Source organism: Juglans microcarpa x Juglans regia, chromosome 2S (genome assembly GCF_004785595.1).
Source record: "Juglans microcarpa x Juglans regia isolate MS1-56 chromosome 2S, Jm3101_v1.0, whole genome shotgun sequence".
NCBI classification, from domain to species: Eukaryota; Viridiplantae; Streptophyta; class Magnoliopsida; order Fagales; family Juglandaceae; genus Juglans; species Juglans microcarpa x Juglans regia.
In genome coordinates, this window is record NC_054597.1 from 13,880,395 (window position 1) to 13,952,483 (window position 72,089).

Sequence of the window (72,089 nt, forward strand, 5' to 3'; positions counted from 1 at the left end):
TCTTCTGGTAAGTCTTATTACCCACTGTGCGTTTCAACTTTTCGAGAAACCGTTCAATGGGATACATCCATCTATACTGGACTGGTCTTGCAAGTCCAGCCTCAAGTGGCAAATGAAAATATCATATATATAGTATCATATATATTATACTATACTAAAGTATAGTATAAAAATGTAAGATGATATCTACTATTAGTAATATATACTATCATATATATAGTAATCTATACTATATATCATATATATAGTATCATATATATTATACTATACTAAAATATAAAGGAAAATGTAAGATCATATGTATTAGAAATATATACTCACATATAGATAGCCTCAAATATACTAAGATCGTATATTAGTAATCTATACTCTATGTAGTATAGCATTATATATAACATATATAGTAAAGTATAATGAAATATATAGTATGATATATATATTAGTTAAGTATAAATTCATATATATAGTACTATATACTATCATATATATATTATCATATATTGCTCTATGTTGTATAGCATTATATATAACATATATTGTAAAGTATAATGAATATATAGTATGATATATATACATTAGTTAAGTGTAAACTCATATATATAGTACTATATACTATCATATATATATATATATATTATAAAGTATTATACTATCATAATATATATTATATAATGAAATATATAGTATGATATATATATTAGTTAAGTATAAATTCATATATATAGCACTATATACTATCATATATTGCTCTATGTTGTATAGCATTATATATAACATATATTGTAAACTCATATATATAGTACTATATACTATCATATATATATTATAAAGTATTATACTATCATAATATATATTATAATATAGTATAATATAATATTACATATATATATATATCATAGTACATATATTATACTAAATTATAGTATTATAAATATAATATACTACAATATACATTTTTACTAAATTTGAAACAAATACCATTCGAATGGTAAATACTAACGTTCGAACAATCATTTAAAATCATTTGAATGGTTAAATATAATGTTCGAACGGTTATGCACATATAAGTTATCGCGGGCAGATCTTTCTCGAACGTTGTCATTGTCACCGTTCGAAAACGAGAAAAAACGTTTGAACGCCCATCAATCGCCACCATCTGCTGCCGTAATCACCACCTACGTCGAACACTCTTCCACCTAGAGTAAATGTATGTTCTTTATAAGTTATTTTACCGTTTATTTTTAGAGTTTTATCTTTTTTATTTTTATTATTTTCTCTAGAAAAATTACATTTTTCCATCAATAGCATTGTAGAACACTACAAATCCACTATAGGATGTTTAGAAATGAATAGTAGTATGTGTTTTGTCGAAGAAACCCATGGAATCGATGTATTTTTAAGTGTTTTCATGGTCTTTGAGTTGACTTAGCCAAGAGTGAGCTCAATCTATTTTCCTTTCGAACGCGTTCGAACGAGTTTAACCTTTCCGATCGAACACTTTTTTTGACGTTTGAAAACGGTTTGAACCAAACAAGTTGTTTCCCGTTCGACCACTTTTTTTTCGTTCGAACGTTATAATTTCCGTTCGACCACTGTATATTTCATTTGAACCATTTACTTTATATTAGCTTATTAAATTATTTTCATCATTTTATTAATTTGTTCTATCAAATAATTTATTAAATTGCTATTAGTATATAATTTTGTAAATCCTTTCTCATAATAGATTTTATCATTAATGTTGAATTTATATTTTATTTTTTAAATTTTAGGTTTGTAATAATGTCTTATAGGGGCCGTAAACATAGTAGATCAGGGGAACATTTCATCCAAACAGTTCGAGAGCGGACTGTTTTACTTGAGTAGTAGGTAAAACCGTATGATTTTGTGACTCTTATATAAGAGGGTCATTCTCTCCCATCAGTATTCAATGATCATGGTTGGACACCAATCTTAGATCAGTGAGAAGAATGAATGAAGCTCATTTCCTACATTGACATCGTTGTTGAGTTCTATAAAGAGCTCGGTGGTGCCAGCCCAGACGATGGAGGGCATATAGGATTTGTGTCCGAGGAGCTCCTATTATATTTTCAGCGGACAGACTCGCTGCATATCTCAATATTCCTAGGCTGGTCGATGCATATTCGAATCTACCGTTTAGAGAGTCTAATCCTTCAGGTGATGCAAAGATGGCTCAAGACGAGGGACTAGTTTAAATGGATGAGGTCGATACACTGGCTGATCATGAGGTCAAAGACTTAATTGTTGGTCGAAATGCTCCAGTATACGATGGGATGAAGAGCATTAGGCAGACAAATTTATCTTCTTTCTTTAAGATCATGAATTTGATCATCGCCAACAATATTGACTCTCGGCAGCACAAGACCGGGGTTAGCATGGATCGAGCAAAATTTATGATACAGGTCGCTCGTGGCATTCCGATCGACCTTGTGGGGTATATATTTAAGAGAATCCAATCAGAGGCTCGGTACATTATGACATATATACTACCGTTTGGGATCCTAACCACTCGATTTTTGCTACATTCTGGGGTTGTGCCAAAAGTTTCCGAGCGTGCACGAGAGCCGATGGGACCAATCAACAGCACCACCTTGTCACGGAGCACAGAACACTTGAGACTTCGTTTTCATGGACTTTTTCTAGACAGGGCTGATATTCAGAGAGATGTATAGCCGGGAAATACTGGAGTATCAGCTGGTGAGGCATCTACACAGGCTGAGGCATCGCGCACATCTACTCGTGAGAAGATGGCCAACATACTGCGTATTGAGATCGGCATACACACATCAGTGGTGATCGATGCAGTGCATATTGCCATGTATGAGTTGCGTACAGATATTACTGCTAGCGTCTCTGAGTTACATACAAAGATTAATGAGTTACGTACAGAGATTAATGCCAATAATGCAACTCAGGTCACTCTCAGTATTCGACTAACACAAGTAGAGACACGATTAGCTATAGTTGAGGATATGTGTAGAGACCTCGCATCATAGTAGTTTCTATTTTTTATTTATATTTTTTTGTTATAGTTATGGATAATATATATGGTGTTTTGATAATTTACTTTAATTATAAATTAAATATTTTGTCTTTTCTGGAGTAATTATTGATTTATATTATGTGGTGTATGGCTGATAATATTTATTTAACTAAAAATCTTATTTAATATAAAAGAAATTATTAAATATTTTTAAATTAATTACATAAAATTAATTTTTAAATTCGTATATATGATATATATTTTGAATTACGTACTGAAATTAATATTATACGTTTGAACGTATAAATGTGATGTTTGAATATGTTCGAACTAAATATGTTATGGTCGAACGGTTTAGAAACCTTTCCGTTAGGTTTTGCCACCAAATCTTTTCCATTCGAACAAACAAATTTATCATTCGAACGAGTTTAAATTTTTCCCGATATAATAAATTATTTCACCGCCAAAATTTTATTGTTTGAATAGATTTTTTTTCATTCAAATGAAAAAGAAAATTTTTAGACGATTTAATTCAATACAAAAAATACTGTTCGAACATATATTTATCCGGTCAAACAGTTTTATAAAATCATCAATTGAGATAAAATTTAAATTTTATCTAAAAAAAATTACTTTTAAGAATAAAATTTAGTTCATACCTAAAAGTCAAATTTGTTGTACTGCAAGCACGCATAGAATAATTAAGAGAACCACTCTTCCTCGGCTTATCAAACCAATTAAAGGGTAAGTGCATGCGACTTCATAAGTTTTGCTTTTGAAAAGTGCTAAGTAGTCCCCTCAAAGTAACAGTTAGTATATATTTATATATATATATATATTTTAATTCTTTTTTTACTGTATTTCATGTGTATTGTTTTTAATATTTAAAAAAAGGAAAACAAATACACAAAAAAACACAAACGAACTAGTGATAACTTTAAGGGGGCTGAGTAGCAGCACCCTTTTCCTTTTTTGAAAAACAAAACTATGGGTTTGAAATGTCAGCTCTTTAATGGTGTTATGATATAACTTAATTAAATAAATTTATTTCTTATTAATTAGTTAAATTTGATGAGTTGAGAGGAAAATTAAATAAAATATTATTAGAATATTAATTTTTAATATTATTACTATTTTAAGATTTAAAAAAATTAAATAATTTATTATATTTTGTGTGAGAATTTAAAATAAATTATAATGACAAGATGAGATGAGAAACACTTCTTGCATCTAAACAATAACGTCTTGGTCTCACTTATTTAAAATGAATCTAGCTCACACGTGAATAGAAGTATGTGTTAAGATCCTAAAACTTAATTAATTAATTTTACTTTTTTGGACAAATAGTGATCTGAAAAATTAACGTCTGTTTGTTTTTCAAAGTAATTTTTAAGCAACTTCTTATGATCAATAATCTCTTCTCCCACTGGTATGTCCGCGACATGGCCTTCCTATTTGCATGTGCAAGTCATCCTCAAGTCAAGATTGGCTATCGTGCATATTTTATCAGTGACGTTGTTTTCAGCTACTAGCTAGCTAGTCTCCTATAATTTGCTTGATCCCCTTTTGACACCTAACCGCATACGGCAATTATGACTAAAGTTTTTTGTGTGGCAACAGTCGGAGCTTGTCTTGCTATCTGTTCTTTTTATTGGCAGATACCAATATCTCAAGATCACAAATAAGATATATAAACCCAGAAATGACTATAACAAGTTAGGCTGATCCCCTGTTTCTTGGCCTGACATCAGAATTAACTGATCATTGCAAAGACGATTTTAAGATGGTCCAAAACTCAACAACTGTGAGATGTGCTCTGTAATAGCCCGAAATGAAATGATTGTTGTTGCACTCTTGTCACACATTGTAAATGGAGATCGAGTGTGTAATGCTCCTAACGTAAGGGAATACAAAAGATTAATGTGACTAATACTATCTATATATTCTTAAGGTATGGTCCGAGATACGAGTATAATTGTGCCTTTGCTCGCCAAGAAGCGACCATCATTATCAATTTCATTGCTCATTACGTAGTTTGTCGAGGTGACGAGCATTATTGTCTTTTGGCTTTGCTCGTCAAAGGGCTAACACCTGAACCCTGTAACGCTCGTTTGAAACGGGCATATTACCCATGGTAAAGACTCGCCTATGCATGGTACTATCCATATTACTTGTAGAGGTAGCAAGCACCTTTGTCCGTTTACGATACTCACCATGCGGCAAGCAACCAAGTATTTGTAATGCTCGCCTAAAATACGAACACATCCTCCATTATACTACACCATTGTATGTATTGCACTGTTCATAATCAGATCTGATACCAAACTTAAGATCAGAACATTTTTGGTTGAGTCTTTTAATTATATTAAATTGACCATTTTTATATCCATAATTCCATCAGCATAATACAGTGTTTTAGAGCAATGTCTTTTACGCATGCATATAGCTTGATATAGAAACATGTTGTAACCAGTGTCTTTTGTAGGCAAAATAATGAGTGCTGGAAAAAATAATACAAGCTTGTCAATATATTAACCATTTTTTAGTTATTCAAAGATTTAATCTGTAATGAAAAAATGACTAGTAGATAACATCACAGATCAATTAAAATTTCAGCATTCAATCTTGAATCCAAAAATAAAAAATAAAAAAGATAATAGCAAATGGTTAGTCAAAACCATAATAATATAACATATAAGGAATAAATAATCCACATGCTTGTTCGTAAGACTGGCACAGTTCCAATCAAGTTTTAAGCATTTCGAGCAACTCTGGCTCGGTCTTTTCAAACAAGTGTGTCGAGCAGTATGCTCGGTCATTCCGAACAAATGTGCTCGGATCCTCCTTGAATTTTACTGTTCGGTCTTTCTAAGCCATCATGATCGAGAGTTTTCGAGCTTGGGATCCGATTATTGATGTGGTGTGTTATGTATAAAGATACCAATTTCTAGAAATTAAAGTTAATAGAGTAATTATTATATATTTTAATTTAAAAAATAGATAGTAACTTATTAACTAATCTGTGTGTATTACATTTAAGATCTGTGTGTGGGAATCACCCGCCTCACAAAAGTGGAAAGATGGAGTTGGATACCAAGATGTTCGCAGGGCAGAGACTGGTGGATTTGCATAGAAATAAACTTTCAATTTTCTCAAAAAAAATAAAACATAAAAATAAAATAAAGATAAGAGAGACAACTGAAGTGAGTTTAGATATACAAAATATCTCATTTCATCATTATAATTTTTTTAAATTTTTATATAAAAATATAATAAATAATTTAATTTTTATAAATTTTAAAATAAAAATAATACTAAAAAAATTATATTCTAATAATATTTTATTTAACTTTTAATAAAATATTTCGTCTTATTCAAATTTTGTATCCAAACCCACCAATACCATGGAGAAAGATCGTGTGGAAATGTAGCAGACAAAAGATAGAAAAAGTAGGTAAGCATTCACGCCTTGTTTAGGTTTGAGGGTGGATTAACCAAAATAATTAGTTAGGACCCACAAAACAATGAACATATATATGTGTATATGAATTAATAGATGGAGTTGGCTGTCCAACCAGAAGTGGTTGCACATGATGGATACACTACATTATTTGACTTTCTAGTACCATAGGTGTATACACATTTATGATCACACGTGCGCATAAATTATAGTTTGATGTTTCTTTTGATTTGGAAATTCTTTAAATGCAAATGTACTAAAAAGTAAACTTCTACCTGTCAGGAATGCAGAAGATAGAAAGCTTCCACAAAAGATGGTAAAAACTTTAAAAAACATTGATAAAAATGAAGCAGTAACTAGCATGCACGTCAAAAGTGGAAGTATAGCTTGCAATATATTATCTGCCGACCGTCGACACAAAATGAATCCCATTTCTCAGAAGTGAAAAATCATGTAAAACAGCAGTAACTAGCGAAGTACCTGCTATATGTGTACACTATATTTAATATGGACCCATGTCTTAGAAGTGAAAATGATAGGAATTCCTGATGCTTAAAAATTCAGACAACGAAAGATAAGGAGTGATGGACAACAGTTCCGGATCAAAACATTACAACTGAAAAAAAAAACTGGATATCGGGTTGTAAATCCGGGTTTTGCAACTCAAGTTTCGGGTAGGAATCAGGAATCGAAATCCGGTTTCTTGGATTCCGAATTGGGTTGGGAAAAATCAGGCCTAGATGAATAGTCTTAATAGTTATTAGCTAAAAAAAAAATTATTTTTGTTGAAGCAACTTCCAATGATTCCTACAACGTATTCAGCCAATCTGCTGTCAAAATAACAACTTCGGAGAGTATGCTAGGGGATGCCTCTTATATTTAAGTTAGAGAGGGATTAACTTCTTTAAATAAGAAGGAATTCCACATAGAGTCCTCTTTAGAATGTACCTAGCTACTTATTTATGGGGACTAAGGAGCTCAGAAGGCATGATCCATCCAAGAGCGCTTTTTTTTTTTTTTTGGGGGGGGGGGGGGGGTTGTTGGTATGGTAAGATTTCATTAGGAACATGATTCTGCCGAGGATAATGCCCTTCTGGCGATGGGTATCTTGCCGCAATGTTCTGCCCAGAGCCTCCTAGCCTTTGGTCTCAAACGGCCGTTATGTAACCCCTACTCTGGATGAGATATCTAGTCTATGTGTGGGTTAAATATAACTCAAATTCTGTCAGCTAAAAGGTCGTCCTTATACCGGAGAATATTGGTTGTTTCTTAGTCATGCCACACTGGTCGCGTATCATAGGCTGCCCAATTTTTGGCCCTATTGGTCCTTGGCTAGCACAAGAAGGCTACCCTTGTTTCTTTGAACCCGAAAGGGAAAAGCCTTGCAAAGAAGGGGTTGAACGATGCCGTCTGTGGGATTTACAAATCGCTCTCTGTTGAGCTGAGTTATTACATATTTTATACATTTAGAATTAATATATTTTATTTATTTCATTACATTATTATTAGTTTTAGATAGGAAAATAGTTTAAGATAAATAAATCCGAATTGTGTTTCAAATTGGTTAATAGTATAATTTATGCTTAATTTTATAACTTGTGATTTAATTGGATAATGTTTATTCACATGCACAACATTCTTTTTTATATTCTGTTATTCTTTTTTATTTTATTTTATTTCTAATTTCTATTATTTTTATAAGTCAAGAAATGAAAAGTATAAAAAAGAAGAAGAGAAAAGTACATTTGCACATGAGACCCCTTACTTGTGAGTTTTGGATAGAAGTTGGTTTCTCAACTCACACACATGGCTCATGGCTCTTTAAGGAAAAGTCAAGGCACCGACATTTTTTTTTAGTTTTTGGATTTTGGATGGAAGCAAGAATAAAATGCAACTTTTGGGATTTCTTTAAAAAAACATGCCACACCAAAAGAAAAAAGAAAAATTGAGGATTCTTTGCTTTTAATTGATTCGGACGCAACACGGAATGAAGGTTTTTTTTCTTTTGGGTTTTTACGGAAGCAAAGAAGGGTTTTTTTTTTTTTTTTTTTTCTTTAAGGGGAAGAAGTGCCGCAATTATTCTAAAAGAAGAAAACAACACAGCGACGCGCTGGGTTTTTTTCTCAGAACGAAGCCGCTGCCTAGCCTTCCTCCATTGCCTATCATCTTCATCTCCATTCATTTGGCTTGCTCTTTTCACTCTCTACTATTTATTTAATTTTAGTTTAAAGTTTGTGATGTATTTTTGAGATATTTGGATTAGACTTTTGGGCATTTTATTTGCTGTTTATTTACTTCGTGTTATTTATTTTTCTCACTTCTTTAAGCTTTCATTTAACAGTGATTACAATTTCTATGAATTGATTTTAAGAATTTGTGATTTGAATACAATGATGAACTCTAGAATCTTGATTTTGGGACTTTTCAATTCTCAGTTCGTATTTTGTCAATTACTTTCTACTCTAGTTTAATTCTTAGCTTAGTTTTATTAATCTCTTAGTTCCATTGCATACTAGATTAATTAAAGCTTAATTAGGACTTAAATAATTTCATTTTTGTTATTTAATTTTCAGATTAATTAAGATTGTTTAGTTTAGTTGATTCTTTGATTGTTAATTTCAATTTATTAGTCTTTTACATTTCATTTCGACACTCAAATTCAAAAATATAAATCTAGTCTATGACTAGTGCCATTTTCATTCTCATTGCACTCTTCCATTCATTGCACATACCACTACTTTTATTTTCTCTTTGTGAATATTTTCACCATTTTAAACGAGTTTGATTTTAAGTAACTTTACCTGAGGAGATGATCTAGAAATTTATTCCTAATTATTACGCGACACCCTCCTGCACTTGGAATAGCCTTTGTGCTACTCATTTTTGAGTGAGTCACTCTGCAAATAAAAGATCGCATGAGCTAACAAAGGCTAATTCAGCACAAAGGAGGCCTTGCACTGAATCGAGGGTTACAATAGGAGAGAAGGAATAGAATTGCTGATTAAGAAGGAAACCACGCCAAGAACATGTAAGTCATTTGTTACTTTCTCAAAATGAGTCATTTTATGAACTCGTCCCGAGCTGCAAGTATGCATGCATTTAGACTACTAGCACTTGAAACATCTAGGGAGAGCAAGGAAACTCAGCTGGGAAGAAAGCCTGGCGGGATGTGGCCCTACCAACGCTCGAAACATCTAGGGTGAGCAATGCAGCTAAGCTAGAAAACAAGCCTGGTGGGCACTTAACTCGCCAGCGCTAGGAACAGCCCGGGCAAGCAATATAGCTCGCCTGATAGACAAGCCTGGTGGACGCTTAACCCACCATTACTCAAAACACCATTGGTAAGCAATGCAGCTCGCTTGGGAAACAAGCCTACAGACAACACTCAACTCATCTTAGGTGAGCAATGAAGCTTGTCACTAGTAGGATGAAGGATAGTAATCAAACCCGCACAGGCAATAAAAATAGCTCACATGAGCAAAGAGTTTTCACAAGCAGGGAACTCACCATTGCAAGCCGAGCAGTGGAGCTTGCCCAAGTTTGCTTTTCTGAAATAAGCAATTTTACTTATACCAACAAGTCTGAGTGCTTTCCCTACAAAGTTCTTCAGGTTTCTATGAGAATCTTAAAGGAATACATGGATGGAAAGTCAACAAGCCATTGGGGCACCCTAGTAAGCCCGTATCAAAAGTTGGGGTAATGATGCTTTCCTTGATCAACAATCCTGCCGAGTACAAAGGAACTTGCTGAGCAACAATGCTCTCCCAAGCAAAAAATGATCACCCCGAGCAACGATGCTCACCTCAATCAACAAATGACTGCACCAAGCAATAAATGAACTAGCCTAGCAACAATGCTCTCCTGAGTAACGATGCTCGCTTGAGCAACAAATGACTACGCTGAGTAATAATGCTCACCCTATGCAACAAAGGTTCTCATAAAACAGGTTCAGACAATCTAGATTCCAAACAAGAGTCCAAGGGCCAATGGATGGAACACAGGGGAAAAACAATGGTGATCAACCCTGGCCAAAAAAGAAGCTTGGAAACCTGGTGTCCTGAACTAGAACACCAGTTGCGGGTCGCCCTTGAGTGTTGCTCGGGCACCTCAGCTCCCTATCTTCACCAGAATAGGTCGCCCCTCAGGTGTTCCAGATCTTCATTATCGCAAAGGAAAGGTAGCTATCAAACATCACCTAGGCGTTTCAAGCCCTTGCCGCACTCCAGACACAAAAAAAAAAAAAAAAAAAGAAATCCCAACAATGGGGTTGAGCCATGCGTACTATGAAAACTGAACTCTTACCAAACATCAGGCCAGTTGGCTCAGGTTTGTAAGTCTCAAACTCATGGTTTGGATTGTTTACACTAACTAATTTGGGTTTTGGTGAAGATTTCTCGAAACATCTAGACTGACCTAAAGTCAAGCACGCAGGCCTTCCCACAAAATAGGCAACCAAGATTAACGCACTTGCGTGCGACAAAGGCTAACACTTATGCCTGAACAAAGCGGTCAAACAGGGCTCCCGCTATGATAGCGTCGAGTAGGCCTCCCACCAACATGTAGGTCAAGGACACTTTCCGCCACATTAGCAAACAAGACACATATATGCCTTAGACATGATAGCGCCATTGAGCAAGCCTCCCACCACAAAACCCAAGCCTAGGAGCACCATGGATGTTGAGCTCAGGCAAACAAGGGACATATATGCCTTCGCCCACGATAACATGGTTGAGCAAGCCTCCAGCTACCTCAACAAGAAATGTCGATGCACAGGTTACCTATCTCACCATAATCGCCGCCAGTAGGTCATTTCCGAGAACGAGCCCTTAAGCTCTGAAACCACCTCGTGCGAGTTGTCTTTGGAAATGAGTCGACAGGTTCTCTGACCACTTTGTGCGGGTTATAATAAACAAACACAAACTATTAACACCAAAACAACAACATCAACATTAAATTACCTCAAGAGGGCAAGAATTACAATAGTGCCAACGAAAACAAAAATGGTCGTCAAATATAGAAAACATGCTTTTTACGCTCTTCATTTAGAATGAGCAGTCATACGCTCACACAAATAAACTTCCTAGATGCCCATCCTGAGAGGTCCTCACAAGGAATTTTACAAGTCTCGTTGAGGTCTGCCCTCAGAGATCCTCATTGCATTGCATAGACAATGAAAAATGAAATGCAAGTCCCCATAATTTTCTACAGTTCTTGTAAAGTTTCTCTATCATGATTGACTTATATTTAGGAAAAAAGATCTATTTTCAAACTCATCTTTTGATACATGAATGATGTAGAAGTTTACTGCTAATATAAAAAATATATATTTTGGATTTGATCAACCATGATAAATTCCATATTAATTAAGTAGCAACTCTACAATAAATTGCATGAAGTGTAAGTTTCCCGTCAAAATCATTTACTTTCAAAATACCCAATATATTATTTTTCTAGGAGTTGACTCAATATTTATTTTGCAATGGAAAACAACGTTAAACATTAAGCTAATTTCAATTTTCTCCCAAGGCTAGAATTGTGTGGGCATGGTTCAGTTTGCTATAATTTTCTTGGCCCCCCATGCTGCAAGCAATCAATGTACGTACCATCTGCCATCGCAATGAAGTGTTGTATTCCTTGATAATGCCTCGAGGGCTACCCTTCTTGTCCTATACATGCACATACAGATACAAAGGACTCGAGCCTGATTCATAGTTTGTTTGATATCGATATATACAATATACATACACATTTTTTTCTTATTTTGATTAGAATATTAGTTATTTATTCATAACAATAAATATATGGGTATCTTTTGCTTTTTTTCTTTTTTCCTGTAAATACCTTTAATTTTCTTCTTATTGAATTTGGATAGGGATTAAATTGAGTCCACATTTTCTCTAATGGATATCACTTGTTATGCCTAAAACATTTCCTCTCAATCCAAACAGTAGAAGTGGAATATTGAAGACAAATAAAGAAGCTTGGGACCAAGGAGTAAAACCTAAGATGTTATGATCTAGATATACACTTGATCAAAGGTACGCAAAAGATTAGGTTTAGGTCTTATTTGGATGTTGATATAAGTTGAGATAAATTGAGTTCTTTATGAATAATAGTGAGTTGAGATGGTCGAGTGAGTTTTGTGGGGTACAACTAAGATGAGTTTATATATGTTTTAATGTTAAGATGAGTAGTAAATATGTGTTGAGTTTAAAGGTTGTGGATCCTACGTGTAAAGAGGTCTTAAGTTGAGTGATGTTTAATGATTTGTGAGTTGTGTATTTGGATGTTGAGTTAAACTTAAATTTGAACTCAACTCAGATGAATTGATCAGATGAGTCCTTGTTTCGTACGAGACCTTAATGATAGAAAATTAGACTAGGAAATTCAGATCATATGGTTTGTATAGCACTATTTTAAATAAAATTTTTTATTTGATTTTAATTTATCTCTAACTGCGCGCGAAGCCACACGGGTTTGAAGGTGTCCAAAATAACCTAGTCAAGTTAGAAATACTCCGGCAGTAAATCTATGTATCTCGACTAAGCATGATTTAACGGGACGGGACATCACTCAAACCATAATTTCATACATATATATTTGCATCTAAAACGACGTGTACTCGATTCTTGTCATTTGCGAGGCCTATGAGATAAACATGACTTATCAACTATAATGTATACCATGTGTGGGAGGCTAAAATCACCCTCCCAACATGATCCATTCTGCGAATAAGACGACGTGTTACAGTACCATTAATTCGACAACAACTAGTGATGCGACTTGATTACAAAGACCGGAGATGTTTGGATAATGAGTTGAGATAAGATGAGATGAGATGAAAATTAAATAAAATATTATTAGAATATTATATTTAATGAGAAATAATAGTTGCAGTCGTGATCAGTGCGTAAGTGCAGCGAAATCATTTTGAAAAAAATGAATAAATACATGATTCATATAAAAAAATTAATTTTTTAATAATAGATCCTATTTTTTTCAAAGTGATTGCATGACGTTTACGTATTCCGTGACTATATATAGCATTATTTTTTTTAATATTATTATTGTTTTGATATTTAAAAAAGTTGAATTGTTTATTATATTTTGTATGGGAGTTTGAAAACGTTATAATAATTAGATAAGATGAATTAAGAGGCTCTCTTAATCCAAATAACCCATCAAAAAATGGAATTTAATTACTACCATCCAAAAAAGAAAGTACCGCGCGAGTTTTTCGTTCTAAATAACAAAATTGGCTTCTAATATAATCACACTTTAAACATAAAAAAGAGCTCTTTCGTGACTTAAAACATCAAATATCAAGTCCTAGCTACCAAAAGTGGGGACTCTTTAATAGTAAATCCTCCTTCCATTTTGTTGGTACCCATCAACTTAATTAGCATCATCACTACCATAATCGAAAAATGCCAAAATATGGTTATCAATAATCATCATCATATTATTACTAGAAGTGTTATAATCATAAAGAAATTTTACAAAAATAAACTCACAAATTGATATGATTTTATATAATACGCTAGATCTACTTTATAATAAAAATAAATTTAAAATATAACGTATTACATCAACTAACGTCAGTTTGTAAATTAACTTTTATGAGATCATTTCTTTTCTCTATTATTATTAGCATGCTTCAATTCATTTCCGAAAAAATGGGGGCTTTAATTACAAATCAGAGGGCTGATCAACTTTTATTAATGTGTCAAATTCTCTCCTTCTTTATCTCTTGAATGTGCATTGGACAACAGGTGTGAAATCTAACCATAATTTTCAATGAATCCGGCAACACTTTCGTAAGGTGAACAGATCATGAATACATTAATGAGGTGGGGCAAAGTTCATTGCTATTTTCTTGGGAACTCCATTTTTTTTTTTTAAATTTTTTCTTTTACATTATCATGGTGGTTGATTTTCTCTCAAGTCATTGTTGTAGTACTAGGGGTGGTCGAGGAGTGGTTCCAATGAATATGGACATCATGAAAAGTATAGTGTACAGATGGGTTCTTTGGCAGTGGGATATGTAGTAGTATTAGGGGAGTTGAATTGCTGGTAGGGCCTGCCTCTGATCTTTATGGGCAACAATATCATGCGAACGGAAACCTTATTCGAGCTACCTGAAATGAAATGTGTCATTTATGTTGTTAGGAGAATAGGAAGAGGTAGTAGTGTGAAATGAAGAAAAAGAATTCGGGTGCCATTTTACATCATTTATCACCGGTTTGTGATTATTGGGTTTGAGGAACTGAGTTTGAAAGTTCTATTAGGTTTAGATATTAAGTTCAGATGTGATAAAGTTAAAAGTTAAATAAAATATTATTAAAATATTATTTTATTATTATTATTATTATTATTATTATTATTATTATTTTGATATTTAAAAAATTAAATTATTTATTATATTTTATGTGAAAAATTAGAAAAGTTATAATGATGAAATGAGTTGAATTGAGATGAGTTGAGAGATTTTTTTAATACAAACTTTGGAAGTTTGGATAGTGAGTTGAGTTGAGATTGGATGAGACAAGAGTTGAAAATTGAATAAAATATTGTTAATATTATTCTTATTTTGAAATTTAAAAAAGTGGAATTGTTTATTATATTTTGTTTGAAAGTTTGAGAAAATTGTAATGATTAGATGAGATGAGATGTGATGAAATAAAATGAATTAAGATCAACTCATTATCCAAACAAGGTGGACCAATGTTAAGCATATCTATTCTATTATAAAAAGTGACTATCTAACTGCTACAATGATTTTTTCTTGTTTTTCTATTAATTTTCATTCTCTTTTCGTTAACTTTAGTTTTTCTGTTAACGCGTAATAGTGAATAAGATGCGAAACAATTGACTTAGAGCACTCTTATTGGATTAGCTAAAAGCTAAATCCAATGAAAATTTATCTATTGAAGCATAAAATGTATCACATTGGAATAGCTATATTCCAAATATAGCTACAGTAACTTTTAAAGTTATTTCCAAATTTGAAAGACACTATTTATTCATCAAATCCATTTTATATCATTTGTTTCTCTCTTTTGAGGTCTCCATCAATGTCTTTCTACTTTATATTTTTAACCCATAATTTAATTAGAATATGATTACTAATTAATATATAATATTATAAATAGTAAAATATGATAAAATAAATAATTTCATAATTAAAAAAATATATAATCTAATGTGGAGATTTGATGTGAATAATTAAAATTAAATTCATCTTATATTATTTTATTATTATATAATAAAAAATAGTTATTCCAATGTGGAGATTTATGTGAATGGAATAGCTAAAAAGTCAAATTTCTCTTACATTCATAAAAAATGTCCTTTAACTTTAGCTAATCCAATGAGAGTGCTCTTACAACCCGAAAGAATACACCGTGCACGCCATGCCCGAGCTGCTACTGGCCAGATTCTTATGTTATCTGCCCTTTGGTTGAGCAAGAGGGCCATTTAAATTTTTCACGCACTTCTTTTGTAAGCACTTCTTAGGTGTTGATTATTGTAACATTTCTATATTTGCAGGGACAGTGGCTAGGGAAAAGGGATGAGGCTGGTGACGCCATCGGCGTGGGCAGGGGTGAACCTCAGAGAGAGAGACTTGTAGGGAGATGGAAGAGGACGAGGTGGGGTGGGGGTGCCAAGGCGAGGTGCAGCGGTAGCGGCACGAGGTGGTAGATGGCATGCAGGGTTTTCTGTAGCAAGAAGAAGACAGGGGAGAGAGAGGCTAGGGGGTGTGGCGCAGGAGGTGGGAGATGAAATAAGATAGGGTTTTCACCCTTTGGCTAAAACGACATTGTTTAAGAGGGGCTGGGCTCACTTGCCACGAGCTGGGCTTGTTCTTCACCGTCTTTGGCCCAAAACAGATCACAACACAAAAAAACTCTATCCTAACCCACTACACAAAAGGCCCAAACCTAAAAAGCAATTAATAAAAATAAAATAAAATAAACAATAAAAAAACTAATAAATAAATTAAAACACACTAATTTTTGAGGTCTCACATTTCGCATCGTTTGTCAAATTGTCTTTAAATTTAATTTACCACTTGAGTCCAATAAATATCACTTGTGTGTGATTCATGTCAACAAGCAAAAAGTCTTACTCTTTTACTTTATTCCTTTCTACTTGCTATATTTATTCAAGTGCTTTTCTTGAAACTAAATCTGTATGTACCACTTTCTTATTAATTTTTTCAGGAAAGTAGGTAAGCAGCATTTACAAGAAACCATCAATGAATTCTTTCAAATAATTACACTGGAGTTGTCCATCCACCAGAGGTACATGATAGAATTTTGGCTTTATGATCGAATAGAAGAAAGTTTAATGTTGACCTGGATGACATGTTTTTATTTTATCAATGGTTGAGTTTCCTTTCTTGAGCCAGTATTTGTGAATATATTGCAATCTGAGTGTCTTTAAAATGATGGCTACATTTGGTAGTACCAAACTTTTTTTTAGCCTTTTGAGAGATCTTTCCTGGGGCACAAACTTTTGATGAGTAAAAATGAGTTCAAAACTTTATTTTGTGAATATATGATAGTTTTCTATAAAACTTGACATAACATTTACTGTCCAACAAAGAAATATATAAATTATGGGAATACCCCTAACTCACACAATTAAATAAAAATCATTCAAACTAGAAATAAGGAGAATATACAGCTTTACGTTACATCTCCCCCCTCCTTTTTTCTGAAAACAAGAAAAAATATTTTGAAGTCCTATCTAATATATCATTGATCAATAAATAACATTTCGAAATTTAACTCATAATTTAATGCACTTTTTATTTGTTATAAGTGACGATTATTTAACAAAAGTTATTATGATCACATGATTACTGAGTTATCTCTTCTTTTGAAGTTAATGTGCTGCATTGCATAATGCACAAAAGTGGCTGGCAATAAACTTATATAAAATTAATAAATTTGGAGAACATTGCAACAAAGACTTCACAAAAAGGATAGGTGATTCAACTTGGTGCAAACCTTGATCAACTCAGGCAACAGCGTCACAAACAATTGAATATGCTCTCAATTAATCCCCTAGAAGATTGAATGATAAAATCTTTTGTTTTCTTTTGAACAAATCTTTTTTTTTTCTAATTTATCAAAAGATATAATTATTAAACTTCACTAACTTATCATTATCTAAAGATATTTCTTAAAATTTACTCTTTTTATGCCTTAATTAGGGTTTTTTTTTTTTTTGTAAAATGTCATATATATTTTTTTTATAAAAAATTTTGTCTTATCGAGCTAGACAAATTATGCTTTGTACGTTACTCTGTCCTAATATATATATATATATATATATATATATAATTATATAAATAATTTTTCCTCTTGTTAGCAAGTTTTTAAATATTCCCTTTAATTCATTTTTTGTATGGAGAATTATCATAAAACTGTAAAGTGATTGGATCAGCCAATCAAGTAAATTAATTTCATAGAGCTCAAAATGACGAAGAGTAATGTTATATACAGTTATAAAATATGTAAGTATCGTATAGTCGTTTTAAAAAAGAATGAAATTTATTATTAAAAAATTAATTAATTTTTTTACATAGATCTCTTATATTTTTAAAATAAATATACAATACTTACATATTCATAATTACAACTATTATTTCTCTATTTATAATAACTATTCCTCTTCTAATTTTATCAAGCGTACTTTTTTTGGAATAATAACGCTATGAAAAAAAAAAAATAATTTTATTTTTAGTTTTTTATGTTTAGAGGTGATGTAACTCCTGACGTCATTCTTGAGTATCTATCAGTCTCGTCACCCCACGAGCAACTGGAGCCAGTAATCGATTGGTCAAAGCAACGGGTCCACACAATTTATTCTCTCTCTCTTCTGGTTTTTATGTGAACACTTTATTCTATGAGCGGTGATACTCAAACCGACAGCTAATCAGTTTTTTAAGTTTTTATTTTTATTTTTATATTCACATTTTGTAATATATTTAAATATTTTTAAAAAATAAAAAAATATATCAATATAATTAAAATTATTTATTTAATTATTAAATAAATAATTTTTTTTATCCAAACGATACATTTAAACAGTACACTTAAAGAGACAAAATAACTTTCTCTTATTCTATTATGAAAAGAGATCTTTTAGGATTTTAGTCTAATATTCTAATTAATTAAAAAGAATGAAATATATTAATTGAGAACTTTAGATACATAAGATTTCCGGATAATATAAAAATTATAATTCTATATTTGTCTATTTTTAAGTTGAAATTAGAAATAAAATTGGGTAGGATTTCACACTTACGCTCACTATCTTGTGCCATGCCTTATTTGGTATCCACGTGTTCCCCTTTTTAATGAAAGAATATTTCTAAAGAACCTTGAAGCCTCATCCCTTTTAAAAAATATCTATTATTAAAACATAATTTATTTTATATAATTATTTTTTGTCAAAATATAGAGAATATTATATCCGAGTTATGACATAATTATATGTAACGTTATTCTAATTTTCTACTAGTTGAGATAGGATGTATCTATTAAAATTACAAAAAATATTTTAATTAATTGCCATCTGTCTTATTTGGTTATATAAATGAAATGAGATGAGATATGATAAAAAATAAAAATTAAATAAAATATTATTATAATATAATTTTTTAATATTAATTTATTTTAAAATTAAAAAAAATTAATTAATTATTTATTAAATTTTGTGTGTGATGGTTTGGTTTGTATAATAGACCTTATTTATCAAATATTTTTTTAAGATGAATGAGAGATTCAAAGACCACATGCAACTTTCTGTGCAAGCCGATGGAACCAGCCCAGTTATATCAAGGAAAAAAAAGAAAAGAAAAGAAAATACTGAAAAATAATTGAAAGAATATAGGAAAAAGATTAATAGCATTATACAGAGAGAGTATCTCTTTCAATGGTGAGACCCCGGATTGAGAGGGACAGATCACTCTTGTGAATAATAAATATGGTAATCAAATGCCTTAATTTATTGTTGGCATTTCATTATCTTCTCTCTCTGTTCTCTACAAAATCGTTCTTTCTAGAACCTAAAGCTTTGTTCCAAACTGGATATTTCTGTTATTTCTGTCTCTCAGTTCCTCTGTGTTCTTTTGGCTCTGCTTCTTTTTCCCGGCAAAGTTGATTCCTTTCTCCATTTTCCATCACGGAATCCTTTCGATTCCGTCGCTAGAAATCTGCCGTACGACGACCAATCTTTCTCCCAGAAAACGCCGGTTTCTGTCTACGGAAACTAGCTCTTCGTCTCCCCCATTCTTTTTTCTCAATTTCCAACGCTTCCTCTGGTTTTCTTATCCTTCAAAAAATTGTCAAGTTCTGACACTTCTGTGTAATTCCTCGAGTTTTCCTTTCTGGGTTGATTTAACTTGAGGTGTTGCGTTGAATAGCCGTGACCTTTTACCATCAGCCCGTTCCTTAAATTTTTAACAAAGCAGGGTTTGAGTTTTCTTTAAGGTTAGTGAAAAGAAAATTACAGGAACAGAGAGAGTGAGAAAACGATCAGTTTTTTCTGTCTGAAACAATTCGCTGGAATTTAATTTCTCCGGAGTATGGGCAGTTTGTGGATTTGGGCAACATTGACAACGAAGACTGTCTGTGTAAGATAGAGAGAGACAGAGATATAGTTCCCGTGAATTTTGCTGTCCAAACGTAAAAAATAGAAGTCTTTGTAGACAGTTTCCCATTGTCCGCTCTCTATAGCTCTCTCTCTCTCTCTTCAAAAGCGAACACAAATCCGGACCATTTCTCTCTCCCCCTCTTCTCTCTCTCTCTCTCTCTCTCTCTCTGCCTCTGCGCGGTTTCTCTCTCTATTTTTTGGGTTTCCTCCGTTTGCAGGGTTAGGGGAGAGAACACCTTCGCTCTCCTTTTGTGTACCGGTTCTCTCTAATCTGTGTACAAAACCATGATCTGTGAGAAAGTATCAATGCAATCAAACCTTGATTGTTTCCTCCATTGCACAACCCCCGTGGTCGCATCCCAATCTCTTCCCAAGGTTTGTTCAATTCTTTTTTTTAGTTAATGATTGTTTTCCTTCGGATTTTCAGTTTTCTCTGAGGATTTCAAGTGATCGCTTTTATTTTCATTTATAATGTTACGTATATTATCATTATTTTTCTTGGTCGCAGACTGAGATTAGAAACCTCAATCGCCTATGGCATCCATGGGAGAGAGAAACAGTTGAATATTTCACTTTAGGAGACCTTTGGAATTGTTATGATGAATGGAGTGCATACGGGGCCGGAGTTCCAATCGTCTTGAACAACGGGGAGACCTTAATTCAGTACTATGTGCCTTATCTCTCTGCAATACAAATTTTTACAAGCAGTCCATCTGTTAATAGTTTGAGGTATAACCACTAGTATCTTTATTTGCGATCTTTGCTTTTTTGCCCGTAGAGACTGAATTAGCCGAAGATTAACTTTGGCCAAAGTTGCCTTGTTTGATTGAGTATAAGGGAATTTGTAAATGCTGGTTTTGATTAGGTCCAATGCTCTTCAATGACCAGGAAAACTGAAAAACTTGGGAATCCATGTGAATTAGTTGACTAATAGTTTAATTGGTTGTAAAATTCTTCTGGTAGATATATAAAATTGAAATTTTCGAGGACCCATATGGTTTAGCTAAAGTGTATTGATTTGGTCTTTACTGTGCCTTTTCAAATCTTGCTGGGACAATCTTACATGTGAATTGCTGCAATATAGTGTTCACTACACAATTCATTGACCATAATATTTCAGTCTTAGCTACAAGTAGCTGTTTTGGACCAAGTAATGTTAATACTAAGGTTGAATGAGTTTTCCAGGGAAGAGACTGAGTCTGGGGACTTCGAGACAAGGGATTCCTGTAGTGATTCGTGCAGCGATGAGAGTGAGAATGAGAAGTTATGGAGATGGGATGGATGTTCCTCAGAGGATGGAGGGTTTGAGCAAGACAATCTTAAGCATTTGAATGACAGATTGGGCTACCCGTATTTTCAGTACTTTGAGAGATCAACTCCTTATGGTCGAGTTCCTCTAATGGATAAGGTACTTTGCTAGTTCATGCCACCCTTGCGCAAACCTTACATCGCCTTTTCATTGTTCTTTACTTTATTTGCATTTTAATTGTTCTCCTTATTGTTTTACTTTATCGGTAATAAGACTGTTTGAGCATACGAATTATGAAAACATATGAAGTCTTTTCATGATGGGCATCTAATAAAGACAATGAAATGGTTTACGGGAATATGAATCAGAATATTCTTTTATATGGATACTTTCTTAATTAAGACTTCACTACATTTACCCCTCAGCCCATAAATTCCTTCTATCCCTTTATCATATAAAAGGATGTAGATTCCACCGACCACTTATTGGTTCCTTCCTTGCTTTCAGATTAATGGATTAGCTGAAAGATACCCTGGCTTGATGTCTTTAAGGAGTGTGGATCTCTCTCCAGCTAGCTGGATGGCTGTTGCCTGGTATCTCTCTCTCTCTCTCTCTCTCTCTCTCTCTCATAATCTTATAATAATATAAGAACAGAATCTTGAAGATGCTGCTGAAGTTTTTGTATTTTACTTCAGACTCTCTCTTAAGTTTCAACACAGTGCAATTCAACTTTTATTTCATCATTACTACAATCTCTGAGTACCAATAATGATTATTTCCACACAGATTAGCATGCTTGATATTGACACAAGACATGGTGATAAAACTTCTAATATTTATAATTTTCAGGTACCCAATTTATCACATTCCCATGGGAAGAACCATAAAGGACTTGTCCACATGCTTCCTCACTTACCACACTCTTTCATCCTCATTCCAGGGTACTTCCTCTCTATGTCCATCTCAATTTGTGTGAAAACCTGGCATTTTGTTTATGAACTTCCTTTTTTGGAAGTGTTGTTTTAATAAACTTTCGTTTTGCCTTTATTATTTACTTTTTTGAAAGCTACAAACGAACGAATCTATGCTATGTAGATATGGACCTTGAAGATGACCTTGGGCATGCCGAAAGGAAGAGAAAGGAAGGGGAGCGCATCTCTCTTCCTCCATTTGGTTTGGCTACTTACAAGATGCAAGGAAACGTGTGGGCTGGCAATTGTGGACAGGACAAGGAGAGACTGGTGTCGCTTTTAAGTGTGGCGGATTCATGGCTAAAGCAATTAAGGGTCCAGCACCATGACTTCAACTACTTTGTGGGGATCAGGCGTGGCTGAAACCACTACTTTATATCATGTTGACCATGAAAACTCCTCTTTTTTGATCTCTGGTTTTGTGCTCTTGCATGGAGTAATACACTTTTGAGTGCAAGGATTGTAGTTGATACTTCTCGTCATTGAGCTTCATCGATGGAAAAGCCCACATATGGGTCGACCTTATGTGAGATTCCATCGAATGATTGCTTGAGGATGAGTTCTGACTCTTTGTCCATCTGCTGGTTTAACTTGTTAATAGGCGTTTTGAGTAGAGGGATGAGTGAGTTATCATGGAGATAGAGGAGGTCTTCAATATGAACCTTTATGGATTCTGTAAGACATGCTTTTGACAGCAATGGAAAACCCCGGGAGATGAGGAAAATGTTAACAGGTTGTGTCATTCAAAACTTATGATTGCTGTGTTTTGTATGTAAATGATGGAGATCATTAAGACATCATTCCTCTCTTTAAACTGAATGTGGAAGAATCAAAACGCAAGAAAAATTGCCTGGCTCTGCGTCTTGCAGAGGTATCAGTAATTTCACTCTTAACACTTCTTTTTGCTCTTAAACATACGAAACCGAGGGCTGCCTCTGTGCATGCCTTGGGCGCACGCTTTCTGGATTGGCCTTCATGATCTGATGAGCTACAAAATGCAGCTAGGTAGATCAGAAAGATTGACCCCCAAGAAACTCAGGAAAATGCTCTCCGGTCCCAGCACTGCATCTATGTTTCATTGCAGCAAGGAAAAAAAGAGATATTTTAGGGAACTGGCAAATGATGCAGTTGGAAATTGACGTGGTCTCTATATTTATTTTCAAAAAGAAGAAAGAGAGAGATTAAAATATTTTTATGTTGACTTTTCCATATCATTAAAATAGTAAAATTTATTTTATTTAAAATTTATTTTTTAAATCAAATTATATTATGCAGAATTTTATTATATGTGTTTTATCATCAGCAATAAAATTTTTCAAATTGCATTATTATTTATGCGAGACGTACAGACATGCAGGACACTCCACCTGTCCTATATTAGTGCCCTCATCTCCTCCTCTTTCTCTCCTTCTTCTTTCTTTATTTTTTTTTTAATAAAAAAAATAATATTTATAATCTTAAAATATGTAATTTTTGTATATTTTCTTTAAAAAGAAGTATATAAATATGTGACTCACATAAAAAAATTATTTTTTAATAATAACTATTACTTTTTTTCAAAAGATATACTCGGGAAGTACATACTCTAAGACTATATATATATATATATATATATACATTAAATTTAAAGTGAAATATCTAGTTTATAATCTCTGATAAATACTATTTTCCACAGTTATTCTCTTATTATTAACTAGTTTACTATTTTCTTTTAAACATAGTTATTCTTTTATTAATATACACGTGTCATCTAAAACCAAGATAGAAAAAATAATATTTGAAGTCCCACGTGAAAAAGGTGCTAATTAGATAAGAAAGACAAATCCACTCAGTAGGTCACTGTCAAGGTTGGCCTCCTAACCTTATCTGTTATAACTTATTTCCTTTTGAACCCCACCCAATTTAGCGCGGGTCCCTTTAATTAATTCAATAAAATCATCAATCACGTGCACGCGCACGTGCAGCTTAGAATTTTTAATAATATAATAATATCATTGACTTTTCTTTGAGTGGAAGAATGCCAGGGAAACACAGAAAGAAAAGCCATGCCGGAACGCTATAATTGGGCTATGCTTGTGAGTATAAATTGCTTTTAATTCTCTTTTTTAATTAGACGGATTATTCATATGAATTTCACATCATTTAATATTATTAGTATACAATTTCTATATAATATAAATTTCACGTAGAAGCTCAATATAAAGGATGTGGTGTTGTTTTATTTTAATTTCGGTAATTGATATATACACAACCATTACAAAATTTTATACAATTTCTTTATTAAAATATTTGTTATTTTTAAAATTTAATCAAAACAAAATTAAGTGATATTAAAATAAATTAATATTTTAGTAGTTGTATTAAAATTTATCTTGTATTTTATACTCAAATACATCTTAATTGACCAACAAAAATTCACTAAGATATTTTCACCCATTACTATTTATAAATCAATTCAACCTAAACAAAAGACTCGGACTTCGCTGGCTATAGAAGTTCGCATTTATTAGATATGTTGGCACAGCTCTGCTACAACCTAAACAACTGTATTTAAAAAAAAAAAAAATTATAAATATTAGTCTTTTAACTGGAGCTAATAAGAAAAATATTAATCATTAAAAAAACACATTAAAAGACACTTTGTGATTAAGGAAATATTTTTTAATGATATTCTGAATTTTTTTATTTCTTAAAAAATATTTAAAAGTGTTAAAAAAAATCTATGTAAAAAAAGAACAAAAAAAAAAAAAAAAAAAAAAGAGAAAACAAAAAGAAGTTATAAGATGATTTTCTTCTATAACACTTCAAGCTTTTCTTCCTGAATGCTTATATATATATATTTTCCTTAGCTCATTCTGGGGCAATCCATTGCTTTTGGTGAATGCAGAGCATTTCTTCAATTTGATTGGTAGTAGATATATAAATATGTCCCAAAATTAAAATCTCATTTGATGACATGAAAATAAAAACGGTTCCGCTACATACAGTCGAATTCATGCACCACAACTGACACGTGACGGCTTGTTTTATTAAAAAAAAAAAAAAAAAAAAAAAGAAAGAATCATGAAGAAGCAGATGGCTTTCTTTCTCCTTCCTTCGCTTTCAAGCAATGGCCAACACCACTTATTTCATGCATTTTTCCTTCCACCTTCGGTTTTCCTTCAGCCATTCCTCACCACATAAATTGATGAACACAAGACCAAAGAAACTTGCAGTTTTAATCGATAAAGAAATGATCATGTTATGGGCGTGGACAAAACACTAGTCTTTAGGGGGCTGTTTGGGAAATGGGCTGGGTCAGCAGTTGGGGCCAGGCGATTATCTTTATTTTGATTTATTCATTAAGAGTCCATAGGAAGTAGTGGGCCACGATGGCCTAATGGGTCTGTTAATGAGTAGTTATTTATTTTATGGGTTAGTCACTTCTATTATGGGTCCGTTCTTAACATTGTGGGTAGTTATTTCGTTGAGTTTGTGGGTCATTGTTTGACCAAGTTTGTCTTTAATATATATATATATATATATATATATATATATAAAAGTATTTTTTCAGTTATCAGAATGAGGTATTCAGTTTCCTACAATCTTAAGTGTTACAATTGGAGAACCAAGCCTCTCGAAAAGCCTACAAAATTCACATCACATTTATCAGCCACCACAACAGTGGTATCAGAGCCAGGTTCCTGCGACATGGCTGAGGGTACACGCCATGCTTAACTGGTTGAAGTAGTGTCCATGCTAAAGGGACAGACCATGCACCTGCGTGAAGAGCAAGACAAGCAAATACATATGCTGAAAGTAGTGTTACAACAACTAAATAATTTGACAGCCTCATATGAGTAGTTAGTAGTGATGGCAAGGAATCAACAAATGGGAGAAGGGTCTTCTAATTCGAGAGGTCAGGTTAGTAATAATCCTTTGTCTGAAGTTAATGGGAAAATTCATGCTAGAACCTTAAGATTGAGTTTTCTAAAATTTGATAGGTCTGAACCAATGGAGTGGATCCTTAAAGCACAACAATTTTTTGCCTATTTTAATACCACTCAGGATAAAAAATTGCAGATAGCCTTCTTCCATATGGAAGGGAAAACTCTTTCTTGGTATTATTGGTTGATGGATTCAGGGCCTATTGGAGAATGGGAGGAGTTTGTCTCCGCACTTAAGGTGCGTTTTGGACCCTCAACTTATGAGGATCCAGCAGGAGTGTTCACTAAATTAAGACAAACAGCCACTGTTGAGGAATGCCGAACGGAGTTTGAGTCTCTATCCAATAGAATTAGTGGACTCACGAAGGAGTTTTGTATTAGCACTTTCATTAGTGGATTAAGGGATGATTTGAAGATAATGATAACCCTGCTTAAACCTAATACTATTTCAGTTGCTTTTAGTTTAGCTAAACTGCAGGAAAATGAGGTTGCAAGAAGGAATAAGGGGGTGACTAGCAGAAATCACAACCAAACCCAAGCTACCTTTCCCTACATACCAAGCACCTGCACCCTTATTGAGGCTACCACCACCACCACCAACCAGACCAGAAAACCAAATCTATCCCAATCCCTACAACTCAAACAGAAAATCCACCATATCTATAAAAAGAATAACATCAGCCCAAATGCAAGAAATGAGAGAAAGAGGCTTATGTTATTATTGTGATGAGAAATTTCATCCAGGGCATAAGTGTAGTAGGCCCAAGTTATTTTTGTTGGAAGGTTTAGAATAGGAAGAAGAGGAAGAGGCTGAGATTAGTGAAGGGAAGTTGGCAATCATTCAGTCAGATGAGGCTGTGGGTGAAGGGAAAGACATAGAGGAACTGCTGGGCATATCACTGCATGCCATGGTAGGATCCATATCATCTAAGACTATGAGAGTCGAGGGTTTTATTAATCATCACAAGATTTTAATTCTTCTTGATACAGGTAGTATTCACAGTTTTGTGGATCCATATGTAGCAAGGAGGTCAAAATTGCCAGTGTGAGAAAACCAGTTGACAATCAAAGTGGCTAATGAAGATAGCCTTCTTTGCCAAGGTTATTGTAGGGCAGTTCCTATTCAACTATAGAATCTAAGGGTTGAAGCTAATCTTTATTTGTTGACTTTAGGAGGATGTGATGTGGTGTTACGAGTAGATTGGTTTAGAGGTCTTAGGTCCATTTTATGGAATTTTACGGATTTAACCATGCAGTTTAAATTTAGGGGAGTGGAGGCTAAATTGCAAGGGCTGCAACCACCCGGGGGACCTTAGAAGAGGAGGAGCATGTTCCTAAGCTAAAAAAAGGGACTGTTAAAGGATTTGGCTACATTTAATTGGAGAAGAAGTGAGAGAATCTGAAGGGGGAAGTATACCAGTTGTGTTGAAAATAGTGATGGCTTTGAAGCTATTTTTTCTGAACCCCATGGTCTGCCTCCACCTTGGAGTCATGACCATAAGATTGAGCTGCAGGAGGGCTCAAAACCAGCTTGGTTTCGACCTTACCCCTAGATGTCCGTTGCGGTGAGGAGAAACCTTAAGCTATCGCCAATGTATTATAGGTCGTACATGGTGGTACAATGAATCGGGAAAGCCAGGAACAGATTAGATCTACCACAAGAATCTCATATCTATCCTACTTTTCATGTTTCTTGCCTTAAAAAGATAGTGGGAGGACACATAAAGCCACTTACTAAGCTACCGAAGGTAACAATGGAAGGAACCCTCGAACCAGAATCTGAAAGAATATTAAACAGGAGGTTGATCAGAAAGGGGCGAAGGGCTGGAGTTTAAATGTTGGTTCAGTGGAAAATAATGGCAGGTGAAGATGCAACATGGGAGGATCACGAGGAGCTCAAGCAGCGTGTCCCTGACCTTGAGGGCAAGGTCTTCTGAAGGAGGAAGATATGTTATAGGCATGGACAAAACCCTAGTCTATAGGGAGCTGTCTAGAGGAAATGGGTTGGGTCAACAATTGGGGCCAGACGGTTATCTTTCTTTTGATTTATTCATTACTTAGAAGAGTCCGTAGGAAGTAGTGGACCACAATGGCCTAATGGGTCTGTTAATGGGTAGTTATTTATTTTATGGGTTAGTCACTTCTTTTATGGCTCAGTTATTAACATTGTGGGTAGTTATTCCGTTGAGTCCGTGGGTCATTGTTTGATCAAGTCCGTCTGTAATTTATATAAGTATTTTTGCAATTATCAGAATGAGGTAATCAATTTCTTACAATCGGAAGTGTTACAATTTGGAGGACCAGGCCACTTGAAGAGCCTACAAAATTCACATGACATTTATCAGCCACCATAACAGATCCATCTTTTTTCTTTGTCATGATGCAATCTATGCAAATATTATTACTTGGTGATTTGTTCAGTGGGAGTAAATGGTTTGTTAATAGGATTTAATGGTGGATTGTTGTGAATGTGAGATCTAGTGCGTTATGGTCTTGGAGAAATTCTCTATCGTGGTTTTTTTCCTGTTTCTTTAAGGGTTGTTGTGATTGGGTTTGGGTTTTGCAAGTGGGTTTTCTTTTTCAGATTGATGAACAACTTGCAACTGGGTTTGGCTTTTGCTGGGAGAAGGAGATGTTATTTTTGTCTTGTACCCTTCATGCATTTTTGTATTTTGGAGATTCAACTCCTTGTCTCTTGTGATAGTAGTGATATGGAGAAAAAAACGATTCGTACGCAATCCCGTTTTGTTTTTTAATTCCCTTGTGTTTTTACACAATCCTACGCAGCACCCTTCTCACCCAGCACCCCCAAAACCAGATGTACACTTACCATCTGATCCACACGTTGAAGTAAAAGACCCAGGTTTACAATGGCAAGTGAAATCATTCGTGCTGGTATTGAGCCCACACTTCCCACCGGACCCTTCAAGCAAAACCATCTGTTGGTTGAGTTGGAAGAAGAGAGGAAGAAGCAGTGCACTGGAAGTAGTAGAGCATCAAGTTCGTAGTATCTGAAGTATGAGGAAAAAAAAAAGAGATCTATGGTGGTATTAGCATAAGTACATGCCCATTCAGAGTGAGTGCGGGGAAGATAGTAGTAGCACTACAAGAAAAAGGTCCTTTACCAGAGATTTATAAATCGATGCAAAAAAAATCACTGCCAATGGACATTATTGTCAGCGATTTTCAACTCGCCGCACATTTTAACACGAAACAGTCCAGGACTTTAGTTAAAAAGTTAATTGCGGCGATTGTGAATGTTTTAGCAGCGAATTTGTGAGCCGCAAAATGTTTTAACTTTTTGCGACGAAAAAATTTACGCTGGGATTGATTCTGGGGCGGCAAAACATGAAAATAGATAAATTTCCCCCCAAACATTTTCGCCCCACGGCTTGTTCTTCTCCACTTCGAAGAAACCCAAGAAATACGAAAACCCACTCGCCAAATACATTCCTGGCGCTTCCACCTCCTGCTTATGCCTACGGTCACTCCTGTTTGCGACGGACAGAACGCCACTTGAAGGCCTCACTGCCGAAACTCCTCTGTTCACCTTCGGAGTCCCATTTTCCCAGCAGCCTTCTCTAGCTCCCCCTATACTTTGATCTTCCTCCATGGACAGCTCACCTGCAACTTAAAGTTCCTCCTACCCCAGTTTACACGCTGATTTCTGACTTCCCTGACGGTATCGCTCCAATATCTCGAGTCGTTTCCTACCCCTTGAATTAGATTTGGAAATAGTGCCTCCATATTCGGCTGGGAACTAAGTTTTTGGGCATCAATTTTGCGAACGACCGAGGCTGATTTTCAGGGAATAAATTCCCTTTCAGGTATATTTTTGGGGTCTAATTTTTCTATTAGAGAAACCTTACCAAATTTCTTGCAGTGCTTCATAGGTTTTTTATTTGTTTGTACAATAATTTTTTGTCACTGTCAATCCGATTCCCATGTTCTTCCTTGAGGTTTAATTTTTGTATATCTGCCTTTTGCGTACGTGGTGGTCTAAGCTGTGGATATTACCATAATGCAGCGATTCGTGGGTGATATTCTTGCAAAAACAGAGCCTTTTCTGTTGCAGCGTTTATGGCCCTTTACAAGTAGCTTCTAATATGTAATTAGAAGATTTCTGTAAAGAATGTTGCTTTCTTTGAATGTGCATTTCTTAGAGTTTTGTGGGAATTGTTTTGCTGATCATGAATTATTGTACGTTAACTTTTTCTTTTGTATCCATAAAGAATAAATGCCTTTTTTGAAAACCCATTAGATTTTCTGTTTTTGATATATACAAATACTTAGATCCATCCCTCTCAGTTCTGTATGATATATTGATCATCTATAACTATCAGAAATATAAATAATGCCTTGTGAACAATTCCCTAGATCAGAAAACATACAAGTGTGGAACTTTTCTTGCGGAAAGTAATATTGACATTGATTCGTAATGAACCTTATCAAGATCCTTCGCTCCTAGTTAAGGCCGCAGTTAGGGAAGATTGATTTAGAAATTTGGTTGAATTTCATTGTTTTTCTTCCAATTCTTCTTTCTGTTTGCATGCATGCATTCTACCTATCTACTTGCTAGCGGCTTGTAATTCTGAATGCGTAATGTCGTAATTCAGAGTTCATTCCAACCAATTAATTTAAGTAAAAAGAAGAAAGAAGGATGATGTGATTTGTCATCATCGGTGAAAGATCAAAGTGATGGATCAAGGTAGAAGATCATTAATGGGTGTATGCTATAATTAGCTATTATATATAAATGAATATATATATTAATATATATATATATATATATATATATTATATACACATAGCTGATATATGGAAATGGTGAAAACCGTATGGAAAGCATGCAGAAAGGAGACTATACTAGCTAAACTATTCAAGAGTTAATTAATTAGGTTTAGAACTAGCTACTAGGTCCCAATGCTCAACATGATTACTTAATGCAAGCTGTTTAATTGAAAATTGGTGTAAAGAAGTAGAAGTTCCCAGTTAAATAAGATGAAACAGTTCATATGAATATTGGTAGTGCAATAATGTAATAAATAACTAACTTCGACAAGCTGGCTAGGAAATGAATTGTCCTACTTGATCACCTTGACATTGATTTTAATCTGAATTTGAGTTCCCAGTTTTAAGTGACAGGATCATTCAACTTATATTGTTACTACCCATATAAGTTTTTTAAGTAGCATTAAATGATCAATATAAATACTTTAATACCCATAATATTTATCTATATTTCTCTTATTAATTGAGATCGTGAAATGCAAAAAAGACCTAGATCCTTGATGATAAATGTGCTTCTGCCCACAATTAATGGGCTAAAATGGAGGATTGTAAGCTTATTTTAATGAAATGTAACTCTTTTGTGCCTTAAAACTGTCACAAAGTCTCAAAGATGGATTTTCATCATGAATAAAGTCTCTCTCTCTCTCTCTCTCTCTCTCTCTCTCCTTTTTTTGTTGCCTCTCTGCCTTTCTCTCATCAATCCTTTTTTTCTTGCGGGCTTCTTCATTTAGGTAGTACTAGATGTGATGCAATATTGAGAGAGGTACACTTAACTGGTGGTGCACGTAGCAATATTTTGATTGTTCATAATATAAATTGAATAAAAAGTAATGCTACTCTTTATTGTTAATTTTTCATGCTTTGTCACACCAAATTATGTGACACATTTTAAGTAGCTTCCTTGAAAGCCACTATATTGATTACATTTTAAGTAGCAGCTTCACTACAAGAAAAAGGTCCTTTACCATGCATGAAACAGCTTCACACCAACTCTATTGAAACAGTTCATATGAATATTGGAGGTGCAATAATGTAATAAATACCTATTCTTCAAATTCCTTTAAATTGGAATTAGGTGTAGAGACACAGCTTGCAGCAGCTGGTATCTGACTTCTATTTACCCTAACAAGATAATTAACTGGCCTAAAAATAGTTGCTTATCATATATATATGCAGGTTATTGAGAAGATCTTCTGTTTTAAATACAGTGGTTTGAATCATGTTTTGACTATGTTTAACCCTTTATGACTATGTGTTAAACTAGTGGAGATGAGAATGTATTGTTTTTAACACTTTTCTTCAAGATAATACCCTATGTAAGCAACCGAGGATTTTATTCAAACTAGTAGGAAAATTAGAATTTCCCTACTAGTTTGTCGAGAGCTACTCTTGCTGTTTATGCTATGCTTTTACACAAAAATGATGTGAATTCTTAGGTTTTCTTCAAATCTAGTATGCTTGGGTTATGTAGTTGAGATTGTGGTTAAATGAGGGATGTTTAAGAGCATGAATCTACCAAAGCTGCTAGCTGTCCATGGCAGTGCAGAAAATTCGGCACTGCACTCTGTTTTGCTTCTTCAACCAGTCCATTTCATCCCCATTTTTTATTTGCATCTTGAGCTCAACAAAAGTTATTTGTTTGTATCCAAAGATTGAAAACAAGGGACAAAACACCAGCCATCTTGTGAGCTTTATTAGTTCATTTAATTTTGGTTCCAACAATTTACTAACAAGTTAATTAAATAGTATTTCAATAGTGAAATTTCCAGATTTTTGATACTTCCTTCCTCTCTTCCATTTCTAAGTCAATTCCTATCATTTGTACATTCTTAACCCACGATCTTCATATATCTTTCTTGTAGAAAGATCAATGGCCTTTATTGGACAGCAAGCATGCTATTAGTCATTTTCATGAATTCCTTTAGAATGCTTGAAATGAGGAGTTTTAAAGTTTTGGCTTAGTGCAAAGTATGGAGAGAAGTTAAATGGGTTGAGGTTGTGCTTTGCTTTTTGATTTTCGCTAAGTGAAGAGTAGGTAAGGAAAGTGCTTTGTATTTATTGTATTTGACATGATTTTATTATAAATATTGCTCTATACATGGAAGGTACATACTGAATTGGTGTGTTGTCCTCTAATGGTACTCCATATAACACAAACTCATTGGTATAGTTGCTAGTAAATGAGTGGAAGGTGAGGTTAGAGGTGTATGCGTGTACCATTTCACTTAATCGTCTGAACTTTTCTAGTATATATGCACTTGTGGGATTTAGATCAGAGAAATTTAGAGAAGAAGTAAACAATGATAATAGAAATACTACTTTACAAAGTTACATAGTATAATGGACTTGTCAAAAGATGACAAGGAAGAGAGAAGTCAGAATGCTTGAGCAGTGTAGACACAAAAATGAAAATGCATTTGTGTATGTATGCTATTAATGTTTCTAATACCAACAAAGTGTATAATGCATGCTAAATTCAAAGCAGTTACTTGCAATTTCCTTGATCAACATTACATGTAGTTGAGATTTGGTAAAAGTTATTTATTTGGTAAACTTTTACATCGAACTAAGTATTGATTGATGCTTAGGCCTTGCTATTTTTATTCGATTCTGAGCCGAGCTTAGAATTATAACTAGCTAGAATACTTTGTGCACTAGTATAAATCCATTTTCTTTCATATTGCTATTTTTTTGAAATGAAACTACACTACATAAATCATTCAATACAATATGAATCTCAATTTGTTTTTTGTTTCTGTACTAAATACCGAGGCGTAATTAACCTCTAAAATTCGAGTGCTATAAATATATATATTCAAATAAAAACTTGTTTTGAAAAATAACATGGAAATATAGAATTGATTGGCCTTAAGGCATCCACCAATACCGCCATCTTTTTATTCTTTGGCTGGGGGAAGCTAGCAATCTAGGGAAATACTGTGGAGAAATGATCTGCTTATGATTTACAGTCCACTAACTGATTATCTGCATATAGAGTTTAATTTATCTTACAATATAAAAAGCTTTACAATTAATTAATTATCATAGCAAACTATATAAATATATATTAGGGGTGTATATATAAGTAGGTATGTATTTCAGTTTGTATGACAACTGTTTGTAATTTCTGTTTGTGATCAACCAAACATTTATCTTTGTATATGATCTATAAACATATACTTTTAAGAATAAAGTTGTTCTAGGCTATTTGTGTTATTACTTTTAAGTTAAACATTTTTATTACTACTCATATTCCAGGACCATACTAAGTATGCCCCTTTTGCCTTCAACGAGTGCCTCCTCTCAACTATCCCATCCTACTAACATAAACCTTCGTAAGCCTCTTCATACACAACAAGTTTCCATCAATTTAGTTATGGGGCTTTTGCTTGACTTGATTAACGGTTAAAATGCAGAAAGCAAACATCTTCAAGATATGTAAGAGCCATATACATGCGTAATCTCTGTATGAAGTTCAAATAAAAATTCAGTTTCAGCTATTCTTCAAAATTTTCAACTCGAGTTGAACCCTAAAATCATTTTTTCATTAAGGGAAATGAAAAGATACCATGCATGTACCTAACAAAATTAAAATGCATTGTGTATATATGCTATTAATGTTTCTAATACCAACAAAGTGTATAATGCATGCTAAATTAAAAGTAGTTTCTTGCAATTTGTTGGTTACTTTTAGTGTCATGTAGTTGAGATTTGGTAAAAGTAATTTTATTAATTGGAAACTTTTAGATTGAACTAAGTATTGATTGATGTTTAGCCCTTGCTATTTTTTGTGCTTGTCTGAGCCGAGCTCAAGCTTATAACTAGCTAGCCTACTTTGTGCACTAGTATACTTTTATTTTATTTCAAATTGCTATTTTTTTGAAATGAAATTACACTCCATAAATCATTCAATACAATACTACATGAAATTTAATGAAAGGGAGGAACTCAACCCAATTGTTGCTTCCATCCATATATCTTTCATGTAGAAAACTCAATGGCCTTTATTGGACAGCAAACATGCAATTTGAATCAATGCTCTAGTTATTTACGAGGATTCTTGAAATAAGGAGTTTTAAAGTTTGGCTTAGTGCTAAGTATGGATAGAAGTTAAATGGTTTGATGTTGTGCTTTGTAGTTGATTTTTCCTAAGTGAAGAGGATGTAAGGAAAATGCTTTGTAGTTGAAATTATATAGTTGGTTTATGCAATTAAGATTGTGATTAAAATCATTACTCCTATATTTTTTTTTGCTTTTATTTGTATATTTTCTTTTGTGGATTGATTTTGTTTGTGTTGTATTATGGTATTGAGATTTAATCTGAAAATTACTTGGATTTTTGGGTGCAGATTGTAGGACGGACGTCGAGTGCTTTTGATTGAAAAGCACTTGACTGAGCCCGACGGGCTTGTTGGTGAGCCATTTGACTCAGGGGTGAGCTGAAACAATTTTAGTTGGGGATTGAAGGTAACGAATACCCATACACAGCTGCAAATCCTTTTTCCTTTCATTTCATGAATTCTCAAAACATAGATGGATGTTTTGTTGTTAGTGTTATTATATATGCTAGACCTTCTGAGTTTGGAAAGAAATATGAATTATTATTAGATAATCACTCTAAGTCAAGTGTATTCTACTTACCAAATTCTCTTGGAGTTGGTTTTTTGTTTTGGGTGATGTTGTTCATTTGTAAGTCTATATATAGCATGTGTATATACATACATACACACACTCACACACACACACACATGGATATATATATATATATATATGAGTGAAGGTGGACATGTAGTTGGCCATCGACGGTTAATACTAACACAAATCAAACATTATCTATCCAGTATTGATAAATACATATATATCAATACACATCAATATTTTGTATAAGGGATGACTGCATGGTCATATCAAGTATTCTCCCTTTACTTGACATATGATGAATTATCTTAATTTAGCATCTCGCTCTGAGTTGTCATCTGTTAGTGTTAAATTCTGTATTACTAATTACTATATAGGGGTTTTTATTTATTTATGATAAACTCCTGTTTGGACAACTAGGGACTACGTAGCTAGCGTCATCATCGAACTTGACTCACGTTAATTCAGATGACAACTTATCCGGTACCAATCTTTGGAGAATATGGAGTCACATAATGTCATAAACAGAACGATATTTATGTTTAGTCAGCCAATTATCCCTGAAAAAAAATTGGCACTAGAAACCTTCTGAGATACTTAGCTAGCCACATTCATAAATGCTCTTCAAGTTAAACATTTATTCTCCTATCCCAACATTTGGCCTATGGTTAGTTATTCCTCGAACTTATATAATTACGGTCTCTGCTTATCTAACTTTCTTTCCCACAATATCTTTGTTTAGATGGACAAAAGTTGGATAAATAACCCCGATAGACTTGTATCACCTGCATACGCCGAAGACGTTAAATATTTCCTCACACAAGCACGAAACCATGTAAATGGAAAGGATCGCATTCGGTGTCCATGTCTTGCATGCCTTAACAATTTGTAGCTGCCTATATTTGAGGTGGAAACCCATTTGTTTATTAAAGGGATCAACCCAGATTACACCCAGTGGATATTTCATGGGGAGGAGGAGACAATATTGTATGTCAGTGATGATGATATTGGTGACGATATCATCCAAGAAGACGATTACATAGATGACATGCAGCATATGTTGGATGACATTCGGGCAAGCATCTTGGTTGATGTGCTCGAAGATAGCACTCTTGCACCAAATAGGCCACCAATAACTGTAGATTCACCAGCACCATCTTTTGACCAGCTACTAGAGGATGCCCGACGTCCCCTTTTTGACGGGTGTACAAAATTTTCAAAGCTGTCATTCGTTGTCAAGTTGTTACACATCAAATCAATCGGTGGATGGTCAATTAAGTCATTTGATATGCTCCTTGATTTGTTGCGGTCTGCCTTTCCTGATGCCCTCTTGCCACAATCATATGAGGAGTCAAGGTCTTTGGAGCGCGGTTTGGGCTTCAAGTACCACAAAATCCATGCGTACCCCAACGACTGCATCTTATTTTGGAAGGAAAATGCCGCTCTTAATGAATGCCCTGTATGCAAGGCTTCGAGGTGGATACCAAATACACACAAGTCACGCGCAATACCTCAAAAAGTGTTGCGTCACTTTCTTTTGAAATCGAGATTGTAGCGTCTCTTTATGTCTGCAAAGATAGCAGGTGATATGCGATGGCACCAAGAACAACAGACGGTAGAAGCTACTTGTATGAGACATCTGGCCGACTCTGAGTGCTTGAAGAAATTTGATGAACATCATGGTTGGTTCGCTGCGGATCCTCGCAATGTTAGGCTCGGTCTGGCAAGTGATGGCTTCACTCCCTTCAACAACTTGGCTAAACCTCATAGCATTTGGCCAGTGATCCTTGTCCCTTATAACTTGCCCCGTGGTCATGCATGGAAGACCAATTCTTCATGACATCTCTGATTATTCCTGGCCCAAGGTCACCAGGGAATGAGATCGATGTTTACTTGCAACCGTTGATCGATGAATTGCTTGAATTTTAGGAAGATGGGGTACCTACATATGATGCCTCAACTAAGGAGACGTTTATGTTGCATGCTGTCTTATTGTGGACAATCAATAATTTTCCTGCCTACGGGAATCTATCTGACTGGTCAACAAAGGGAAAATTGGCTTATCTATCTTGTAATGCCGACACAGACTCCAATTGGTTGAAATATGGCCGAAAACATTATTATATGGGACATCGACGTTTCTTACCACCAGATCACATATGGAGAAGGAGGAAAGGGTTGTTCAACGGTAGAGAAGATCATCGTATGCCACCAAGGGATATAGGAGTTGACGACATTCAAAATCAATTGCAGATGATTGGGGATGTTCAGTTTGGCAAATCTCATAGGAAGAAAAAATGCACTGCTGAAGAGTTGAACTGGACAAAGTGTAGCATATTCTTCATGTTACCTTATTGGTCAACAGTTCTTCTTCGGCATGATTTAGATGTTATGCATAATGAGAAGAATATTGCCAATAACATATTATTCACTTTAATGAACAGTCCAGAAAAAACAAAGGATAACATCAATTCAAGGCGTGACTTGGAAATTTTGGGCTATAGAAAAGAATTACACTTGAGTCGTGATGGTGATCGTGTAACAATACCACATGCACTTTACACACTACACGGAGATGAAATGAATAAATTTTGTGAGTGGCTGTCTGATATCAAATTTTCAGATGGGTTCGCTTCCAATATCTCGAACTGTGTTTCTTTACGTGATTGCAAAATCTCAGGGTTGAAAAGCCACGACTGTCACGTTTTCCTTCAAAGGCTACTCCCCATTGCTGTTGGAGGGTATTTAAGAAGTGACATTGCCTTGGCTTTGACTGAACTTGGTACTTTCTTCAAAGAGTTGTGCGCTCGAACACTGGATGTGAATCGCCTATCCCAACTCCAAACTGATATCGTCACCATTCTATGCAAACTGGAGATGATATTCTCTTCTTCCTTTTTCGATGTTATGGTCCACCTAGCTGTCCATTTATCCCGTGAGGCCAAACTTGGAGGTCTAGTACAATATAGGTGGATGTACCTATTTGAAATGTATCTCGGCAAATTCAAGCGGTATGTTAAGAATAAAGCCAGCCCAGAAGGTTCAATAGCCGAGGCCTACATTCACACCGAATGCTTGGCATTTTGCTCCATGTACCTCAAAGACATTGAGACGAGGTTTCGTCAAGCGGACCGCAACATTGATGCTGATGAAGAGGAAATATTAGATGGGTTCAGTATTTTCAACCAGAAAGTTCGTCCCTTGGGCATAGCTTCTAACGTGCAATTAGAAGATAAACTCTTTAGGGCAACTATCTGGTACGTGTTCAACAATTGTGCGGAGATTGGACCTTATATAGAGTAAGCATGAAATATGTCTACTTAAAAATTAACAAACCATTTGATCTTAACAAGTTGTTATGAACCCAATACCAGCTAATTTGAATATTTTGCTTCGCCTCGGTGCACCAAATGCAGGGAACACTACGAGAAATGTAAGGTGCAACACCCAAATTGCATCGATCGCATGCATCAAACTGAGTTTCCAACTTGGTTCAAACAACGTGTAAGTTCTTATCCATCCCTATCTACGTTGAATCCTAGCCCTTAAATTTTATATGTTCTGGAATGACGAAAATAAACATTGTGAAATTTCAATAATTTTGGTGTAGATTCAGGAACATCATACCTCGCATACAATTGATGTGTCTGCTGATCTGTATGCGTTAGTTTGTGGGCCTGACCGTTGGGTTGCAACATATGCCGCTTGCATAATAAATAGAAAAATGTTTCATACGAAGCAGCGCTAACTTCGTCGGCGTACACAAAATTCTGGGGTGTTGGTAACCGGTGATGATGCCACAAATAACATGGACTTCTATGGTGTTATTAATAATATCGTAGAGTTAAGCTACATAGAGTGGCGTCGGGTATACCTGTTTGAATGTGATTGGTTTGACATTGGTGATAGAAAACAAGGGGTGCGGGTGAATGACCATATGATTAGGAATATGACTTGGTATAAGGATGAACCATTTGTGTTGGCAAGTCAGGCTGATCAATGTTTTTACATAAGAGATTTAAGGGCGAAAGGGAGTTGGGGTGTTGTGCAGAACTATACAAATAGGAATGTATACAGCATTCCGCCACTGCCGAGTGTTCTCGAAGATATTGATGGCGAATCAAGTACTCATGATGCCGATCAAGAAAATGAGTCGTCATACTTTTATGAACAAATGCAGTGTGATAATACAGATCAAGTGGCGATTCCATTGAACAGGCCTGATATACTACCTAGCCATGTTGATGTATGAGAAATCATGGATCCGGATGGTCAATGCATACATTGCACAGGCTTTATTAATGATGTCATGATCACTTCTGATTCTGGAAATGCGGCCAGTGAGGGGGAATATTCAGATGAGGAGGACCTATCAACATATGAGGGGGAATATTCAGATGAGGAGGAGGACTCAAGAGAGGTTGAGTCTGTGTCAGATTTATAATTACAATCCAGGAAGTTCGTTCATTTAAGGTTGAGCTTTTAGATTTCTTGTTTGAAATTCCCATGTGTACATAGACATCCGACAATATGAGATTGTTTGAAATTGGTATGTGTATATGGAAAAATCAATATGATATTGTATGAAATATATGTTTTGATCTATTTCTTACCACAATGAAGGATTTGCTTTCTCCTAGCTCGAACTACTTATCATGAACAAACTTTTGGAGGGAAGTATTAAGCTTTTACAACATTCATACCTAATTTAAACGAAGTCTAAAATGTGATTTTATTTGCTTCAGGTGACGTTCAAATCGGGAGGCTGCACGAGGAGCACTATGCATTATCAAGGTATATATTTTGACAATTCAGTTATTCCTTTGTCTATGTTATGCTCATAATGTAAGCATTAGTTTACCCCAAAGTAATTGAAAATGGTAGATAAATGATACTTTTTACGAACCTGTCTGTGACCTTGAGATTATTATGTTCAATTGACTTATCAATTTAATCATAATGTTATTAACTCGTACTCGTGCAGGTAACCAATTGAGACCCAGTTCCAGAGGTGTAGGGAGACTTCGAGGTATTCGTGGAAGGCATTATATACCATACTCAGGTCGTCACATGCGATCACGTGGTGCGAAAATATCTTCATATCACAGCACAGAGGAGTGTAATCAATCCTCCTCGGATGACTCAACACAGCCCCTAAGTCCCCCACCATGCGCCAACCCAAATCACGCGCCAGAACCTATTCAAGAACCCCCACCAAATGCAATGGAACAATCACCTCCTATAGAACAAACTGGTGCATGTTTTTCCAATGCTTTAATTTTGAGGGCGTTATAATGTTTGTATGTGTTATTAAGTAGGAATATTCCACATTACCCTTAAAAACACTAATGTTTTGAACCTTGAAATACAGCTGAAGATGCCCCCATGGAGGTTGTAGCAACGCAGGAACAGAGGAAATGAACTCGTGGGCCAGCTAAATGCATTTTCTTTGAGAAGCTAAGGAAGAACCGGAAAGTGCAATTGAAGATAAACGATGGTGAGACAGCCCCATGTTGTGAACACGTTTCTATGTTCACAACACGAGTATCATGGATTGTTAAACAATATTGCGACATGAGTTACAAGCGTTGATCGGATGTCCCACAAGCCATTAAAGAAGAGCTCATCGACCGTGTTCGGGTAAGTCATTGGTTACTTTTAGTGATTATTTGAAAGTTGTTTATGTAGTATAATCGTCGCCCAAATAACGAGATGGCACATAATTATTTGCATGCTGCCTTATGTAAAATGACTTTGTGTTTGACTAGGAACGCAAAAACCACCGATTGACGGTGACAAAGGCCCTACGTAAGCGCTTCAACTCCTTCCATCACAACTTGCACAAGATTTATCAATCATATGGAAGCCACGAAGTAGCGTTGGCTCATGGAACTAGCTTGGTGGACCCCATTGTATGGGTGAAGTTGTGTAGAAGGTGGGGCAGCGATGACTTTAAGGTACATATGCTCTTTCTCACATTAAACCATATATCTATCAATTGAATATGTATAAATATTGTTGTGGCAAATCTGTTTGTTTATCATAAGTAATCTTTTCCTGATGCATATGGTAGAAAATTTCAGCCCAAAATCGGGAGAACCAAAACAAGCAGGCGATTAATCACACATCAGGACGTAAATCATTTGTCCGATTACTTGAGCAAAATGTATATCTAAGGAAAAACAATCTTTTCATTTGAATAGGCTTGTGAAAATGCACTTTACTTGGAGATTTTAGTGACAGTATTACATTACTGTTGGGTAGTGGTTACTCATAGCTTTTGGGCTTAAAATCCACGTCTCCCACAGAATAACGTTTTCTTATATATATATATATATATATTATATTCTTATACTCATTGCTCACACATGTTGCGCACTAAGAATGGGAATTTGGTTGACTTCTACAAGGAGACGCGCTGGTCAAAGAAGAAGAATAAGTTTGTCACAGATGCTACAGAAGATACTTATGTGAGTAGTACACTTACAGAAGTTGGGATTTATGTTTCTTTCTATACGTGATAAATGCATACATAGCACTGAACCTAGATTTGTTAATAATCGTTTTTTTGTCAATGTGCAGAAGGAGATGCAAGGTAGGTTGGATGGCTTAGGACTAGAGCAACATAGTGATGAGGCAGTAGCGACTGTCTTTAGGGAGGTCCTTGGCCATCGACCTGGATATGCACGAGGACTTGGGGAGATGGTCATCCCCGAGTCAAGTAGACAACGTGACAAACTTCAAATGCAATAATACCTGTCTGAGGTTGAAAAACACAAAAAAGATTCTGAACAATATAAGAAAGATGCTGAACAATATAAGAAAGATGCTGAAGACTACAAGAGTCAGCTGGATGAAATGAGGACAGAGATGCGGGCTCTTAGGGAGCATTAGATACAGAATGACAACCTTATGCAGTCTTTCTTTAGGGCTTTTCCGTCGTTCACTGAGTCAGTTCGACAGACTCAGTGTAACGATTCCCCCGACCCATAAGGGGCTTCTCATATTTTGAAAGTTTTTGGGTGATTTTTTGTTAGTCAATATGACATCGGGGAGATAAGAAGTTTGGGTGTCCTTGATCTTTTGGGTGGTTTTTTGTTAGTCTATACGACACTGGGCAATATATATATATATATAGTACATACTATATATATATAATAGGATCTATGTCTACACCGGGGAGATAACAAGTTTGGGTGTCCTCTTTTTGAGAAGGTTTTGAGCATATCTCAGACTCCATACCTAAACCATTAAGTGTAGGTCAGGTTCTATGGCTATCTAGTGTCCATGTCCCTTTTATTCACTAGTAGACCGGGGCTGAGATCTATATCACGTTCATAATAGTAAAGTTAAATCCCAGTGTAAGTTCCTTAATTTGGAACTTCATATTTCTCACCCAAACGGTACAAATACTTGTTGACTATTTCTTCCTATTTCACATCTAATTCAGTTTGATATGCTGTGCAGTGATGTGGTGTGTGAATGCAGATGATGGGATGTGGCTTGCAACACAGTGCAGGACGAAGGTTGTTTTTTGTTAATTTGTTGTCTGTACTTCCATCAAACACTCATGGATTATATTTTGTGGTATATAACATGAGCATTGGATGGAAGTCATTTTTCTATAGTCCTTCTAGATTGACACTATGTATTCTGTTTGTAGTTACAGAATATGCCACTTGATGAATTGGAGTTGGCTGAACTACGGGGAACAATTCAAAGAGTAAGTTGTCCCATTTATCTAATTGATTTTATTTTTATTCTTTATGTCTAAAGTTTTATATGACTTATCACAAAAATACAAATTTTGTTGTTCAACCACAAGGTGTATAAGGCAAATTGAGCACTTGGCCTTAGCCCCATGAATCCTAATATTTTATATAAAAATTTAATATCATTTTTATAATGAAATGAGATAACTTGAACTAAATTGAATTGAAGTGTAAGTGAGTTTCCAATCTAAACTGGTGCACATCGGCAGAATTTACGGTGGATGACGCATGCATTGTCCATAGAGACCGAAGAGATCATGGGGCTTCTTCTCGGTGATATTGAGGTTCAGTCTTTGTTTCCCATTTCCCATTTTTTTTTTCTGTTTTTACGTTTTTGTTTTATCTTCAGCAAGAATTAAGATAGCTTCTTGGGTTTGGTGCTTGTACTTGGAGTGGAGCTTGAATAGTTGAAATATGTAGGATTTGGGTTGTTCCTATATGGTTTTTTGTAATTCTAGTCATTCGTTATCTTCTCTCTGTTTGTATCGTTGCACTGGGATTTAGATTCTTAGTACATGTTGGTTTTATATATGTATCTGCATGAAAGACCAATGTGGTTTTAGAACTTTGGCCCTAGTTATAAATGATGTGCAAGATTTTTTCATTTAAAGTTGGGGCTTGCATAGAGTTGATTTTACTGTTCGTAAATGATCAGTGATCTTGACTGGCAATGTGAATGACTATTTGTGTTTAAAGATGCTAGTAAATGGTTGCTTTTTTACTTTGGCCATGTTTTTTTTATGGGTAAGAGATTTTTTTGATAGCTAAGAACCTATAAAAAATAAATTTTGGCGAAAGCCTTTGAAGAACGTGGGTCTTTGCTCCACAAACATCCATACATTGATGTTCCTATCTACGAGAACAAGCATTGCATATAATAGAAGGTGAATACAGTTTGCTGTCAAATTTTATCTCATGAACTTACCAAGCTATATGGTAGCTAGATGAGAGGCATATAGTAGGTCTATATGAACATCATGAGATGTTCCCTAACTAAACCTTATTGTTGCTGATAGCTAGGCGGCTGCGTGTTTGGGTCGCTCTTCTATACTCATGAAATATGCATAATGTGGTTGCTCCAAATTTTAAGCACTTTGGATCTGTGATTGAATATTAGATACTGTGATTCATGTTTGGGCTAGTCAAAATTTGAGAACCTGGATCTCAATCCAAACTCTATATTTAGATGCCAACTCCCCAGGTCTCATTGATAAAGAATCTATTTTTGTACTTAAATGTTTCCTTTAAGATAATGGGTTAGGACCCTAAGATAATGCTCACATAATGACGCTCCTCTTTCATGTGATGTTGTGAAATTAACTTGAGAAAACAGAATGACCACGTTTACTGGAAGAATAACAAGAGTAATTGGGTGGTATCATTCTCATCCTCATGTTACAGTTCTTCCTTCCCACGTTGGTATGCATCCTACTATTTTTCTTGGTTTATTTTCTGTTATATGTTCCAATATTGTTGTATTCTCTTGAATCTTTTACCTTTGAATCTTACTTTACTAATCGATATAGTGCTTTAGGCCTATCTGTCCTTTTAGTATGTACCACAAGATGATCTTTTGGCTCCATATGCAATTATCGTGAAAGTGAAAGTGATAAAGGATGATATATATTCAAGGAAGGTTTGACTAAAAAAATGCTTTGTACTTTTTTCAGATGCGCGAACTCAGGCAATGTATCAACTTTTGGACGCTGGGTTTATCGGGCTGATATTTTCCTGTTTAAGTGAAGATGTACACTAGGTATGTGTTAAATGCAAGGGTATTCAGGAAGTAGCCTTGTAAACAAGCTCTTTTCCCATTCTCACTTGGGGTGATTTTAAACGTGCTATGTTTTCTATGAGTATTTGGAGGAAAAAGGGGTTCTTGGTCAGAGTATTAATCTTTTTTCCTTTTCAGTTATTTATAGTGTGGATAATATCTAGTGGCCTCAATATCTGGGAAGTTGTTGTCTGTTAGTTTGAAGTTTTACACTGAGTTTTATGTCCTTGTGCAGATATCTGATGGCCTAATTATACAGTAAATTCCTAATGCTGAACCTATATGTTTAACTGTTTTTTCAATCGATAAACAGATAATTTTATTGATGGAAAAAGGTAGGCATAGCCCAAGTACACGGGACATATATACTTATTTTTCTTGTAAACGTGTCAACTTGTAATGAATTAAGTAACCTGCTTAAGTTTGTTGTAATTAGTAATATTATTCTGTTTTGGACCCATCTACATGCAACCTAATTTGCAAAGTCAGATTTGTACTCTCAAGTCATGCTAACATGATCATCAGTACCATTTTGGAATATATCTAATTAATTAATTAGTGATATTAATCAATCTAGATACGGATAATCAAGAAAGTGAAACCCTAAATAATATAATTTTGAAAACAAAAGTACGTGCAGATTGTCCAAACAGCTAGCTAAAGGTAAACACGCTAGGGCTTCAGAGGAAGATTTCATATTCCTTATGCCTTCGATCGATTGTTTCCCAGTTTTCTTTTCTTTCTGCAGGCCAGGAGTGTCTTTTCAGAGTAATGGATTGAGATGGATTGAGTTTGTGGGATGTTGTGGGGTTACGAGCAGTACTATTTATTTAACTGATTTCCATGTCTTTTGCTTTATATATATATATATTAATGTGCAATTAGGGGACTCTCGATTTTGGACGGGTCAAGGTTTTGCCCTATAGATATTTATGTGTATATATCATGTTGAGTCAGAATGTCACTAGGGGGTGCCCAACCAAATGTATTTATGAGATGCTTTTTGAGGTTGTGTATAGGGATGTGACGATCATGGAAATTATATGCTAGCTAGAATTGGTATGATAAATGATCTTAATTAATAGAATTTATGAGATGCTCTTGCATGCAGTACTAGTTCTGATTATTGTACCCAGATTCGTATTTGAATGAAGTTGAATGCTCTATATATCAAGATTGTATATATATATCTCATGCTCTTATTAGTTAATTAAATAGAATTCAACACAGTTGCAGCACAATAACAAGTGTGGTTCTGACAGCAATATACAATCTGTCGAGACCTAATTTCTGTTCCACCTGCCTTTCTGGGGTTATATGCTGAACCTTATGTTTCTCCAGACTCTGTGCTCTTCAATATGAAACACGCCAAGAGATGGCTGCTGCTGCTTTGGCCTACAAATGCTTGGGGGTGGCATACTAGAGCGTGGTTTATTGTCCAAACAGCTAGCTTTTGGGCTCTTATATCATTCAATAAATTGTCAAACTTTGGGTGTAGTGTACACTTCTGGTAGGCCATCCATTTCCATCCTGAAATTATATATATATATATATATATATATAAATCTTTTATTCTCATCATTTATACACCACACACTATATTTTTCTCAAAATTAGAGGCATTTATATACATATTCATGGATTCTTTCATGAGAGAGGTCCGGACAATATTTCCAAGCATGTGCAGGGAAATTTGAGTGGAAATTTCACAAATATATTTTTCAATTTGGGGTTCATTCGTTTTTCATCTAGTCATAATGTCATCAAACCTATCTCGAGCAATCTTCTGGTACTGAATTTTTTTGTTTTCCTTGATGTTGTGCAGTTTTTTGATATTGTCAAATACACGGATGAAGAGTATGAGAACTTGGTAGTGGTTATTTCAATGGATAGTAGAGTTGTGGAACTTGGTAGTGGTTATTTCAGTGGAGTAGAGTTAAACAATTTGTTATGACCGTGATGGTTAGTTATTATTCCAGATGTAGCTCAGTTTGTACTTGATATGAGAATATAATACACCACTCCAATGTATAAATACATGAGTTTGGATGAGTTGATGGATATCATTTGTTTCATGTGTTTTCGATGTTCAACTTGAATGAATGAAGCTTAGAGTTGGTTAAATGTTGCATTTAGGAACAACCAAAAACCAGGCATAGTAAGAAAATTGGGTCAAACAGTTTTACCTGAATACATTTTTCCCAGTGAATTTCAGGTATTTACCGACAAAAAGTTTTCGCCGGTTAATAACTTAAAAACATGATGAGTTTTTACAGCGATGTGGAAATCGCTGCTAAAAACTCATTTCCAGCGAACTGGAAATCGTTGCCAGTTATCTTTCAAAACCAAACGATCATTCTCGGCAATTTTTAAATCGCTGGAACTGAGTTACCCAAAGCGAGAAGTCAGATGCAACGATATATAAATCACTAGTTATTAATAATTGGCGGCGATCTAAAATCGCCGGTTAATTTATGATCGCTGCAAAAGAGTTCCCAAATCAACAAGTCAATTGCAGCGATGTGAAAGTTGCTGGTAAAAGATTAATCCCAGTGAGTTAAAAATCGCCGCCAATTAATTTTGAAAACGAAACGCTAATTTATAGCGATTTTATAATCGTCGTTATTGAGTTATTCCCAATGATGTTATGATCGCTGCGTATGAGTATACGTCAATTGCAGTGATAAAAGTTTGCTGGTAATAAGTTGTAGCAGCGATCTTTTATGGCTGCAACGGTTATTTCATAACCGTTAATCATATTACGGCGATTTCAAAAATCACTGCCAAATTTAATTCCCGGCAATTTTTCCTCTTTTAGCGACAGAAATTAATCGTTGGAATCAATATTTCCCGATGATTAATAAGTGAATCGTCTATTGAAATTGCGGCGATTAAAGACGCTATTTGTGGCGAGTAAAATTCGCTGTGAAAAAATATTTTTGCCAGCGATTTTTGGCTTCCATTGGAGTAGATCTAAAATGGGGTTTTAATACAGGTGAACGTTCAACGATTTGTAAATCGCTAGTAAAGGTTAAAGGCGGCGATTTTGTGGACTTTCTCAGGAAAACATTTTCGCTGGGAAAGGTATTTCCCCTTGTAGTGTAAACTAAGGTTATTGCTATTATGATGAAGAGAGAAGATGAGTGCTAGGAAGATACGCACATTCAAATGCTTCGTTTTATTTTCCATATGCGCAAGGTGGGATTTGTGTGCAAGGAGTGCACAAAATCGACTGTCTTTAGCTTTTTTCAAATAAAAATGAACAAAGCATTAGATATTATGAGGAAAGTAGGGATTAAAAGAGAATCTTATGCAAAAGTTTTTGCAATTTCTCATTAATTTATATATTCTTCTTGACTCATGCCGTATGACATTTTAACAAAAACACAAAAATGCTAGCTGTACCATTTCGTTGCTTTCCAATTTTCTTTGTTTTTCAAATAAAATTTGTGCGAAATAAGAATGTGCATGAGAGATTGAAGTAAGAGTTGCTCACGCACCAGAGCCTAGTCAAGCTCATTCTTGGTCATTGCATGCCAATGAGGACCGTTTTAAGGCCATATTGTTTCTTAAGTCCACGTAAGGTGGCACTTAATGGGACTTCAACCGTTGACATTGCAACCTCTCCCTCAGAAGCAATTGAAGGAAAACGCTCCTCAACATCCTTATTTGCACCCCCTCGGGAACACCTGGAACATCCGTTTCCCCGTTTACCTCTATCACCTCGATAGAATCATCGGAGGTCGAAGATGAGGAGACCAAGGGAGCTAATCTCTCAAATAAAGAGTTTGGAAGGGAGTCGGGAAGCAAGTCAGGATTTGAACAAAAAAAAAAAAGATGGATCCAGGAGCGAATCTAGGTCTTGGGTGCCCTCCACAATAACATTCACTAGGACAACAACGTTTAGCAAAGGCGGTGGATGGCGGGCCTCCCTTCAACGCCCTTTAGGGATGGTGGCAGTAGAAGGAGGCGAGGAACACCTTGTAGTGTCATCGGAACTAACAGAACCGTGGTGAGTGCTTGGTCAACAGTTTTGCCTTGCAACCTCGATATAAGGTCTCTTTCCTTTGGGATCTGAATGACTAGGGGCCACTCAGACTCAGGGATCGTAGAGCCGATGATATTACAGCTGGAGATGTGGGGCCGGTCCAAAATGACTAGGACATGGTCGATGTTCACCGCGTGGGGCCAGTCCATTGCCGGTCTAAATTTTAACTAAAATTTAAAGTTTTGGCTGAAATCAAAACCTCAGAAGATGTTAATTGATATTGAGCTAATCCTTTTAAAATCAAAATAATAATATAATATTATATATTTTAATTTTTTTATATTTTATTAATACATTCTATATATTAATTAATAATTTAATTTTTACTGTACAAATAAATTATTTAACATGAAGACGAAAGGAAGAGAAATGAAGAAGAAATGAAAAGAAAGGAAAGGAAGGGAGAGAGGTGACATGGGAGTGAGTCAGAATACTTTTTAATAAAATATTCTTTTGATTGGTGAATAGTAACTCAGCAAATATAGTTTTGGTTTTTCATTTACTGTAATTCATAATTTGACTTGAAGTGATTTGGTTAGTTCAATACAGTTGATTTTAAAAATTTAGATTTAACTGACATTTGACTTGTACAATTCCAGTGCTAACCACTTTTGAACTAACCAAGTGTGGGTTATCCGTCACCCAAGCATAGACACTGTCCAAACATTACGAGTCCCCCTGGTAGGGAGTACCTCGAAAGAATGCCCATCAGGAACGAGACCATAGGCAGACCTAACTAGGAACTCACATTGGGAAGCCTCATTAGCAGGAAACCCCCAATCGTCTTCGGACGCAGAAAAACTTCCAGTTCCAATTTTTTGACATGTGAGTACTGGGACCCTAGGTCGATGAATCAATATCCCTCATACGAAACTACATTGGTTCCGTTGTGTCTTTTCACATCCTGAACATGAAGGAACTTAGGGATGGTCAAGTATGGGTCTCAACTTCAGCAACATCAAGGGCTTGCCTGCACACAACACAACAAGCCAGATGGGATGGCAGAAATGCAGCCTTTAATCCCGACAAGAGCATCCCGATGTACAACCCAACATCCTCAAGGACCCTGTTATGAGCCCAAATCTAAGGAGTGTAAGGGCTATGTAGGAAGGGGGTATTATTTGTTTAGTCGGGTATTTTCGCACTTTTTGTTTCTTTATTTCAGTTGAGGCGAGACCCAGTCAATGGGCTGTTTAGAGTTAAGGTTCATGTTGTTTATTGGGTAGTTATCTGTAATGCACTAGTCCGTGCACGTAGGGAATTTGCTTCTGTAATGTTCTATTTAAGCCATTTTCTCATATGAATGCAATTTATGAAATTGAGTCCAATTATTGCCGTGTGCACTGGGAGGTCACTGGCTCCTTGAATTGCCAATATTATTGCTTGATTTAATTACAAAGGTCATAACAGACCCCTTCAAACGTGACTATACCTCTACAGGAGTTGGGAAGAATCAACCGGACAAAGTTTGGGACTCCAAGCCATCCTTTGTGGAGTCCAACTGGGTCTGAATGGTGTCTCCAATCCAACTACTCCTTTGAAGGCTAGCTACATGGTGGACAGTGTCTGCCCCAGCGGCAGGTCTAAAGCCATACCCAAATGGGTTCCCATGAGTGTCGTCTAGAGACCGACGTGTATGAGAGGATTAGAAGGTGTTTGTCGCAAGGTTTCTGGGAGCCATGAAGAGTCATGTAAGGCAAGAGGAATCGAGAGAGTGAGAATGGATGGAGAAGAGGAGTAACACAAAGCCTAGATTAAAGGAAGAAGTGAAAGACAAGAATGAGAAGGAAAGAAAAAAGAGAACTCTAGCGGTTATGTGAAGATGAATGGATGAGACGTGGGAAAATAAGGCCAAGGTGGAAAAACCACGTTTTGGAAAGAAGGAAGACCCGTGAACAAAATCCCAAGATTAGCGTTGTACGAAGCGATAGGTGAGAATGTGTCCGGTGAACCGTCGACATGCACTGGTAATAGTTCGTATTTCTAGGAGAGAGCCATGATAGGAATTCGAAAAGAAAAACTCCCGCTATCATGGCTCTCTCCTAGCATATCTTTTGGAATGGTTGAAACTATACAATATCTTTTGGAGATCATAGGATAATGCAAAAGGTTGGCGTGGCTGGGAGGGACCTGATCAAGATTTATCTCCGGAGAGATTCACATTAACATAATAGGTCCCACAAAGATACCTTTGCCGATGGGACACCATTATCTCCAATGTCAAATTCATGAGGAAGACTTATCCCCCACGTACATAATGCAAGATTATTAGACTGATTTTGAGACTTTAGCTTCTCTCACTAACTTAACAATGGATCACTCGAAGTTATTACTCTGTTCATAGGTGACTATTGGAGGCATTGCCCACACTGCTAAGAATTTGTCTAAACTAGGCCTATTGATATAAACACCATTAGCAAGAGTCCAATTGAGAACAAATTGTTCCAAAAGGTTAATTTAATAGCAAAGTAAAGGTATATACTCGAACTTCTTATTAGGCGCACGACCAAAAAAGGGAAATCCGTGTAATCAAATAATTATAGGAAATAGAGTTTGGCATTTCTAAAAGTTCACTCAAAATTTAATGTTATATTTGATTATCTATCGTTCTAAAACCTCAAGGTAATGAAAATTGTAAAATTAATCGCGGGTTTATTTAATTTAATTTTTTATTTTCTAACCATACTTTTTTAGTTTGTCGGTTGTAATAGCTCCAATTTTTACTAGGATTTTGAAAAGCCCAAGCCACATTTATAACATATTTTGAAACAACTGGTCAATGACATAATTGGTGCTACATTCACTACAAGAGATATAGTTTTTTGAGACAAAATTTTGTTTCAAAAAAGTCCAATTTCGTCCCAAAAAAGTTTTGTAGATAAAAATTTTTCGTCTCTATTTTATCTCAAAAAGACCGTCTTAAAAGATTTTTGGAGACGAAATTTAATTTTTGTATCAAAAAATCACTTTTAAGGATGAAATTTGGTTGAACTAGTCAAAGCTGTTTGAACGAGAGTTTTTTTTTAGACGAACCAATTTCATCTTAAAACATTGATCGAATGGAATATTTGTCAGTTCGAACCGACCCTTCCATTCGAACAAATTAAAACTTTGATTCGAACAAATAACCATATTTGATTCTGTTTGAACGAACGGAGTGTTCGAACCAATAATTTTGTTTCAAATGACTTTTGTTTGAATATAAATTATGTCCGTTGGAACAAACATTTTATTTTGTGAAACTCTGTTCGTTCGAATGGTGTTTTGAAAATTAATGTTGCTCAAAGAAATATTTTATTGTTCAAACGTCCGTACGGACTGTATTTCTCGTTAGTCGTTTGATTTGGTTATTTTTTATTTGAATGGATTTATAAATGGTAATATACCATTTGAAATGGTTATGTACCGTTCGAACGGTATTAATCATACATAATAGAATTTAATTAATTAAAAATATCATACTAGTATTACACAAATTGCAATTCAAATGTTTGTCTTTCTATTATTATGTTCAAACATTTGAACAATTGATGGTGGTGGAATAGAGTTTTGTGACATTATTGACTGCAACTGTTCAAGCACAGTGTTTTGTATCTCTGTCCCTAGTCTCATCTGCATATTCTCTTCTAATCTCTCCTCAAGATCTGCTGCTTGATCTAATTGGGTTAGCAACTTTTTTTTCTTGGTTCTCAGTCGTTTTATCTCAAGTGTTGTTTCCTCTAATTCATTAGTCTTGTCGTCATTCGATTTGGCTTGAGAAGAGGATGATAATGTTGGGGATGGCTTCACGCAACGTTTTAAGCCTCTCAAATATCCAGAACGTGATCTAAGAACTTGAGAAAGTATCTGAGCGTTGTTAACAGATAATGCATCATATGGATCCGCAACAGTTTCCTTAAGAGATATCATCTTGTCCTACAAAAATAAAAACATTAAATTTAGTATAAGTAACAAAAATATTATGTCACAATGAAATTAAAGAAACTTAAAATTATATAATTTGTCTCTGCTTGGGGACTGGTCCAAACACCATCATGATTTTTATGTGCTTTAGCATACAATTGGTTCAAATCATAATTAGCAGGTCTTTTTTCTTTCTGCAAAAGGAAAATTCATATTAGAACTTAAATCAGAAAAATGTTATATGTTAATATTTAACAGGGACTAGAATAACTTACCATTTTGTTAGACAAACGATGAAAAGATCGAGAACCCGCCTAATGGTGTATTGTTAAATTTGATCTATTTGCTTTGTTCACAGTACTCTGTTGCTAAAAAAAATATTATATCTATATGTTTAATACATCTATCATATACTATTAAAAAAAGATAGCACCGAAATTACCTGACAAGCAGAATCTTCAAACATATCACAAACATTCTTCCATTCGTTTGGTGGCATTGCTTGGAATGGATTTTGGCACGTCTCTATCGTAGTATTGAACTTTTTATAGTGTGCATGATATCAACCTTTGTACCTCCGGAATGCATTCGACATCAGTTCCTCAGCCGTTAATCGATCCTCCCATCGGTCAAAATTAAGGTTAAACTCATCATTTCAAAAATTATAAACAATTAGTATAAATACAAAATAACTTGAAAGTAACATGTTAAATACTTAGTTGCTTGAGATATAACAAATTATTATTCAAAAAAACATTACGGATATTTATAAGAATAATACTTACAAAAATTCATATTTGAAATTCATTCACTATCCGTTTTGCTGGAGCAGTCGCCCTCATCCTTACTAGACATTTCAGTTGATTCATCTTCTTCCAATATTTCACCCTTAATTACTTCGGGTTGAACATCTTCTCTATGCAATGAGACCATATCATATTGGCTAAGATGAACAAATATATTGATGTCTACTTTCTTTTCTTGATATGCTTCTTCATTTGCTGGACTATCAACTTCTTCATGTAGTTTGTCTGCCTCTGGAATGTAATCATATACATTTCTTAATGCAAACTTCTCCACTACCCATCATGGGTTTACCATGTGCAAGATGTATTGACACTCACAAAATAATCATTATTACACACTCCCAACGTAGGATTTGAGACATTCCACAAATTACATTTAAATAACTAGACCATTTATCCCCCACGTACTTTGACGTTATGATATTTTCCACAATTTCATAGAAATCAATGTTATCATCCCCATGGCTTCCTTCGACTACGACCTCACAATTTTGAGTTTTCCTATATCGTTCTCTATCAGTTGTATGAAATCTATATGCACGCACTAAACATCCAAACTACTAGTTGGCCCGCTTGGACGAACCACATGCCAAAATATACAATTTTGGTGAGATTTCTTCTAAATTTTCATCATATTTCAATATAATTTACATCAATAAATATTATTATATAGAGAAAAGTGGAGTTTAGTGGTATGAAGTTCTTATTATAAAATGGGGCTTTACAGTAATACCTATGTTCAAACCACGAGGCAAATTCATTTTTGTGATTCTTTTCTACGTTAGTTACACCATTCGTGCAAAGTAGTTGTATATGTTCGTTGAGCATGTTCATGTGAATGGTTAATTTATATCAAGTTATACTATATTATTATACATGGACTTAAAGATAATATTGATTTGGAGAATCATCACTAACCTCAAGTAGTGGTCAATCTCTGTGTAGTTATTCAAGACATATCATCGAGCTCTTTCAAACTCTCGCCCACATAGGTCGTAGCCCCTTGTGCGCCTATAGGATGTACGGTCTGGGAAAACACGGTAAATGTTGATGAGACTCTCATCTCTCATCCACTTTCATAATTTCGGTCTGGTCTTATAAATCTAGTATTAACCCCACAAAAATACATAGAACAAAAGGTACGCCACTCATTATCAATATATGATTCTGTAATCGAAACTTTTGGACGAGTTTTATTCCCACATATCGCTTAAGTTTTTCCAAAAACCATTCAATAGGATACATCCATCTGTACTAAATCGGGTCTGCGACTAAAGTCTCAAGAGGTAGGTGCACAGCAAAATGAACCATTACATCAAAGAATGAAGGCGGGTACAAGCTCTCCAATTTACACAATATTACTACAATGTCAGCTTCTATTTTTAACAATGTATCAAATTTCAACATTCTACTATAAATGTTTCTGGAAAATTTTCCTAATTCTATGAGAGCTGTATGAACATCTCGAGTAAGCTTTTCACGCACACCAACTGACAACAGACGCTGTAGAAATATATGACAGTTGTGACTTTTAAGACCAGTTATCTTCCAATCATATGTTCGAACACATCTTAATATGTTTGAAGCATAGCCATCGTGTAATTTGATTGTCATGAACCAATCACAAAATTTCTCTCTCATCATTTGAAAGTGTATACCATCTGATGGACATATAAGCTGACGATGTATTATCTTGCAAATGCAATTCCAGTCTTATCCCCAACTCTTTTAAGTCTTTACGAGAGTAAGTTGTATCTTTTGTCTTCTCTTTTATTGACATCAGAGTGCCCAATATATTCTCACATATTTTTTTCTCAATGTGCATAACATCTAGATTGTGGTGCAGTGTCAAAGTAGACCAGTATGACAACTAAAAAAAATACTTTTTTTTTTTGTCCAATTCAACTCCATTACTTGTTGTTTTCTCTTTTGAACTCTTGTATCTTTCACAAATCTATTTTTTAAAATATCCCCCAACTGTGCAATAATATCATTTCCAAACAACTCTGGTAATGATGACCTGCGCTCAACCCTTCCATCAAATATCACTCTATTTGAACGTCATCTATGATCATGTGGTAAATAATGATGATGTCCCATAAAATATAATTTCCTACCATGACTCAACCATTGGGACTGTATATCTTTATTGGAAGCAAGACAAGTCATTTTATCTTTTGTGCTCCACCCGGACAAATTTTCATATACTAGAAAATCATTTATTGTCCACATCACTGCAACTTGAATCTTGAACTCCGGTGACGAGGCCACATCATATGTATTGACACCCTGATCCTACAACTCTTTCAACTTTGCAATCAGTGGTTGTAGATATACATCTAATTCATTCCCTGGTGACCTTGGCCCTGGTATCAGTAGAGTCATCATAAATAAAGATCCTTCATACACTTCTTAGGTGACAAGTTATATGGCATTAATATGACAGATCAAATACTATGAGAAGTGCTCATATTGCTAAATAGATTAAAACCATCTGTTGCTAAACCAAGACGTACATTGCGAGATTTTTCAACAAACCACGGATACTCGACGTCAAATTTCTTCCATTGTAAGGAATCTGCAGAATGCGAGAGGAAGTTTTCATTTTAGACTCTTTTTGTGTGATGCCAAGACATATCTTTTGCAGTCAACCTGGACATAAACAATTTTTTAAGTCGAAGAATCAACGAAAAATGTCTTAACACTTTTTGGGGTACATTACGTTTATCGAATGTCCATGTTGACTTATGACGCACTGATCATGAGTCAAATTCTGCATATTGTTGCCAATAGAGAACACAATCATTTTTACAAGTGTGGATGATATTATAATCAAATCCTAGACGTCATTTTAATTGCGTCGTTCCATAAAAATTACGAGGTATTACGTTATCCTGAGGAAGAGCCTTTTTCAATAGCCTAGCAACATGTCAATGTCCTTGGTAGAAATACGACAAATAGACTTAATATAGAGCAACCTCACCGTGAAAGACAACTTGCCATGACGAGTGCACCCCTCGTACAACTCTCTTTGTGCATCCTCCCACAGTCTTCCAAAGTTTCCATTTCCCTCAAATGATTGTGTAGATGTTCCTTCTCCATCCCTCATCCCAAATATTCATGCACTTAGATTGCCTAACATCTCAGTCATATCCTCTCCATTATCATCACTGTCATTAGGATCGTCCACATTAATATTGTCCATGTCGATGTTGTTACTCTCCTCTATTTGATTGGTCTAACTACTAAATCTAACTCCTTTGAGAAATGGTTCGCCATGTAAGACCCAATGTGAGTGTTTAGGATCAATTACATTTAAAAATAAATAATCCTCCACTACCACCAAATTGTAAGAACTAAGATTTTTACACTTCTTGCACGGACATCTTATAAATCCTTGACTGTCAACACTCATGTGAGCAAACTTTATAAAAAAGTTCACCCCTTGTGCATACTCTTTATAGTCTCGCCCAAGTCTATCTCCTAACAGCATCCAACTTTTATCCGTTGTATTTCTGTTACTTGTCGGATGTCTATAAAAAAAAAAAACTCAATTCATGGGATAAACACTATCAAGAGTATATTCATACTTGTTTACCATTTATTTTATAAGATAGTTGATCTTATTCCATTTGAGAGATTATCATCTATATCGCATATATACTCAGTCCAAAACTCTAATGTTAGTAAAAATTTCGTCAACATTTCTCTACAATTCTCTAAGTATACTAGTCACAATAAGTCGTCAACCTGAAGAATGTAAAAAAACACTGAACCAAAATTTTAATTGAGTAACACAAAAGTTTAAACTAAATATATCTGCCATATAGATGATAGAATCTCAAACTGTCAACTTTAGATAATTCAAGAGTTGTACCCAAACATTTTTTAAGAGAATATTTGGCCACAACTCTCGAACAAGTCTAATGTTCAAGTACATATAAAAACAATCCTGAAATCCAAAATTGTCCAACTCCTACAATTATACTATAAATTTGAAAGCAAATCACATTCCAAATCGCATTCCAAATCACAAATACATTGCAAAATTACATTATAACTCGCCGATATTATAAATATTTTATAAGTATTAATTATAAATTAAGTATTTATAATTGCTATGTGATATTATATTTTAAGTTTCCATTTATAATTTAAGTGCAAAATATTTTGTAATTATACTATATAGTTTTTTAATTAAATAGTTATAAGTATTAATTATGCATTTAAGTATTAATAATTGCTATGTTATATTATATTTTAAGTTTCCATTTAATTTAAGTGCAAAATATTTTGTAATTATACTATATAGTTTTTGTAATTAAATATTTTATAAGTATTAAATATTAATTTAAGTATTAATAATTCCTATGTTATATTATATTTTAAGTTTCCATTTTAATTTAAGTGCAAAATATTTTGTAATTATACTATATATTTTTTTAATTAAATATTTTATAAGTATTAAACATTAATTTAAGTATTAATAATTCCTATGTTATATTATATTTTAATTTTCCATTTTAATTTAAGTGCAAAAAATTTAGTAATTATACTCTATAGTTTTTTAATTAAATATTTTAGTATTAATTATTAATTTAAGTACTATTAATTCCTATGTTATATTATATTTTAAGTATTAATTTTAATTTAATTGCAAAATATTTTGTAATAATTCTTAAGTTTTTTATATTTTAAGTATAACTTTTATATATCTTATTAGTCTTTTAAGTAAAATCTTATTAGTCTGTTCGGACAGGATTCTGTTCGAACTAACATTATAGCGTTCGAATCCAGACACAAAACAGAGACAAAACATTTGCCACAAAATACAATTTTCACAAACACAATCTTCTAAGATGCATATTGGTGTAGGACACATTTGAAATGGGATTGCGCACACACAAATATACCAAAAATCTTAACATAATTAATTAAAAATTATAAATTATAAAAAATCTAAAATTGAAATATTACCTCAAATTTAAGCAATCTAAACAAAATATGAATTCAAAATACCTATATAAGCATAAAACACATTATGAGAAAACCCTAAATCATGTGCAATAAACTAACATTAATGAAACTGGAAATAAAAAAAAAAAAATAGCAAAAAAATAAGTAATACCTCTTATAAACCTCTCATCTCTCTCAAGAATCCCTTCTCTCTCACTAAGTCTGTTCCTCTCTCTCTCCACAACACTTTCTCACACACACAAAATCGCCTACCTTGCTTTGCCTCCAAAGAAATTCAACTTCATTATGAAAATGAACTAGAGGTTGAGGTATTTGAATTTGTGAAGTCTCGTTTGAACTGGACATTTATGCATTCGAAGACGAAAATTTCAAATATTAGCCAAATTCTGCCGCGATTTAATTCATGTTCGAACGGATAATATTGTTACTAACAAATCAGAATATTTCTTGGCATATTCTTCAAATGTAGAGAAGATCAAAAGATATTTTCGTAACACGATTCTACTAGTGCGTTTGAATGAGGAATTTTCACGTTCGAATAAACGAACATTCAAAGTATTTGGCGTGAAATTTTTCTCCAAACACATTTCACGAGATAAATCCGTTCGAATGGGACCTTATTGTGTTCGAACTAGTAAAAGTATTATTATACTTATAAGTAATTTCCTATAATTTTAATAATCTATTGTATAAAATATTTTAATATTGCATAGTATATAATATATATATATATATATATACTACAGCAACTATTTTACATTATAATTGATAATATATAATATACTTTTGGTCTAATAGTTAATATAATACTTATACCATATATACTAATTACTAATATATAGTACTTATACAATAGTTAGTGTTTTATTATTATATAACTTGTTAGCTTGTTATATACAATAGTTAGTGTTACTTGTCAGTTATGTAGCTGCTATAGTGTAAGTATTATATATAGTTATAGCTATTATAAGTTATGACAACTATACTTATTGTATATATATATATATATATATATACAATAAGTATAGTTGTCATAACTTATAATAGCTATATATATATATATATATATACAATAAGTATAGTTATCATAACTTATAATAGCTATATCTATATAGTAACTATATAATACTTACACTATAGTAGCTATATAACTAATAAGTACTATATATATGTTTTAATTATATTAACTTGTATAGTTATCATAACTAATAATAGCTATAGCGATGTAGTAACTATATATAATACTTACAATATAGTAGCTATATAATTAATAAGTAGTATAGATATATATATATATATATTAATTAGATTAACTTGTATAGTTATCATAACTTATAATAGCTATATAACTAATAAGTACTATATTTAGTACTTATTAATACATATTAATTATATTAAGTACTTGTATACTATTTATCATAACTTATAATAGTAACGTATATCTATAGTTAGTGTTATAATATTATATAACATATATGAGTATAGTTATCATAAGCTATAATAGCAATAGCTATAGTATATATATATATATATATATATATATATATATATAATACTTAAACTATAGTAGCTATATAACTAATAAGTACCATATATGTAACTTATTAATATATATTAATTGTATTAGCTTGTACAGTTATCATAACTTATAATAGAAACTAGTAACTATAGTTAGTGTTATGATATTTTATAAACTATACGAGTATAGTTATCATAATTTATATATAGTATCTATATAATTAAGCGATTGTAATTATACTAAGTGCTTAATATGTTATAGGTAATAGAATAAATATATTTACAAATAATATACTAAATATATTAAATAAAAGTATTATAATATTATTATTAGTTTTATTTTTATACTTTTGTACTTTGTAATATTAGCATTATTATAGATTACTATTAGTAATATAATTAGAAATATAATAGTATAATAACCATTCAAATGGATATTTATTCCGTTCGAACGAGATGCCACAGTCATTATATACCCATTTCGAATGCAATGATACAAATCACTCCAGTTCGAACAAGAAGCCATCGAGAGCAACGATTTCGCCCCTTATCTCCATCACGAAATCCGTCAGTCAACTGCCGTAGCAACCCCACATTTGAACTTTTAAGAGGTATGGGTCAAGTCTCTATATATTGTTTGGTTTTATGTTCGAATGGGTTGTGTTTGGGGGGGTACGGATTTCGAATCCGAAATCTTCCATTTTGGTGTATTCCTTAGAATAACATCAAAATAATCAGTAGAAATGATTGGGCTTCACTCCTTAATCATTTCTACCAATTAAAACAGAGGATAACATCTAGATTGAGTTTTTTCGTTCGAGTCTGAGTCAACTCAGCCATGGCTGTTTAGCGTATTCCCGTTCGAACGAACTCTAGTCCGTTTGAATGCTCAGTTGCCTAACAGATTTATTTCGGTTTGAACAAAATAAATTCGTCCGAATGAATACAAATTGCCGGTTCGAATGAACAGAACAGTCCATTTGAATAGATTTTACTAGTTTGAATAGAATATGTTTCGTTCGAATTAATTATTTCAATTCAGTTCAATATAATATAATTTTTCAATAATATAATTTAAATATTATGGTTAATTATATTTTGACTTTCTTTATGGCTAAACAGTATACTAATGGCATTCAATGGAAGAAAACGTGTGAGAAATCAACCCGGCCGAAGTAGTGGAGTAGCTCATGCTCAGGAGACGAGGCCTATACTTGTCGAGCGTGAGATCATTTTGTCTGACTTCTTCGATCTTTCATGGGAGGGATGGAGCATACAGTCCATCTTCATTGAGCGGGGATGAACACCGATCTGTTAGCAGCTGGGGATAGCATATCTAGAGATAGTCGATGAGTTCTACCGTGTCATGAGAGAGGATAACGATGATGCTCTATTCTACACCTTATCGGTCTGGGGAGTGAATATTACTTTCTCTCTCCGCATTATTGCTAAGTTCCTTGATATCCCGCGCGTAGGCGATGCATATCCTGTAGCGATTGCACCATCTGATCCCGACACACTGGCTGCATCCATAATGCTAGCCCTAAATGTAGAGCCGGATGCTAGTTCGAATGGTAGTGAGGATGATGATCTACTTGATGATGGTCTCACAGACGATCAGGTCCGCCAGCTAGTGTGAGACCCTTTGGCTCCTCCATATGATGAGAGCAAGGTGACCCGACAGGCTGATTGTATAACATTTTTAAGAATGCTTGATTTGATTGTTGGCTATAATATTGATCCAAAAAAACACAAGACCGATTTCAGGATCGATTGAGTCAGATTTTTGATGCGGATAGCACGGGGGGACCCTTTTGATCTGTCATTGTATTTCTTCATCCGCATTCGATCGGAGTCACGCTATTCAAGTAGAGGTAGTCTATCATTTGCACTGCTGATATCTAACCTCTTACTCAGATTTGGGGTTACAGTGTTTACGACTGAGCAGAGGTCGCCACAGATGGGGCCCTTTAACAAGATCACAGCAAGAGCAAGGGGCACTTGCGGAAGACTGCACCAAAATAACCCGTATTGCCGCTGTTGAGAGATAGCCTCTTGGGGCTACTTTGGATCATAAACGAGCTCTATTTGTGGAGTTCGTTGAGCTCATCATGGAGAAACTTAGAGATCTGAATGGACGCATTAAAATGTTACAAGAGGATGTTGATCTACTTAGCAAATAGATCATTTTAGTTATTATTTTACTTTTTTATGTTGTATTGAACATTATATATTTGAGATGTAATTAATGTATCGTTTGTTTTTCGTGTTTGCTACCTTGTTTATTTTTTTCATTTTACTTGTCGTTCATAATAATATAAAAAATTATACTATCTTTAAAGTTATATTTATATAAATTTAACATAAAAAAAATCACTATAAAGTTTTGAAATTAATTATATAAAATTAATTTATGAATTTATAAATATTTTAACTCACTACAAATGATAATATATAATATATAGACATTTTTATATTTTGAAAATGATAACAAATTAATGAAAAAAATATTTATTAGTTTAATGGAAAAAATATATGCACAAATTAATGATGATAATCAAATTAATGGAAAAAATGTTCGTTCGAACAAATAAATTTAAGTTCAGACGGTCATTAACTTTCCCCGGAAAAAATAAATTAATTTTCCGCTAATATTATTATTCGAACAAATTATATACTATTCAAACAGACATTATTTTCATATTTGAATCTATTTTATTCCGTTCGAATGGTTTTTTCTAGACGATTTTGTTTGTTAAAAAACATCTTGTTCAAATGGATATTTATTCGTTCGAACGAGTTTTATAGCTTAGGTATTTTTTAATATGAATTTATCTCCAAAAATGACTTTTAAGGACGAATTAACCCTAACAAATTTTGTTCTTAAAAGTCAAATCTCTTGTAGTGATTGTAATTAAACATTAAAAAACACAAGGCCATCCCCCCTTGGATCTTCCAACTCACAAAGGCCATCTCCTCCTTAATTCAAAATGCTAATTCTGTGAGTATTTACTACAATAAACTTAAAGGTTATTGGGATGAACTCGATGTATACGAGCTAATGCTTCTTTGCACCTGTGGATCTGTCAAAACTCTCGTGGAGTACCATCATCGTCACAAGGTCATGCAATTTTGGCTGTAGGATTCTTATGATACCATCTGTGCTCAAATTCTCCTATCTGACACACTTCCATCTTTAAACCGTGTTTCCTTTCTTATTCAACAAGAAGAAAGACGTCGGCAACTTCACTATGTACCAACACCAGCTGCAATGGTCACACGGGGACCAGATCCAAGGCCCCTATCATCCTCACGCAAGGATCGTTTATACTGTTCTCATTGCAGTATTTCTGGGCATTCCCTTGAGTGATGTTTCAAGGCTAATTCGAACCTTCCAATCTGCTCTCACTGGCGTATCCCAGGCCACACCAAAGATAAATGTTATCGATTAAATGGTTATCCTCCAGGCCACAAAAATGGGGTCAAATCCAAATCTGTTGCTAACGTTGTTTCTCTTGAGCAGGAGCAAACCCACAATGGCTCACCTATTACTCAGGAGCAGTACAGTAAGCTTCTTGCCTTACTCCAACCATCTTCCACCATCGACAACATGCCTGCAACACAAACCAAGTTCAATTCCTCCATTCAAATTCTCCTACAATGTCCGGTAAAAGTCTCTGCCTCTTAACACATAAAAACACAAACACTTCATCTGCCCAGTGGATTCTCGACACTGGGGCCATAGACCATATAGTCTATAGCCCCAATTTCTTTACGCACAATATCACTCATGTTAGTCACTTAGTTAAGCTTCCCAATGGTACAACCATGATCACCACTCATCTCGGTGACATACAGTTTTCTCCTCAATTAATTTTTAAACTTGTGTTATGTGTTCCAACTTTTTCCTTTAATCTTGTTTCCGCCAAATCTTTAGCTACACATTCCAATTGTTGCTTACTTTTCTTTTCCAATTTGTGCTACATACAGGACCTTTCAACTTTGATGACGACGGGGAAGGGTAAGGTGCGCGATGGCCTATACCGCTTCCAACCCAAACCACCTTCTTACACTGCTCTTCACACTTTTTTCTCTACTTTATTTCATTCCAAAATGGTCAATATTGTTGTTACTACAAAACATGATGAATTTACTTTGTGGCATTTTCGGCTTGGACATAGCTCCATGACACCACAAATTCTGAATGATATTGGTAAAAATGATGTTCAACTTTTGACTAAAGCTAGTCCATGCACTATCTATCCACTTGCCAAACAGCGTAGATTACCCTTTCCACAATCAGAAAATAATGTCATCAATCCTTTTGATCTTATATCTGTCGATATATGGGGCCCTAATTCTATACAAGCCTACGATGGCTCCAACTACTTTCTAATTATAGTTGATCAATTTACTAGATGTACTAGACTCTATCTTTTAAAATCCATGTCGGAAGCACGCTTATGCCTCCAAAATTTTTGTTCTATCATTGACAACCAATTTGGCACCAAAATTAAAATTATTCAGAGTGATAATGGCCCTTAGTTCTCCATTCCAGATTTTTATCAACCAAGAGGCATAATTCATCGGCTTACTTGTGTAGCCACACCTTTTTTTTTTTTTAATTATTATTATTAAAGAGTGAGTAGTCACTTGTGTAGCCACACCCTAACAAAATGCTTTAGTCGAAAGAAAACACCAACACATTTTGAATGTCGCAAGATCCCTAAAATTTCAGTCTGGTCTCCCTACAAAGTACTGGAATGATTTTGTCTTAATAGCAACTTACTTGATTAATCGAACACCAACTCTCATTCTCAACTACAAATCATCTTTTGAAGTTTTATACAACAAAAAATCTCATATTTTCACCTACGTGTTTTCGGGTCCCTATGTTTTGCTTCAGCTCTTTCCCATGCTTGGTCTAAATTTGATCCTCGTGCCCGCCGATGTTTATTCTTGGGCTACCCCCATGGCATAAAAGGGTACAAACTCCTTGATTTGAACACACATCAGACCTTCATTTCTTGTATTTTATGAGGATACTTTTCCCCTCAAAACCATTCCTGCCACATCCAACCCCATTCAAAACCAACCAACACATCTCATCCAATCTATTATTATCGACGCCCAGCCACTTCCCACAAGCATAGAATCAACCCATCCCACCCAACCTATTACTACCCATACCCAGCCTTTCCATCATGATCCTCAACCCGTCCCTCTTAATACCCAACCCATTCATCCAGAAACCCAACCCCTCACTACTCATACCCCTGATTCCTCCCCTCATAACCTAAGCCCATCTAACCATGCTCCACGTTGCTCCACCCGAATAAGACATGCCCTAGCCTACCTTCAAGATTTCTATTGTTCTCTTATCGCTGCATCAAACCTGACTCAGTCATCATCCCAGTTGAAAGGCTTCTCCTCACGGCACTCATAGGTTGATTTCATTTCTTATGACTTACTTGCACCACAACTCAAAGTCTTTACTGCTTCCATTTCCTCCCAAACCGAACCAACCTCTTATACCCAAGCCATCAAAGACCCTATTTGGTGCGAGGCAATGAAGTAAGAACTTACTGCCCTTGAGCTCAATGAGACATGGTCCATTGTGGAATTACCTCATGTAGAGAAAGCAATCGACTGCAAATGGGTATACAAATACAAGTTTTGGGTAGATGGAACAATCGAAAGGGCCAAAGCTTGATTGGTTATGAAGGGCTTCACACAGCGTGAGGGTATCGACTTCCATGATACCTTTTCACCCATAGCAAAGCTTGTTTCAATTTGGTGTCTTCTCGCAATAGCAGCTATCAAAGGATGGGCACTCCAACAACTCAATGTAAACAACGCTTTCCTCTATGGCGACCTCGACGAAGAAATTTACATGTGACCCCTACCTGGTCATCTTGCTGCCAAGACCAACAAAGTCTGCCGTTTGAAGAAACGCCTTTATGGGTTACGCCAAGCTTCACGACAATGGAATGCGAAGCTTACTGCCTCTCTAGTTGAATTTCGCTTTGTGCAATCTGAAGCTGATTACAACTTATTTACCAAGATAACATCTACTTCATTCACGGCATTGTTGGTTTATGTCAATGACATCATTTTATTGAGCTCAGATGCTTCATCAAATGCTACTGTGAAACAGTTTTTGGAGTCAACATTCAGAATCAAAGACCTTGGGAGTCTTAAATACTTCATTGGGATGGAAGTTGGGCGTTCGAAGAAGGGAATTCAATTGTTTCAATGCAAATATGTGCTTGATATACTGGCAGAAACATGCATGCTTACCTCCAGATCGTCTTTGTTGCCTATGGAGCCGAATCTTAAACTCAGAAGAGATGAGGGTGAAGTGTTCAATGATCCAACACTGTATCGTAAGCTTGTCGGCAAGCTCCTATATCTCACGAATACCAGACCAAATCTCAGCCACAACGTGCACTTGTTAAGTCAGTTCATGGAGACACCAAGGATTCCCCACTATAATGCAATCCTCAACGTTTTGTGATACGTAAAGTGGACACTAGGTCAGCGACTATTCTTCCCTGTTGAATCGAAGTTGAATCTCACGGCTTATTCAGACGCAAGTTGGGCGGATTGTCTAGACACAAGGCGATCAACTACTGGGTTCTATGTCTTCTTAGGAAATTCCCTAGTGTCATGGAAATAAATAAATAAAAAAACCTCCATCTCCAGATCGTTTGCAGAATCCGAATATAGGTCAATGGCATCTGTCGTGTGCGAATTAACTTGGTTGCGTTACCTTCTTGCCAATTTGCATGTTAATATTTCCAGACATGTCACATTGTATTGTGACAATTTGGCAGCTATTCATATAGCTGCGAATCCCATTTTTCATGGACAGACAAAACATATCAAGTTAGATTGTTATCTAGTCTCAGACAAAGTGACTAAGGGGTAGGTTCAAACAGCTCATGCGCCCTCACATCTTCAAGTTGCAGACCTACTTACTAAACCTTTGCAATCCTCTGCGTTCACTTGACTTCTGTCCAAGATGGGAGTAATCAATGTTTACTCTCCATCTTGCGGGGGGATATTAGAATTATCTCATGCAGCCTCTCAAGTTCCCCCTCCGGTTCCCACTGACAAGTCGGTTACAGGGGAACCCAGTTACAGGAGAACCACCACCAAATTGATGGAATCTATTTCTGCTATTCATTCTCCAAAAAAGCATTTCTATATGTTGTTTAGTCTTTACAATTATATGCTCCAAATCTTTTGGGATTACACGGCATTTGGTACTTGCAGAAAATACTTGGGAGTAGATTATTGTCTTAATAGTAAAGAATTTATTTCATTTTCGAGGCATAGGCACTTAGAGAGGAAAAGGAATTAATTAGAGCTATATTTATAGCTGGGAATAATGCTTGTGAATTACATACTCCAATGAGTGTAGCATTGTAATGCTTGTGAATTACTTTATTCTACAGTACTACTATATGATGGCCAAACAAAAACAAACGAGAAGATGATCTGCAAATCTATTTATGTTCGGTTTAGCTGATTGAGATTCAAACCATACAAAACATATATATATATATATATTTGTATAAACTAAACCAAATTATTAATATATAGCCATATATATATATATATATGTATGAATATTATCACATGGCTGGATAGGCCTCAATGATGGACGTTATAGATGGGATTTTGATAATTTTGTAGCGAGGAAAGCCAGCATCCATCAACAATTGCTTCCATTCAAGCTCAGTCCTCTCCTTTCCGCCAGTGGTGTGTGCCATCATAACCAAGTCGAATACCATTCGTGTATCTTGATACAAGTCAGCATTTTCTTTCTCAAGAACAATATCTACAATTATAACCTTTCCACTCTTTGGTGGTATTGCTTTCTTGCAATTCTTCAGAATTTTGATGCAATGTTCGTCGCTCCAATCGTGTAGCACGCACTGCACCAACAATATTACATATAATTAATAAATTATTTTTATGTAGAAGTTATACATACTACTTACAAGTCGGTGTGTAAACACATTGTTTTTTGCTAGACTTATTACAATTGTAAAAAAAGTTAAAACATCAATATTATTTTTAAAAAAATTCTACACGGACATCTTATAATGTACCATATGCATACACACCTCTATCTAATTAACATGAGATTTGTTATTTTTTTCATTCTATCTTAATTTTTAAATATGTGTGTGTTTAAATAGAAGAGTGAAATTGAGAAATCACATATTAGTTAGATGGAGGTGTGTGGTGTAAGGCTTCCTAGTAGTATTTCTCTTCTTTTTATGTTTGCTGATATAATAGGGTTTCATTTTAGTGCAGTGTATGTGTTTTGTGTGTCAATAAATAAGCCTACGAATATATTTTTTTTTTTTTTTTTGTGTATAGTAAGAAGAAATTTTTTAATTCCAAGCTTGTTTATTGACACACCAAACACACCAGTAATGTATTGTGGAAGCCTTCCAATTCGACAAACATTAAAAAGTAATGATGTTTCGATGTTTGTTTCGATTGTAATGGGGCATAGCAAGTATATATGGTCATGAAAGTATATATGGTCATGATATACCCAGCTTATATATAAGTTAAGAACTTTTCCTTTAGAATCCAAAGAGGAGGGAACAGACAAAAAGACCTCTAAATACGTACCTTAATGAAAATTGCATCAGCACTAGGAATGGCCTCAAACATGTTCCCTCCAACATGGGAGACCCCTTGGCGGAGTGGTGCAGCGGCAACAACATGTGGGAGATCAAAGTTAATAGCTTTGATATGTTGATGTGATTTAATGATATTAGCTATCATTTCTCCCGTCCCACCTCCTACGTCCACTAATGATCCAATGGAATTAAACCCATCTTTGTACTCCGTAAGGACTACCCCCATCATGATTTGGTCGTACATGCCATGGCATCGTTGAAGATCTTGTTGAATTCAGGATTTTTTGCTGCAAAGTCCCACATCTCACAACCATGTGCTTTCTGAAACGCAATGCCACCTTCTTTGACACATTGGCTCAAGCAATGCCATGGCGCCAATTGCCATGGGATGTTCTGCATTATCACCATTGGCACTAGGCTCAGCTCAGCATCATGCAAAAGCCATCTCGACGTCTCGGTCGATCCGTAGAGTGTGTCGCTGCCGTCTGGCAAATGATGTTCAGTGAAGATCTTTTTGTGGACAAGCGACCTCATGATTCGTGCGAGGTAAGGGATATCAGGAGAAGTAGGAGAATCAATCTCAGAGGCAATTTGGTTCAAGGTAACTGGAACGCCATGAGAATGTATAATGTCAGCAATGCGAAGCTCCACAGCACATTTCAATGCCATGGAGTCGGCAAAGGCGAATAAGAGTTGCCAAATTGCAGCCTGGCCTCTCTCCAATATTGGCATAATCTCTTCGTTTCGTTCCATTCTCTTCTCTGATCTCACACACAAATGAATTAGATGTTAATTAGTATGTGTGAAGTGAAAGCATGAAAGGTTTCTATTTAAAAACAAATACATTACTGGTTGTTAATGGAATGTCATGATAATTCTACAAAAACATTATATAATTGGAGATTTGAATGGTTCGCCTAATTAGAGTACTTTAAAAATGGACATATTCTCTTTAGATAATAAAATAATTTGTGTATATAATTAATTAAGATCGATAACGTTGTACGTTGCAATAATATATATATATTTTTTTTCTTTCAATTAATTTGTTTCGAAGTTAATTGGCGGCCTGATTCATTAATTCATTGCGTTTACTTACTGGTGTTTGAAATAATTAATCCACAAGCGCTGGCCTACGTATTTAATGTCCATTGACAAATAAAGCAAGGTAATGAAGCATAAAAATCAACTTTATGTGGTCCAAATTGTAATCATTTATTTTTCGTATCGATTTTTCTGATTTTTTTTTAATTTCCTTATTATTAATTAAAATAAAAAAAGAATTTGTCTCTCAAATTTTTATTCGTAGAGTTTGAGTCATCTATTTCTATAAAAAAGTGAGGTCGAGTCTCTATTTAAACAAAGAGTATTGTCTCTTAGACGTTTATCTGTAGAGCTATAAAAGCAAAAGTAAAGACAAGACTAATTACAAAAAAAAATTGTGTACTGATAGAGCTTTAAATATATATTATTTTAATTTATGATATCATGTTTGATATGAGAACATCCTGTAATATATCGGATTATGAATGTAAATCTCTCTTATAAATGATCAAAGTTTTCAAAAAAAAAAAAAAAAAAAGAGCCCACGTGCAAGGCTAGCTCCACCGCAAACCTTGACTTGCTGCCATGATTAACATGCATAGGGAGCTAAGATAAGGCAAGCGGCTTCCCTAGACCTTGAGCGGCGGTGTTAATGACATATATAGGTTTCAGGTGAGAACCTCCAATATTTGACCGAAAAATTCTGCTTATTATTTCTACACCACATATCATATATAAAATATATAAATATATAACAAACATTAATAGGCCGACTACTGTTTTCTTTCATGGGATGATTATTTTAGAGAAATAACAAATTCATATGGAATGTGTCTCCTCCCCACTGAAATGCAGATGATATGATATTACTGCACACTACTCTACTACACGTGGAAACATCCTATTACTCATGTAAGAAATTATAAATAAACAAGACCGAAATAACAGTAAACAAGATCTAAATTCTAAGGAATTGGTCTGCATGTTTGGCGTTGTTGCTTCAAGAAATATTATTTTCCGACGGTGGAGTTCATTATTGTATCAATATCACTAAAATAATCATCGTTCTTTGTAATCGTATACGTAATTCTAAAGAGCATGCTACATATATACAAGTTCTGAGCGTTCAAGTTCGAGCTAAATTTCTCTCTAGATATAATTTTTTGGAAGTCAGACATGCCTCTTGTTTAATTAGTTCGATTATATATAAGAAGAACTAGACCCATAAAGAATAGGGAAATAGAGAAATCAATCAAAGTAAATATATATATATATATCAAGATGTATATTTTTTTTATATAATATAAATGCCTTGTTTACCTTCTTGTGGAGTAATATAAATATAATTCACACATATTTAATAATAGCCATCTACTTGAATTAAGGCTGAAACCAATAGATAAAATGGATCCTGGCCGATACACCACATTGCACTACAACACAATTTGTCTTTTGTGATAGAGGAAATTGTCACCAAAAATTGCCAAAACGTCATTAAAGATATTTGGTGATGGTTTAAAATCGTCACCACGATCGTCACCTAATGTGCGTCACAGAAAACAATTGGTGACGGTTTACTGTTGAACCGTCACTAAAAATATTTGTAGTGATGGTTGGAGGTGTTCCGTTTAGTTGAATGTTCGAACGTTTCTTTTTTTTTTTGTGACGGTTGAGAACCTTCACAGAAAGTAATGTTCAAACGTCCAATTGAACATTCGAACAACAACCCAACCGATTGGCGTTCGAATGAGAGAAGTTGACGTTTGTTGATTATAGTTAGAACGTATCATACTTACGTTCGAACGTTTATGCGTCCAAACTTAAATTATAATAAATGTTTGAATATCCGTTCGAACGTTAACGGACCAATGTTC

At 34.6% G+C, this 72,089-nt stretch overlaps 3 protein-coding genes across 4 annotated transcripts; 2 read left to right on the forward strand and 1 right to left on the reverse strand.

Moving 5' to 3' along the window:
• The first annotated feature begins 19,464 nt into the window (after positions 1-19,464).
• On the forward strand, positions 19,465-23,078 carry LOC121252511. 2 transcript variants are annotated; one of them, XM_041152203.1, is made up of 6 exons: positions 19,465-20,507; positions 20,641-20,861; positions 21,318-21,540; positions 21,889-21,974; positions 22,231-22,322; positions 22,448-23,078. In XM_041152203.1, the coding sequence occupies exons 1-6, from the start codon at positions 20,418-20,420 to the stop codon at positions 22,474-22,476; spliced, it is 741 nt and encodes a 246-aa protein (XP_041008137.1). In that variant the 5' UTR covers positions 19,465-20,417; the 3' UTR covers positions 22,477-23,078. The 2 variants fall into 2 exon arrangements, with proteins under 2 accessions (XP_041008137.1, XP_041008136.1); XM_041152202.1 differs by having other exon boundaries at positions 19,469-20,507; positions 22,477-23,078.
• A 12,881-nt stretch (positions 23,079-35,959) lies between these two features.
• Positions 35,960-39,959, forward strand: LOC121253386. Its single transcript, XM_041153405.1, has 5 exons — positions 35,960-35,980; positions 36,600-37,166; positions 37,263-37,430; positions 37,637-39,006; positions 39,617-39,959. Exons 1-5 carry the CDS (start codon positions 35,960-35,962, stop codon positions 39,957-39,959), a joined length of 2,469 nt encoding a protein of 822 aa, XP_041009339.1.
• A 28,186-nt stretch (positions 39,960-68,145) lies between these two features.
• On the reverse strand, positions 68,146-69,953 carry LOC121253387 (desmethylxanthohumol 6'-O-methyltransferase-like). Its single transcript, XM_041153406.1, is given in 3 exon segments — positions 68,146-68,448; positions 69,161-69,402; positions 69,405-69,953. Coding segments are annotated over 3 exon segments (1,065 nt in total). The 5' UTR covers positions 69,925-69,953.
• Positions 69,954-72,089: the final 2,136 nt, after the last annotated feature.

Coding starts and splice junctions, on each gene's coding strand:
- LOC121253386 (XM_041153405.1), top strand. CDS start 35,960: ATGACTGCATGGTCATATCAA. Junction 35,981..36,599: donor TGACTGCATGGTCATATCAA/GTATTCTCCCTT, acceptor AACAATTTGTAG/CTGCCTATATTTGAGGTGGA. Junction 37,431..37,636: donor GCAATGTTAGGCTCGGTCTG/GCAAGTGATGGC, acceptor CTTGAATTTTAG/GAAGATGGGGTACCTACATA.
- LOC121252511 (XM_041152202.1), top strand. CDS start 20,418: ATGATCTGTGAGAAAGTATCAATGCAATCAAACCTTGATTGTTTCCTC. Junction 21,541..21,888: donor GAGTTCCTCTAATGGATAAG/GTACTTTGCTAG, acceptor CCTTGCTTTCAG/ATTAATGGATTAGCTGAAAG. Junction 21,975..22,230: donor AGCTGGATGGCTGTTGCCTG/GTATCTCTCTCT, acceptor TATAATTTTCAG/GTACCCAATTTATCACATTC.